At 48.6% G+C, this 70,475-nt stretch overlaps 2 protein-coding genes across 9 annotated transcripts in view; both read right to left on the bottom strand.

Annotated features, from left to right (window-relative positions):
• LOC101154433 (C-type lectin domain family 18 member A) overlaps window positions 1-4,068 on the bottom strand; it is an 18,462-nt gene extending 14,394 nt beyond the window's left edge. For 2 of the 4 annotated variants that reach the window (XM_055366347.2, XM_055366348.2), the window contains exons 1-4: window positions 4,018-4,068; window positions 3,264-3,488; window positions 2,614-2,705; window positions 170-412 (exon numbers count right to left, since the gene is read on the bottom strand). In XM_055366347.2, coding sequence (XP_055222322.1) covers window positions 170-412; window positions 2,614-2,705; window positions 3,264-3,387 — 459 coding nt within the window. In that variant the 5' untranslated portion in view covers window positions 3,388-3,488; window positions 4,018-4,068. Of the gene's footprint in view, window positions 1-169; window positions 413-2,613; window positions 2,706-3,263; window positions 3,851-4,017 lie in introns of those variants that run through there. The other 2 variants (XM_055366349.2, XM_055366346.2) reach the window with 2 other exon arrangements.
• Window positions 4,069-15,226: 11,158 nt separating this feature from the next.
• Window positions 15,227-64,830, bottom strand: PDPR (pyruvate dehydrogenase phosphatase regulatory subunit). Of its 5 annotated transcripts, none has more exons than XM_055366332.2 (18): window positions 64,655-64,830; window positions 57,227-57,485; window positions 50,536-50,669; window positions 49,057-49,138; window positions 48,800-48,963; window positions 47,378-47,499; window positions 46,503-46,620; window positions 45,618-45,767; window positions 41,499-41,691; window positions 38,870-38,994; window positions 35,488-35,643; window positions 35,192-35,325; window positions 34,222-34,370; window positions 33,346-33,458; window positions 31,646-31,740; window positions 29,330-29,419; window positions 24,207-24,389; window positions 15,227-21,315 (listed from the first exon to the last, which is right to left on the bottom strand). In XM_055366332.2, exons 2-18 carry the CDS (start codon window positions 57,451-57,453, stop codon window positions 20,911-20,913), a joined length of 2,640 nt encoding a protein of 879 aa, XP_055222307.1. In that variant the 5' UTR covers window positions 57,454-57,485; window positions 64,655-64,830; the 3' UTR covers window positions 15,227-20,910. The 5 variants fall into 5 exon arrangements, with proteins under 5 accessions (XP_055222307.1, XP_055222308.1, XP_063556383.1 ...); XM_055366333.2 differs by lacking the exon at window positions 64,655-64,830 and adding an exon at window positions 64,163-64,630; XM_063700313.1 differs by lacking the exon at window positions 57,227-57,485 and having other exon boundaries at window positions 64,655-64,804.
• Between the last annotated feature and the right edge of the window lie 5,645 nt (window positions 64,831-70,475).

Here is a 70,475-nt window from a genome sequence, read left to right as displayed (position 1 = left end):
GCCTGGGCAACAGAGCAAGACTCCGTATCAAAAAAAAAAAAGTAAAATTAAACCAATTGGAGGAAAAGGAATCCCAACATTTAGGACAAACTGTAGCCTCTTCTGAGATGGCCCAGTGGAAGTCTGTATCTGGGAGCTGGCACACTGGCCTCACCTGCAGCACACTCACCTGCGTGTAGTGGGTGCAGGTGGTGTTGCAGGCACACTCTCCTGCCGCGTGGCTGTACCGCTGCCCCTCTGCAAACCATAGGCTGACCACTTCGACAAAGGACACCAAGCCCGCGGGCAGCAGCTGCATGTTCCAGCCCACTTGCAGGGTGTGCCACGGGCCGGACGCCAGGCTCGGGGTTGGGGTTCCACAGAGGGCTGCCCTGGCTTGAGCCAGTTGGGCCAGGCTGTCATCACTCCAGTCCTGGGGGCAGCACAAACAGACATCTGTGGGAGGCCTTTGACTGCTGGGCCAGGCCTCAAAGATTCAACTCCCCTGCCATCTCTGAGCATCCACCGGGTGCCAGGTCAGGTGGCAAAGAGAGCACTGGATGAGGAGTCCTGCTGGAGGAAGCACTGGTGTTGTCTGATGTCCCTCCAGGAGGAGCCCAGCTCCTCTCAGGACTGAGCCTCCATCTCCAAATCCTGTCATGGGCATCCTTCGGCCCTGCCCAGGCAGTGGGACCCGCTCCTGCTGTCTTTCTCCCATCTGGTCATGTGAGCAGTGCCCACGCGCTGCAGACTGGTTCTGTGTTTGGGCCCTGGCCATTGTCAGAAAGGCTCCACTGCTCCCACCCGGCCATGCTGCCCTCCTGTGATGCAAAAAGCCCTACAGCCACGCCTCTCTGCCCTAGTCTCCTGCCCCCAGGAGCCTGGCCTCATATGCTCCCCACCACGCACAGGTGACCCCGCCCCCTCCCTCTTCTTTTTTTTTTTTGAGACAGAGTCTCACCCTGTCGCCCAGGCTGGAGTGCAGTGGAGAAATCTCGGCTTACTGCAACCTCCGCCTCCCAGGTTCAAGCAATTCTCCTGCCTCAGCCTCCCAAGCAGCTGGGATTACAGCCATGTGACACCACGCCTGGCTAATTTTTGTATTTTTAGTAGAGACGGGGTTTCACCATGTTGGCCATTGCTGGTCTCAAACTGCTGACCTTAGGTGATCTGCTTGTGTCAGCCTCCCAGAGTGCTGGGATTACAGGTGTGAGCCACCGTGCCCAGCCCCCTCCCTCTTCTTAAACAAGGGGCCTGGCAATCACCACCCCTGGGTGACTTGGTGCAGTCCCCTGATCTTCCGAGGCTCCCTGAGCTCATCTGTAAACGGAGCAGGGAGGTGCCTGCAGGATAGGACTCACAAGCACAGAGTGGATGCAGGGAGGGGGGCCCCTCAGGGCTGCACCCCAAGCCAACTTCATCCTGCACTAATGTCCATCGGGGTTTTACCTCTGATGAAGGCTGGGGCCAGGAGCTGGGGGCTCCCCGGGTCCCTCAGCAGCCCTCCACCCCCACAAGACCTTCAGTCTCCACTGTGTCCAAAGAAGGGGTGCCCTGGAGCCCTAGAGGCCCGGAGGGTGCTTGGGGCCGGGCCACGAGGGAGGCTGAGCCATGGAGCTCCATTTGCACCTTTGTGGAAATGAAGTTTTCTAGGACTTTGACAAAAGGGCCCTGGAAAGGGTGCCAGCTGCCAGCCAACGACCACCGCAGCCCCTCCTGGGGTCCCAGGCAGGAGTACCCAACCACGGAGGTCACAGCTGGGAGCACCCCTGGTTGCCCAGGGTCTGAGCCTGAGGAGAGGCAGAGCCACTCAGGGCTGGGAATGGGGGAGAAGCGACCCCCTGCATTTAGCCACCCCACCCCCACCTCCTGGGAAACTGACCCTAGAGTGCTCAAGGTCGCCACCGTGGCCGCCTGCCTTGGAGGAGTTCATGGGAAGCAGCCATGGGGAACCCTCCCGCCCCCACCACCCTGCCCTGGCTCCCTGGCCTGCTAACATGGGCTGGGGCTGCTGGGGTCCCAGACAATGGGGGGCAGCATTTCTGAGCCTCCAGATGACAGTCCCAACCCCGCAGCCCCAGCCGGGCTGGTGGGGAACTCTATAACCCCGACCCCCGGCCCCTGCTGAAAATGTGGAAAATGTGGACGAGTGAGTGAGCAGAGAACATGGGCAAGGCCAGTCCTAGTGGCTCCGATAAGCTCAGGAGGAGGCGCTGGGTCCTTGCCGCACAGAAGCCCCTCCCCAGCCCAGCACGACCTTCTCCCTCCCTGGCCCGGCCGCCCATCCTGCAGGGCTCCTCGTGAAGCTCCCCTTCCCTGGAGGAGGGGATCCGGCTCCTCCTGTGGCTCCTGGTCTCTGTGGCAACAAGATGCCAGGGAAGGCCCAAGGTCCTGCCCTTCAGGCGAGTGGGAGCCAAGGGGCCCGACCTCCTGAACTGAGGGTGGGGGGTTAAGAAACTGCAGAGACCCCCAGCAACCAGGGCCTCCGTCCCTCAGGGGCAAGGTGGCTGGCTGTGCCTGCCCACCCTGGTCAAGTGGAAGGGCACCTGGACAGGCGTGGCCTCCTGAGCCGCCCTCTGGGGTCCGCGCCTCCGGCCACCCCTCTGGCAGAGCCCAGCTGGGTCGGGTACTCACCAGCCTCCGCATGTCAGCCGCAGGGGGCTGGACCCAGCTGCGCAGGCGGTTGTGCAGGGAGAGGAGCAAGAAACTCTCCTTCCTGTTCAGGGCTGGGGTGGAGAGAGAAGGTCAGGCAGCCTGAGGATGGGGGGACCTGAACCCAACACACGGCAAAATAAGCATGTGTCCCCGCCCTTGGAAAACAAGATGGGAGAGGAGTGTGGTGGGTGCAGGGGACGTGGGGCATAGCAATGGAGCGAGGCTGAGAGAGAGACCAGGTACAGCAGGCATGGGCTGAGTGTTGGGGTTGGGGTGGTGGGAGGGAACAGCGGTGGGGGCTGGGTGTAGGGGGGCCAGCCCTGGCTCCCAGCAGGCCCCTGTCTGGGGCTCCTCTGGGCCACTGAGTTTCTCCAGGCCCCAGCCACAGCGTTCCTCGGGCATTCCTCCTTGACCCCAGCCCTGGCCCTCCTTCCTCCTCCTTCCTCCTCCTTCCTCCCCAGTCCAGCGTCCACCCCTCACCGCCCCCGGGCTGTCCCAGGGCTTCCTCATTAAACCACCCGCACAGCCTGGGGCTCAGGCCTGGGACCGGGCTTCCAGAAGTCTCCTAGCACCCACTCCTCAGAGCTCGTAATGGTGCCTCCACCTACCTCCTCACCAGGTGTCCCTACCTCCGGCCATCGGAGCCTGCTCCTGCAGCTGGGGTGGCCACACCTCTGCCCAGGTGGTGCCAAGGAGGGCCAGGAGCACAGCCAGGAGATGCCCCCGGCCAGGGGAGGTCTCTGGATGCAGCATGGGTCTGTTGGGCCCGTCAGGCGCTCCGTGCACAGCCTGGCTCAGCCACCTGGCTTGCTTCTCAGGCTGGATGGAGCTATTCACAATCTCCAGGAGTCAGGCTGGGCCGGTGGACAAAAGAGGGAGGCTGGTGAGTGAGTAATCAGTGTGTCCAAACAGCCTCCTGTTGGCGCTGGCATGAAAAGAGACAACTCCGGGGGATGCCTGCCTGCTCCGGCCTCAGCCTGGCCAGCCCGCCCCCGACAGCAGGCAGAGTGGCGTGCACTGACCCGCAGCCCCTGCTAATCATTGTGGGATTATTAGCACCCTTGGGGAGCCCCCAGAGACCCCGCTGATTGGCCCGCAGACATTCCAGTGCTGCAGATTAGTGACCGATGGCCGTGTCCTGGCTGGGACAGTGTCCTCCGAGCCCACTGATGGCTTCCGCTCCCCAGCCCCGGGCCCTGGGAGGAGGACCTCGGCTGTGGTCCTTCTGGTGAGCAGGAACTGGGCAAGACCCCAGGGGAGTTCTTTCCTTTCTTGGGAAGCTCGTCCCAACCCCCCAGCCATGAATTAAACATAGGCAAGAGGTAACCGCACACCAGAGGGGTGCAATCTGTGGGCTCAAAGGGGGGTGGGCTGAGGCCGCACCTGCACGAGGAAAAGGGTGCCTTAGGAAAGTCTGTCTGGGCAGGGTCAGGGGCTGGGCCCAGCCCCGGTGCCCAACACCCTCACCCACGTGACTACAGGCCAGGGGGGAGTGAGGCAGGAGGAGTCAAAGCAGGCGGGGACCAGAGCACGTGATGCCCTGGGCTGACTCCAGTCCTGCTGGGATCACATCCGCCTCTAGAAAAACAGGCGGCATAGCAGGTGGGCAGCACGTTGCCATGATGTGCCGTGGCCCAGCCGTGGGTGGCGTGATCCCACCAGAGTGAGCTGGAGCAGATCTGCACCATGGGCCAAGTTTCTCAGAAAATACATGGCTTCCTGCGGGCTGCAGCCTAATGCCCACGTTCCTCTCGGGGCAGACCAAAGGTTATTCAACCAGGGCAAAGGACAGCCTTGCAAACCAACTACGTCCTCCTTCTGGAGTTTGTGTGACCCCTGGCCCCTGAGCCCACACCCTCTCGGAGCAGGGTTCCAACTCCGTGGAAGCTCTGCTGAGATGCAGGTAGGGTTGGCTTTCCTGGGGAAACACCAGTGGAATGTGGCTATCATCATGGGTGCCAGGGATGGGGATGAGGCCAGGCATACAGGCCATGAAGGCGGTCTGGAACTGCGTGTCCCCCACAATACCTAGGGGCTCAGGAGTTTATTCTCCCTCAAACAGAAACCCAGCACCCTCAGGGTCACTGCGTGTGGGTCCTAGCAATGCTTAATAGCTACCTGTTTTTTGATGTATTTTTATTTTTATTTTTTAGACAGTTTCACTCTGCCACTCAGGTTGGAGTGTTATAATCTCAGCTCACTGCAGCCTTGACCTCTTGGGCCCAAGTGATCCTCCCACCTCAGCCTCCCAAGTAGCTGGGACCAGGTGTGTGCCACCATGCCTGGCTAATTATTATTATTATTTTTGGTAGAGACAGGATTTCATCGTCTTGCCCAGGCCGGTCTCCAACTCCTGGGCTCAAGGGATCTTCCCACCTTGGCCTCCCAAAGTGCTGGGGTTGCAGGCATGAGCCACCACACCTGGCCAAGCCACCTGTGTTTATGGAGCTCACAAAGCCTGTTTGCATGTGTGAGTTCAAGTTATTGCCACAAGAACCTGGTGCAGTAGCAGATGGGATGCCCATCGTGTAGATGAGGAAACGGGCTTAGTGTGTCTAAGGGGCTTGTCCAAGGTCACTCAGCGAGTGCATGGAGCATCCCAGCTAATCCAAGGTCTCTGCCTTCCCATTCCCAATGCTTTAATTCACATCCTGATCTTTCCCAGTGCAGTTTCCACAGCTCTGCTATGCCGGGTGATAAAAGACTCACTTCCTACAATTGGGCTTCCATGGCAAACACGGCCAGTTGACCCATATAGTATGATGCCAGGCACTTGGGACAGGCGGGAGAAAAAGATATTTTGGGGATTAGGGTGGAGCAACTTTTGAAGGGTCCCATGGCCCTGGCTCACTGCAAGAAGAGTCCCAGGCCGGGTGTGATGGCTCATGCCTGTAATCCCAGAACTTTGGGAGGCCAAGGCAGGCGGATCACTTGAGGTCAGGAGCTCGAGACCAGCCTGGCCAACATGGTGAAATCCTGTCTCTACTAAAAATACAAAAATTAGCTGGGCAGGGTGGTGGGTGCCTGTAGTCCCAGCTACTCGGTAGGCTGAGGCAGGAGAATTGCTTGAATCTGGGAGGCGGAAGTTGCAGTGAACCAAGATGGCACCCCTGCACTCCATCCTGGGCAACAGAGCGAGACTCTGTCCCACCCCCGACCCCTCAAAAAAAAAAAAAGAGTCCCAGGAGAGCAAGGTTCATGGGCCAGAAGAGAAGCTGAGTGGATAAAAGATTAATGAGACACTGGAAGACCTAGGCTGGAACTGACACGCTGTGTGACCCTGAGGATGGCACTCCCACTCCTGAAACTCAGTGTCCAATGGCGTAGAGCTGGGATGACCCCTCTGCTGGGCCCCTAACCAAGGCATTGCAACTTGGTTTCTATGGTACTCCCTCCTGGGTTCAGACTTTTTAGTGGAGCCTGCTCGGTGGCTGGGGTGGGTTTGGAGAATGGGCAGCCTCATTCTTGCAAGGCAGCTTTCCCCAGGTGAGGCTACTACAGGGTTTACATCCACCACCCAGATTGTAGGATTCACATTTTGCTATATTTTCTTTATCACCTGTGTCTCTAATCTATCCCACCCCTCTCCAGCTCATGCATAGCTGATACCTCTTCTCCCAGTCTGCATTTGAAGGTTATAGCGTTCGAGTCATTTTGTCTCTTCCTGAAGCAGCTCCTTTCTTTAAAGCCTTGAAATCTTGTTGATGGTCTCAAAAAAAAAAAAAACAAAAAAAAAAACATTTAACTCTAGGAGAGTTGTGGCCACATTTTCTTTTAAAAATTACATGTCCAGGCCAGGCGCAGTAGCTCACTCACACCTATAATCCCAGCACTTTGGGAGGCCAAGCTGGGTGGACTGCTTGATCTCAGGAGTTTGAGACCAGCCTGGGCAGCATGGTGAAACCCTGTCTCTAAAAAAAATACAAAAAATTAGCTGGGCGTGGTAGCACGTGTCCATAGTCCCACCTACCTGGGAGGCTGAGGTGGGAGGATAGCCTGAGCCAGGGAGGTCAAGGCTGCAGTGAGCTGTAATCATGCCACTACACACCAGCCTGGGTAACAGACCAAGATTCTGTCTCAAGAAAAAAAAAATTAGGCCAGGTGCAGTGGCTCATGCCTGTAGTACCAGCACTTTGGGAGGCCGAGGTGGGTGGATCACCTGAGGTCAGGAGTTTGAGACCAGCCTGGCCAACATGGCAAAATCTCGTCTCTACTAAAAATACAAAAATTAGCTGAGTATGGTGGCACACACCTGTAATCCCAGCTACTTGGGAGGCTGAGGCATGAGAATCACTTGAGCCCAGGAGACAGAGGTTGCAGTGAGCTGAGATCACACCACTGCACTCCAGCCTGGGCAACAGAATGAGACTCTGTCTAAAAAAAAAATCAGTCTATTTGATTTTTAAATTTTTCTTGAGACGAAGTCTGGCTCTGTTGCCCAGCTGGAATGCAGTGGCACAATTTTGGTTCACTGTGACCTCTGCTTCTGGGGCTTTGACCTCCACATCCCAGGCTCAAGCCATCCTCCTACCTCAAGCTCCTGAGTAGCTGGACTGTGGGTGTGCGCCACCATGCCAGGTAATTTTTGTATTTTTAGTAGAGATGGGGCTTCACCATGTTGCCCAGGCTGGTCTCAAAGCTCAAGTCATCTGCTGGGATTATAGGCGTGAGCCACCACAACCAGCCCCAAATTAGTATGTTGAAGTCCTACCTCCATTACCTCCATGTCACTGTATTTAGAGATAGGGTCTTTAAAGAGGTAATTAAAGTTAAATGAGGTCACTGGGGTGGGTCCTGATCCAGTCTGACTGGCCTCGTTATAAGAAGAGACACAGAGGGAAGATCCTGTGAAGACACAGGGAGAAGGCGGCTGTAGACAAGCCAAGGAGAGAGGTCCTCAGAGGGAACCAACCCCCCGGCACCTTGATCCTGGCCTTTATGCCTCCAGAACTCTGAGAAAATACATTCTGTTTTTTAAGCCACCCAGTGTGTGGTACCTTGTATGGCAGTCCTAGCAAACGAATACAGCCCTTATGCAAAACATACAGCTAATATCACACTTAACAGTGAGACCAAAGACTTTCCTCCCTAAGATCAAAACAAGGCAAGGATGTCTTTTCTCACCGGTCCCACTAAACATTGTACTATTGAATGCGCAATTTGTACAGTAAGTTAAGAAAAAGACATTAAAGGCATCCACACTGAAAAGAAAGAAGTAAAACTATCTTCATTTGCAGATGACATAATTCTACTGTAGAAAATCCGAAGGAATGTATTAAAAAAAAAAAACCCTACTAGAATAAAGGTCTCAGAATACAAAATTAACATACCAAAATCCACTGCATTTCTACAAATTGGCAATAAACAATCCGAAAATGAAATTGAGGAAACAGTTCCACACATGGCCAGGCACAGTGGCCGACATCTGTAATCCCAGCACTTTCCGAGACCGAGGCAGATGGATTGCTTGAGGTCAGGAGTTCAAGACCAGCCTGGCCAACATGGTGAAACCTCATCTCTACTAAAAATACAAAAAATTAGCCAGGCGTGGTGGTGGGCAACTGTAATCCCAGCTACTCTACTCAGGAGGCTGAGGCAGGAGAATTGCTTGAACCCGGGAGGTGGAGGTTACAGTGAGCCGAGATTGCGCCACTGCACTCCAGACTAGGCGACAGAGTGACTCATTCTCAAAAAAAAAAAAAAAAAAATCCATACACATAAAACTGTAAAACAACATTGCTGAGAGAAACTAAAGATCTAAAAAAATGCATAGACATTTCACATTCATGGAATAGAAGACTCAATATTGTTTTATTGTTTGTTTTTTGAGACTGAGTCTTGCTCTGTCATCCAGGCTGGAGTGCAGTGGCGTGATCTCTTCCTACTGCAACCTCCGCCTCCTGGGTTCAAGTGATTCTCCTGCCTAAGCCTCCCGTGTAGCTGAGATTACAAGCACCTGCCACCTTGTCCAGCTAATTTCTTTTCTTTTATTTATTTTTATTTTTATTTTTTTTTTTGAGACAGAGTCTCACTCTGTCGCTGAGGCTGGAGTGCAGTGGCGCGATCTGGGCTCACTGCAACTTCCACCCCTTCGGTTTAAGTGATTCTCCTGCCTCAGCCTCCCAAGTAGCTTGGATCACAGGCGCCCGCCACCACACCCGGCTAATTTTTGTATTTTTAGTAGAGACATGGTTTCACCATGTTGGCCAGGCAGGTCTTGAACTCCTGACCTCAAGTGAGCCACCCACCTTGGCCTCCCAAAGTGCTGAAATTACAGGCATGAGCCACTGCACCTGGCCAATTTTTGTATTTTTAGTAGAGACAGATTTCACCATGTTGGCCAGGGGAAGACTCAATATTGTTAAGATAGATGGTAATTCTCTCCAAATTTGTCTATTAATTCAATGCAATGCCCATCAAACTTCCAAAAGATTTTTGTTGTTGTTGTGTTTATTTTAAAGCAATTGAGAGGCCAGGTTTGGTGGCATGTGCCTGTAATCCCAGCTATTTGGGAGACTGAGGCAAGAGGATCCCTTGAGCCCTGGAGTTTGAGACCAGCCTGGGCAATATAGCAAGATCCATCTCAAAAAAAATTTGAAAACTGGATCTTAAAATTTGCATGGAAAGGCAAAGGAATTAGAATAACCAAAACACATTTGAAAAAGAATAAAACTGGAGAATGTATACTACCTGATTTCAAAACTTGCTATGAAACTTCTAGTAATCACATCTATAAGATATGGAAAAAGGACAAGACACATAGATCAAGGGAACAGAATGAACAATACAGGAAAAAACTCTTACATTTATGGCCAATTTATTTTGTTTTATTTGAGGGTCTCACTTTGTCACCCAGGCTGGAGTGCAGTGGTACCATAATTGCTGAGTAGCCTCGAATTCCTGGGCTCAAGCCATCCTCATGCCTCAGCCTCCTGAGCAGGTAGGACGATAGGCACGTGCCACCATACCCAGCTACTTTTTTTTTTTTTTTCCAGACAGGGTCTCACTCTGTCACCCAGGCTGGAGTACAGTGGTGTGCTCATGGCTCTGGGGTTCAGGTGATCCTCCCACCTCAGCGTCCCAGGTAGTTGGGACTATGGGCATGCACCACCATGCCCGGCTAATTTTTTGTATTTTTGGTAGAGACGGGGTCTTGCCATGTTGTCTAGGCTGGTCTAAAACTCCTGGGCTCAAGCGATCCTCCTGCCTTGGCCTCCCAAAGCGCTGGCATTACAGTTGTGAGCCACCGCGCCCGGCCCTATTCTTTTTTTTCTTTTTTTTGAGACGGAGTATCGCTCTGTCGCCCAGGCTGGAGTGCAGTGGCGCCATCTCGGCTCACTGCAAGCTCCGCCTCCCGGGTTTACACCATTCTCCTGCCTCAGCTTCCCGAGTAGCTGGGACTACAGGTGCCCACCACCACACCCGGCTAATTTTTTGTATCTTTAGTAGAGATGGGGTTTCACTGTGTGAGCCAGGATGGTCTTGATCTGACCTTGTGATCCACCTGCCTTGGCCTCCCAAAGTGCTGGGATTACAATAATAAGCCACCTTGCCTGGCCCTTCTTTTTCTTTTTTTTAGATAGGGGTCTCACTATGTTGCCCAGGCTGGAGTGCAGTGGCTATTCATAAGTGCAATCATAGTGCACTGCAATCTCCAACTCCTGGTCAGCCACTACTTCTTAAAATGTTTCTCTGTCTGGTTCATGTTTCAAAGTCTGGTTCATGACTCTGCTACACTTCAGTTTCAAAAGCTGGTAGCAAAGGAAAGAACATGCCAAGAGCTGAGGTTCTGCTGTGATGAGACCACCCAAGCTCCCCGTATCTATACCAAGGGATCTGTTGCCCAGGCTGGAGTGCAGTGGTGCGGTCTTGGCTCACTGCAACCTCTGCCTCCCGGGTTCAAGCGATTATCCTGCTTCAGCCTCTCAAGTAGCTGGCATTATAGATATGCACTACCACACCCGGCTAATTTTTGTATTTTCAGTAGAGATGGCGTTTCACCATGTTGGCCAGACTGGTTTTGAACTCCTGACCTCAAGTGATCTGCCCGCCTTGGCCTTCCAAAGTGCTGGGATTACAGGCATGAGCCACCGCACCCGGCCCGGATGACTTACTTAGCTCTTCAAGGCTTACGGAAGTTGGTACCTTGTGGAACTAGGCTGGGGAGGTCTGGATGCCAGATGTTCTTCTGAGGTTGCTGTTCTTGTAATTGCTGTATTCAAATATATCACCCAGTTGAGATGAAATGCCTAGAGCACAGCTGCGGAGTGGGACCAGCTGGGCTGAGGAGGGAATGAAGTACAAACATCCAGCGATGTTCAGGGCCCTGAAGCAGCTGGGAAGCGCAGGCGTTCAAATCACCAGAGGCATGGCTATATCAGCTCACATATCATGCACACAGATGCATGTCCTAGGCGTGGAAACAAAGCTCCCCAGACCATGGTTAACTCACCGCATGCACCTGGAGTTCCATCTGCACCAAGGCGCCAGTGGTTACTTTTAGAAATAAACAAGTCACAATGAACACAGTTAAAATATGTCAGCACTAGTGGAACTTGGGGACTCCAGCCCAGCTCCTGTCACAAGCAACTGGCCACCAGATCTGGACCCACATCCTTTGCTCTTGGCCTACTGAGGTCATTCAGTTTTGCTCATCTCCCACAACCTGGAAACCCAAGGGGGCAGGCTGTGCAGTTCATCCTGGAAGAATAATAGAAGAGCAGCTGTCGTGCATGGAAAGATCATGCAATGGGTCAAGTATTTAATTAATTATTTTTTGAGACAGAGCCTTGATCTGTCACCCAGGCTGGAGTGCAGTGGCGCGATCATGGCTCATTGCAGTCTTGAACTTCTGGGCTGAAGCGATCCTTTCACCTCAGCCTCCCAGGTAACTGGGACTATAGGCATGTACCACTCTACCTGGCTAATTTTTTTATTTTTGGTAGAGACGGGGTCTCCCTAAGTTGCCCAGGCTTGTCTCGAACTCCTGGGCTCAAGCGATCCTCCTGCCTCAGCCTCCCAAAGTGCTGGGATTACAGGCGTGAGCCACCGTGCCCGACCTGTTAATTTATTTTTTGAGACAGGGCCTTGATCTGTCACCCAGGCTAGAGTGCGGTGGCACGATCACGGCTCATTGCAGTCTTGAACTTCTGGGCTGAAGCGATCCTTTCACCTCTGCCTCCCAGGTAGCTGGTACTACAGGCACGCACCACTATACCTGGCTAATTTTTTTATTTTTGGTAGAGACGGGGTCTCCCTAAGTTGCCCAGGCTGGTCTTGAACTCCTGGGCTCAAGCGATCCTCCCACCTTGGCCTCCCAGTGTTGGGATTACAGGCGTGAACCACCATGCCAGTCTGGGTCAAGTATTTTATATTCATTACTTGAGTTTCATAACAACCCTATGAAGTAGGCATCACTGTCCATTTTAAAACAAGTAAACAGAGGCCTAGGAAAGGTAACCACCCAAGGTCATATACACCAAGGAAGAGGCAATGCTGGCATTCAGACCCAGGCCAGTAAACCCAAAGCCCCATGCCCTTGACCCACCACAACAATCTGGGATTCTGAGGGGCTTGAGTCAGGTGACACCCCAGATCTAAGCATCTGAAGGTCCCTAACTGTGGAGCCTTTCATGAGAACAAGCCACTGGAGGGTAAGCACACGTCGCTGTTCTCAAGGGAGGGTTGTACTAAAGAAGCCTCATCTCACTCCCGCTGTGCCATGGAGGCCACACCAGGTGAGCACCCTTGGGAGGGAGACGCATAGACTGACTGGGGTGCTAATGGGTCCCGGCACTGGCTTCTCCACATGAACAGTTGTGTGAATCCAGGAGGCTCAGATCACGCGCCACAGCGCCACCTACTGGCCCTCGAACAACAACATCGTCCTGTTGTAAAGTCGGCAAACAGTCATTTAAAAATTTTCAGGCCGGGCGCGGTGGCTCACGCCTGTAATCCCAGCACTTTGGGAGGCTGAGGTGGGCAGATCATAAGGTCAGGAGATCGAGACCATCCTGGTCAACATGGTGAAACCCCGTATCTACTAAAAATACAAAAAATTAGCTGGGCGTGGTGGCGTGTGCCTGTAATCCCAGCTACTCGGGAGGCTGAGGTGGGAGAATCCCTTGAACCAGGGAGTCAGAGGTTGCAGTGAGCCGAGATCACGCCACTACACTCCAGCCTGGCGACAAAGCAAGACTCTATCTCAAAAAGAAAAAAAAATCAAACATTTAAAATCCTTAAATCTTTTTTTCTTTTTGAGACAGAGTTTCGCTCTTGTTGCCCAGGCTGGAGTGCAATGGCGTGATCTCGGCTCACTGCAACCTCCACCTCCCGAGTTCAAGCAATTGTCCTGCCTCAGCCTCCCGCGAAGCTGGGATTATAGGCATGCGCTACCACGCCTAATTTTGTATTTTTAGTAGAGACAAGTTTTCTCCATGTTGGTCAGGCTGGTCTCGAATTCCCAACCTCAGGTGATCCGCCCGCCTCGGCATTCCAAAGTGCTGGGATTACAGGTGTGAGCCACCGCACCTGGCCTAAAATCCTTAAATCTTAAAAGACATTTTAAAGATTTTGCCCTCCACTTTTTGCCCATTCATTTAATCATCTGTTAAACACCAAACACCACGTGAGGTGTTGGAGTTTGGGAGAATTCGAGTCTTTCTCAGAGGGACTTACAGAACAAGCAGGGCAGATAACCAAATAAAGACACATCAGAAACGGGTGTGTGAGGACCCCAAAGGGGCCATTCTCTTGGGGAAGGAAAGGCTTCACTGTGGGATGATGGTGGTCTTGGGCTGAGCTTTTGAAAGACAGGAGGGGCCAGGGGCCAGGCGCCGTGGCTCACACCTGTAATCCCAGCACTTTGGGAGGCTGAGGTGGGTGGATCACCTGAGGTCAGGAGTTCGAGACCAGCCTGACCAATGACCACCATAGTGAAACCTCGTCTCTACTAAAAATACAAAATTAGCCAGGCATGGTGGCGCATGCCTGTTATCCCAGCTACTCAGGAGGCTGAGGCAGAATTGCTTGAACCTGGGAGGCGGAGGTTGTGGTGAGCCGAGATCTCGCCACTGCACTCCAGCAGCCTAAGTAAGAAGAACAAAACTCCATCTCAATCAATCAATCAAATGAAAGAGAGGAGGTCTCTGTCAGGACAGCTTGGGGGAGTGGGGGTTCATGTGATCCTCAATTCGTGACTTTCCACAAGCACAGGGGAGGGCTGCCAGGAGGCATTTTAGTGAGCAAATATGGGAGTGGGAAAGCTCTCAGTGTGACTGGAAAGCAGGATTCGAGGTGAGATCCAGCTGTGGATGGCGAGCACGCACTCGGCTGCAGGACCTACATCACACGCAGCGCAGGCCAGAGCCCTGGGGCAGCGTGGCCTGCCACACCCTGGAGACCCTGGCTGGCCAGGCTAAGGACTGAGAGCTTTGTCTCACGACAAAGGGGAGTCCCTTGAGGGTTTCAAGGCAGTGAGTAAATTGACCTCCCCTGTTTTACAAAGAACCCTGCAGAGGGAGGGGGGATGACATGAGAAGCATGAAAATCAGTAAGAGATTGTTCTCGAAGTCAGGGCTGACAACCCTCTCTGCCACAGCAGCAGTGGTGGGGACAGTGAGGTCCGAACAGAGGAGAGGCACTGAGGAGACAGCCCTGTGAGGCTGGGTAATGAGCGGGAGGTGGAGGGAGAGGCGAGTGGGGAGACGAGGTGAGTCCCAGGTTTCTGGCGTGGTTGACTATTCCTGGAACTGGAATAGAAGCGGCTGACTTAGAAGACAAGATGAAGAGATTGTTGTAAACATGTTAACCTATGAGATTCTCAAAAGTACAAATACTTAAAAAAAAAAAAAACCACTCAAAAATTACCTGGGGCCAGGCACAGTGGCTCACGCCTGTAATCCCAGCACTTTGGGAGGCCAAGGTGGGTGGATCACTTGAGGTCGGGGGTTTGAGACCAGCCTGGCCAACCTGGCGAAACCCCGTCTCTACAAAAATACAAAAATTAGCTGGGCATGGTGGCGCGTGCCTGTAATCCCAGCTACTCTGGAGGCTAAGGTAGGAAATCACTTGAACCTGGGAGTGGAGGTTGCAGTAAGCCAAGATCACACCACTGTACTCCAGCCTGGGCAAAAGAGCAAGACTCTGCCTCAAAAAAAAAAAAAAATTAGTTGAACAGGTCAAGTCCAGGGACCAACTTGTGGATGGAAGCTGGTGTAGAAAAAGAGCACTGGTTGTTTCTCTCAGGGTTGTTTCCACAGGGTGAGAACACGACCCCCCTTGCTTTCCACACAAACCTGAGTGCATACGTGCCCGCGTGGAACATCAGGTGGCAGGTTCCTCCTATGAGGTCAGCTGTAGGCAGATGGCCGGTCGGAATTTCAGGAGGCGGGAAGCTTTCACCCCCAGCCACTCCAGCGCTGCAGGGAGGGTAAGATAAACACCTACATCTTCTCTACCCCCGTCCCCAAATCCTCCCTCACACTGTGGTACACACAGGGAGGTACACTCTCCTCTGCACGCTGTTTATGCTTTGTGGTGGCAAACACATTTAAGTCACTACAGATGAAGAACATTTCACAAGCAGCCGTGCAAGAGTAGTTAAAATGTGTTTATTCATTTACAAACCTAGTAACATGAGAAGAAACTCAGTGGAAACCTTGCTTGGTGGAGACAGTGCACAGTGTTAGTGCCACATTCACAGGGGCAGAAATGCTCGGTCACCCTGTGCACCCAAAGTCACCCAGGATCTCTAGAAAAGATTCCACTTACTGAAATGCCTCGGATGTCTTCAGGGCCAGATTGTAACTACATAGGAACAGGGAAGGGCTAAGCTGAACTGCACATTGACAAACACAAACGATGAGTCACAGGACTCTACAGTAGTTACAATGGCATTTTTATACGTCCCAAGTGTTGACCGGAGAGTAAAGTGTTAACTGAGCTGCTAGAACACCCTTCACTGAAAGAGCTTTCTACCCCACGCCCATTGTTCTGAAGAAGGAGAGGCTATGTGGGGCGGATGGGAACCCACACACCGAGATGAACTTTTCTCTTTCTTCCAATCTGCACCCACCATCTGACATTCTGGAGCTTAAGGCACTAGAACCTGGCTTAGAGAACAGCGGGGCTCTAAGCTCCAGTTCTTGGTGTGCAAAGGAAATTCTGACATACATCTTTTGAAAGAGATGCTAAAAAATCCTCCCTATCTCCTGTAATTTCTGTCTTTGACAGACAGGAAAATAAGAAGGCAGAAGATGGTCTGCAAAGGATAAAAACAGGTGCATCTAAGAATGAGAAAAATGGCTCATGAAGAAATACACGTGTAACTCTCCAAGAGATGCAGACACTCTGCTCAGAGAAGTCAAGAACCATAAACAACTCTTGATGTTTCATGGACAAAGGGAAGGCAAAGGCATACAAAAATACTCAGTTGTCTCGAAAAGTGTACTGGTAGTGATCAGGGCTGCAAAGGCGAGCCCTGTACTGACAATGGAGGAGCCTTACAACTCAGCACCTTAAAGTGTTGGCCTGAAGTGGTGGCGGGGAGGGAGGTGCTGACGGAGAGTCCCATGGCTCACCACTTATTGTGTGTACACAAGGCCTGGGGCAAGTCTCACAAGTCTACCATTACTTCCACTCAACTGTGCTTCTCCTGAATCCATGTGCCTGAAATGACATGTGCAAGGTGAACATTCTTTATACTGTGTTAATACTGCTTATATCAATGTTCGTGAGGGGTGTGTGGGGGATGGGGTGCAGCAGGAAAATTAGAACGGCAGGAGGTTCTTATTTATTATTAAGCACTGTTGACCAAACCTCTATCTTAGATTTTTTTTTTTTTTTTTTTTTTTTTTTGAGACAAGAGTCTCACTCTTACCCAGGCTGGAGTGCAGTGGTGCAATCTCAGCTCACTGTAACCTCTGCCTCCTGGGTTCAAGCGATTCTCCCACCTCACTGGGCCTCCCAAAGTGCTGGGATTACATGAGTAAGCGACCACGCCCGGCCAACCAAACCTCTATCTTAGATGTTAAAGAAGACCCTTATTGACTACACTGGCCAAGAAGCAACAGAGATATAAAGCTGAATCTTGTAGCTAACCCCTGAAAGCAAGCCAACGCAAATTCCTCCGCCAGGCCAGTCTTCTAGGGCCAATATGGAGACTGTGGGCCACAGAAGATTCCCTTCTATTTCAGGTTCTCAAAAAGTGGTGTAGACTCAGGCAAATGCCAGGAAATGTGTCCATATGCCAGAGGAGACACAGAGCCAGAAATGAAGGCTACGGGTCCTGTCTTCAGTGAAGCACTGAACGCTCTCGGGAAGCTCCCATCATTCTTGCATCGCTACTGCCACCAAGACGGTGGCAAGGGAGGAGGCTAACTTTCAAATGCATGCAACGGCAGGTAATATACTGTGGAAGCTGGAGGTTTACTTTTCATGTTTTAGTTACTTTCTTGCAAACAGCAGTCCAGGAAAGCAAGCAAGCAGGTAAAACTCCGGGTGTGCATGAGGAGATGATCCAAGGCCAGCGGGCCTCCCAATGAGAACCAAACAGGAGTGGCCAGGCTCCACTCCTGGGGCCAGAGTGAAACCGGGGTTTAATCACTGGGCTATGTGGTCTCTGTGTCTCTGGCCTGAATGAGATCTCTTCAATGTCGGGGGACAGGGACCCCTGGAAGAGCGTGAAAAATACAGTGGTCACTGTGCAGTTCTCGCTGCTGGAGCCTGTCCTGCCGTCATACGAGGTGCTGTGACAGCAATGCAAGGTGAAAGGAGATCAAATGGCCCAGCTCAGCACTTAGTGTTTGTCCCTTTTTGCTCTTCAGAGTTCCTGAATGAGAGCTTTTCTGGCTTCAGTACCAATGATCACAGAAGGAACATCTTCCTGATGCAAGCTTAGATGGAAGTCAATGACCCTGGCAGTGCTAAGAACAGAAGTCACACGTGGCCTGACAACGAAGGAGAGGTAATTAAGGACATTTCAAGGGAGGGGAAGGCCCACGGAAAACTGGCAACCCTGGGTCTCCGTTTGAGGCCAATATACTTTGTGTTCCTAGGTTCAGATGGCATACACCGACAAGAGAAGGCAGAGACCATCCTTCGTGGTGAGCACAAAATGCTATGACAGGTAATTGCAGAGAGAAAAAAGCACCCAACTCTGTAAAGCCAAGTCCAGTCACCCATTCACAAGAGTCCAAAATCCTTCAAATCTCTAGGGACAGAAGACAAACGTGCTGCCCAGAATGAGCTGAGACACAAGGCAAACCCTTGGAAATGACACATGGATGAGGAGGCTGTGGTTGTCCCTCCTTATTCCTGCTGGATTTGCAGCCACAGCTCTGGATCTGGGGCATCTACTGGCCTCCCCTGTTCACTCAAGAGGCCACTGCCTCTCAGGAGTCCAGAATGCTCTGATATCTGACACCGGTGGTCAGGAAGTTATGCTGCCCTCTCCTCTTGAACAGCAAGATGCTTGGACACTAGACAGAGGCAAAGCCGTTATGCCAGAAGCAGGGGAGAGTCATTCACTGTCAGATCTGTCTGTTCAAAGAGCTCACATTAGACCAATTACAGAAAACCACCAGACTCACACAGCTTGTATTTGAATGAACCAGGAGAGACTTCAAGGATGAACTCTAAAGTGCTAGAAGAGAAATCTGTGTTTGGGGCACTGAATAAACAAGTGATGTCCTAGAAGATCAACATCCCATCAGTCTTAGGAGTATGACCCTATTCATGGACAAGGGGTTTCAATGGACAGCCTGAGTGCTCAGCTCCCCATCCTCCTCTCCTAGCAAGACAAGCAGTCTGTTGCTCAGAGGGGGAAACTGATGTCATTTAACAGGAGGTCAGGATTTCTGGTTCTACTTCAACAAACAGTGCATAATTTTGGACACAGCATCAGATTTCCTGACTTCTTACAAAGGACAGCTAATTAAAAACGTGTCAATCTGCAGTAATTAGTTGGAGATTAACAAGGGCAGAAGAGAATCCAAGTCTTAAAACTCTATGTGGGATACATTTCTGATGAAGCTTCTATTTGACTAATATACTGTGATGATGGCACTATTCGATTTTAAACTATGGAGACAGCTTTTATTATTTCGATTTGGATCCTGGTAAGTGGTGATACTGCTGTGTAACAGTTAAAAGCACAAATGTATTGCCATAGTTAAGGTTGAAGAGTTATGTCTATGTGTAACTAAATTCTTCTGGATTCAATTACAAATACGTTTTCCTTTACAAAGATGGCTTTGGAGGGGTGCAAATGCTACGTGTTTGGAAGAGCAGGGGAGGCCTGCAGCTCTCAGTCACCTGTCTCCATCTTCGGAGGTAAGTCTGCTCCCTGCTGGTAATGCCTGCATCTGCCCAAGGGCCTGTTCCTCCTCTCCCAAGGCCTTCACAGCTGCTGTTCACTGGTTGGCCCTCCAGCCAGCAACACCTCTCCTCCTCTCTGCCTAGAGGCAGCATCTCTCGGCTAGTTAAGTACATACTTGCTCCAAGACAACTAGACTCCCAAACAGAATTCTAATCATATGCTCCTCTAATAAGCCAACCAGAACCTTCCAAAAAGGTGGGCACTAAAGTCAGTAATTACTAGGAGTGCTCTAGTTGGGGAAGTGGCAAGAAATGTCTAGAAGGAGCCAGCGTAAGTGGGTAAACAGAGATCCCAAAGAAACACCAGAGAAGGCAGACACCTGAGCATTTTAAGCTGCTCTAATGAAATGGAAGGATGTCCCTTAATACACTTATAGACCTATCAGAGCTAATGCTTCCAAGATACCAACACGCCAAAGGCTAGAGTTTTACTAACCAAAATGTCTTATAGCAGTTTATTTGCACTTAAAAAAAGTCAGATTAGGGCAGTTGATATGCAAGGGGAAAATGAAGCATTGAGGCTGGACAACAGTCCATGATATCTAAGTTTCACCTTGGGAAAACAGAGACACTGCCTGAAAGCGCAGGGCACTCCTGGGCACCCACATTGTCTCCTGCTCCAGAGGATATGGAAGGGTGGGTGGAGGGAAACAAAGAGCCTGGGGGGAAAGGAGGAAAAGCGGTCTCTAGCCTTATGCAACGTACACCCTTTGGACTCAGAACTCTCAGTGGACTAACGTGGGTCACCTCTGTGTAGCTCTGCTCTGTGCTGGAGAGCCAAACCTGGAATTCCGGCAGCTCTCTGGAACTCAGCACAGCCCGCAAGGTTGAAAGGCCCAGGACTACACACCTGATCCCTTCCCCTCCCTATTCTAAAGGGAGAGAAACATGACTTTATGGGCCAACTGTGAAGGGGACAAGTGAAGCTGACCTGACAAAGTCAAACGCACTGGGAGAAGGGGAAGGAGGAACGGCTGAACTTTGGACAGCTGAGAGAAAAGCAGCATTGTTTCCATAGCAGAACACTCAGCATCACTGGTGGGGACTTTCTGAGGTCAGACCCTTTTGACTGGGAAAAGCAACACACAAGGCAACATGGTTTTTCCCTTTCAAACACTGTGGCTTACTTGTTTACTCAACTAAGAAAGAAAAAGCAACCTTATTATAGAGATTAGCAAGAGATGAAGAAAATTATAGGGAGGCTGCCCTGGCCCAAAGGTCTGCTAATGGCTTCTGCAGGGAGGATGAGGATGGCGCTAGGTTAACTGCTTGTCTCCACTAAAGACCAGAGAACGTCCATGCGATGCCTCTTATCAGTGAGGTAGATGATCATCCTCTTGCCAGAGGTATCGAGTGCCAGCCCACAGCACAGCGGAACAGGAGAACGAGCTGCCGGGCTGCAGGCACGAGCTGCCGGGCTGCAGGCACGAGCTGCACCTCAGGGCTGCATCCGACACACGGCAACCCCACCAGAACTAATAGGCTGCTCCAAGAAAATGGAACCCAAGGGAGAGGGACTCGTGCCCTGAGACCTGCACCACCCCGGCTTGCCCTGCCTTGAGATGCAGAATTTGAAAGCAGCTGTCACCATCACTCATGTCCACAGTGGAGCCTGCTTCTGTCCTGTCAGACACACCTCCTGCCACCATGAGAAGCTGAGTGAGGGGTGGGAAGGGAAGAAGAGCCCAGAGTGAATATTAGGAGGAGGAGGTGGAAGGGCAAGGAAGGCTGCAGAGCAAAAAAGTTTAAAGTAGGTCAAGTTCAAAATTATATCAAGGAGATAAGAGATGGGAGGCAAAGGCTCCAGAAGAGGAACGGAGGCGGAAGGAAGAGAAGCTCCAAGGTGACACCCACTCTAGGACAAGATGATGGGGAGGAGGTGAGGCTGCCCTGGTGGCATCACTTGCCATGTAAGTCACTCAGCTCCATGTCATCCTTTCGGCGCTTCTGGGTGAAGAGGGAGGCGACAGGGTAGAGCTTGGCCTTGGCCTGGAAGCGGTATCCCGCGATGTCAATCTCATACTCTCCCCGGTTGATGAAATCTGCTGTCACCACTTGCTCTTCCCCCGTGTCCTCAGAAAAATTGTGCACAAAGCCCAGGCAAACGTGGCGCTCCAGGCTGTAGCTGTAGGCACTGCTGGTGGTCTTGCCAACATACTGCCCATTCCGGTAAATGGGCTCTCCCCACCAAGGCCAAAGGTCTAGGTCTGTGTCATGGTCGTCCAGGATGAACATGGTGAGGCGTTTATACACTCCATTCTGCTTCTGCTGCAGGAGGGCGTCGCGACCAATGAAATCCATGCCCTAAGAAAGAAAGGAAACGCCGAGTCATCCAGCGACACTCAGACCCTCGGCACAGAAAGCAGCACCGTGGGAAGGGTCCCCTGGTGTCGCTGCAATGGGGCACAGCCGTCTCCTCCCACAACCCTGCCAGCTTTTGGGAAACTGTGCGATTTCTACCATGTGAAAAACTGCATGTGAAATATAAAAGACGCCGCGGTAATTTTTGTAACAACAGAGGTACACATTTTGTTTCCTATTTTATAAACATAAAGTCACAAGACCAGACAGAACAAAAACATTTAGGAAAAAAACTCACTCACTTAATAAAATACCTTATCAGTACAGTACTTTCGAAAAATGTTTTTATATTGGCCAGTCGTGGTGGCTCACGCCTTTAACAGAGATGAGGCAAACCTCATCTCTACTAAAAATACAAAAATAAGCTGGGTGTGGTGGAGTGTGCCTATAGTTCTAGCTACTTGGGAGGCTGAGACAGGAAAATCACTTGAACCTGGGAGGCAGAGGCTGCAGTGAGCCAAGATTGTGGTGGAGTGTACCTATAGTTCTCGGGAGGCTGAGACAGGAAAATCGTTTGAACCTGGGTGGCAGAAGCTGCAGTGAGCCAAGATTGCACCACTGCAGTCCAGCCTCGGTGACACAGCAAGACTCTGTCTCAAAAAAAAAAAAAAAAAAGACTTTTTTATATAATCCCAACAAGACCATGCACATCTATATTCAATGCATACACACATATATACGCATATGTACAACAAATAAGGCTAGAATAAACTATTAACGGTGATTATGGCCAGGCACGGTGGCTCACGCCTGTAATCCCAGCACTTTGGGAGGCTAAGGCGGGGGGATCTCCTGAGGTCAGGAGTTCGAGACCAGCCTGACCAACCTGGAGAAACCCCATCTCTACTAAAAAAAGAAAAAATACAAAAATGCCTTCTCATGCTCAAGTGATTCTCCCACTTCAGCCTCCCAAGTAGCTGGGCCCACAGATGCGCCACCACACCCACCTAATTTTTTGTATTTTGGTAAAGACAAAAAAAACAAAATTAGCTGGATGGCTTCCAGCTACTCAGGAGACTGAGGCTGGAGAATCGCTTGAAGCCAGGAGGCAGAGATTGCAGTGAGCTGAGATCGTGCCACTGCACTCCAGCCTGGACAATAAGAATGAAACTCCATCTCAAGAAAGAAAAAAAAAATAGTTACTACCTTTAAATAGACAAAATATGGGTGATTTTAATTTCCTTCTTTATATTTTCCAAAATGAGTTATTACCTTTTTTTTTTTTTTTTTGGAGATGGAGCCTTGCTCTGTCACCATGATCTCGGCTCACTGAAACCTCTGCCTCCCAGGTTCAGGCAATTCTCCTGCCTCAGCCTCCCGAGTAGCTGGGATTACAGGTGCCTGCCACCATGCCCAGCTAATTTTTATATTTTTAGCAGATACGGGGTTTCACCATGTTGGCCAGGCTGGTCTCGAACTTGTGAACTCAGGTGATCCGCCCAAAACAAAAAAACCAAAAAAATTAGGCCGGGTGTGCTGTCTCACACCTGTAATCCCAGCACTCTGGGAGGCCGAGGAGGACGGATCACCTGAGCTCAGGAGTTCGAGACCACCCTGGCCAATGTGGTGAAACTCTGTCTTTACCACAATACAAAAAAATTAGCTGGGCATGGTTGTGTGTCTGTGGTCCCAGCTACTTGGGAGGCTGAAGTGGGAGAATCACTTGAGCATGAGAGGGCATTGCAGTGAGCCAACGTCGCACCACTGCACTCCAACCTGGGTGACAGAATGAGACCCCACCTCAAAATCAAAAACAAAAGAAAAAAACCACAAAAATTAAGCAGCTGACTATAGGACGACTAGTTTGTACAAATATTCGTGGCATGTTAATGCATCACCATAATTAACTCAGAATAGCTTCCCAGAAAGCACTCAGTCTTTTAGACAGCAGAACACTAGAAATAAGTGGGTTTTTTTGTTTGTTTGTTTTTCAATTGTAATTCAGAGACAAGGTCTTGCTGTATTGCCCAGGCTGAGCTCAAGTGATCCTCCTGCCTTGGCCTCCCAAAGTGCTAGAATTACAGTTGTGAGCCACCGCACCTGACCAAGTGTCGTCTATTTATTATGTTTTCTTTTTTCTGAGACGGAGTCTTGCCCTGTCACACAGGCTGGAGTGCAGTGGTGCGATTTTGGCTCACTGCAACCTCTGCCTGTTAGGTTCAAGTGATTCTCCTGCCTCAGCCTCCCGAGTAGCTGGAACTACAGGTGCTGGCCACCACGCCCAGCTACTTATTGCAAATTTTTTTTTTTTTGAGACGGAGTCTCGCTCTGTCACCCAGGCTGGAGTGCAGTGGCGTGATCTCGGCTCACTGCAACCTCTGCCTCCCGGGTTCACGCCATTCTCCTGACTATAGGCGCCCGCAACCACACCCGGCTAATTTTTTGTATTTTTAGTAGAGACGGGGTTTCACTGTGTTAGCTAGGATGATCTCGATCTCCTGAACTTGTGATCCGCCTGCCTTGGCCTCCCAAAGTGTTGGGATTACAGGTGTGAGCCACCGTGCCCGGCCTACTTTTTGTATTTTTAGTAGAGACAGGTTTCGCCATGTTGGCCAGGCTGGTCTCGAACTCCTGACCTCAGGTGATCCACCTGCCTCAGCCTCCCAAAGTGCTGGGATTCAGGCGTGAGCCACCATTATTATGTTTTCATTTGAAGATATTTTATCCTATAAAGTTTTCATTCTCAGGGCACTCTTGTCCTCATTTACCTGATGCTAACATCAAGGTCTCAATCTTTTTCCCCTTTTCCTGTCATATCAGTTCTTCTTCCTAGTCTAGTGCAGATTCACTACTCGGGATGCTGAGTGAAAGTGGAGTCTGGGTAAACACAGTACCTTCTCTAATTTCACCCGCGACTCTCGTCCACATTCCAGGGGCGTGGTGAGGTTATTTATATCCTGACCCCAGAAGGCAAAAAACTTCTCAATTCGGAGACTGCGAAGAGCATAATACCCAGCATTCCGGATTCCGTATTTCTGGCCAACACTCATCACTTCATTGTATACATGCAGGGCGTACTATAGGAAGAGACAGAAAGTTCGTAAGCAGCAGACCTTCAGAATTAATCTGCATGGAGCATGTCTGGAAGTGCTGATGGCTCACACTATTAACATGGACAAGAGAGGAGGCGTATAAAACTCCCAGGATGTCTCATCCTTGACACGCTCAGGGCACAGCCCAGGAGTGATGAGCTGGGGTCACCCCAGCCTGAACTTAAGCTCCATGACAACAGGATCCATGTCTTTTCACCTCTCTAAAATGTCTTGTGTGGTGATTCTAGCTTACAGCAATTCTTAAATAATAATTTATAGAAGCTCTCTCACCATTTGGTAAATGGCCAATCTCATCATCATTTCTAAAACAGCCCACTAACCCTCCACAGTCTTCATCTGATTCTGGCTTTGTTCTTTTACTCCAATTTCCCAACCACTGTTACTCCCTCACGTACTGGCCCAAGCTGTGAGGCCCAGCTCTCACACGTTACTCGAGACGTGTGCACACATCGGATGACGGTGGGGGAGCCAGGAAGGCAGGGCTCGCCTGCTCATGTCCCACAGCATTCAGGCTCTCAAGCTGCTCTTTTCTTGGTTTCAGAAACATGTACGTTATCAGATCAGTCAACAGAAGGTTTTCCAAACTGAAAGCAAATATTCAATCCCTGTCTGAACATACGCTGTTAAGTTTAAAGTCCAACAAAAATGAGACTACACTGTTTGCTTTAAAAACTGTAAAATGAAATCCAAAGCAAGACGTAGCAAAGAACCAGCTTCAGTGGTACTGCAGTTCTTTATCCTAGCACAGTATGTTTCTATAAACTTCACCACTGTAGCTGAACAGGCATCTACCAAACAGACCACTATGATCAAGACAACTTTATTTACTTATTTATTTTTGAGACAGAGTTTTGCTCTTTTGCCCAGGCTGGAGTGAAGTGGCACGATCTCGGCTCACTGCAATCTCCACTCCCGGGTTCAAGTGATTCTCCTGCCTCAGCCTCCCGAGTAGCTGGTACTATAGGCACCCGCCGCCACACCCAGCTAATTTTTGTATTTTTAGTAGAGACGAGGTTTCGCCATGTTGACCAGGCTGCTCTCGAACTCCTGACCTCAGATGATTCACTCACCTCGGCCTCCCAAATTGCTGGGATTACAGGCATGAGCCACCGTGCCGGGAAGACAACTTTAAATGTGGAAAAAAGGAATCCAAGCTATTGCATGCAACACTCGCCTGTGGTATGTGTGTAAGGGAAACACCTGAATCAGCCAAGGTGGGTGCAGGAGACCCACAGAACGCGGCAGGATGAGGAGAATACACAGCTGGCATCTCCAGGGAACGTGGTACTCTCCCACCTCAAGCTCAATCCCCGGTCCTTTAGGTAAGAAGATGACCAAGGAAGAAAGATGTAACCAGGTGACTAGTGTTGGGCCAGATCCAACTACGTGACTAATGTTGGGAAAATCAAAGTGAAGAGTGGGTCCCCACCATTTACTCAAAGAGTAGTTCCCCACCATTTACTCGTTTTTCTCACAAAATACCAGAGATTTAGTGTGAACAAAATGAGAATCTGCCATCTGCCCCCATGTTTTGGAAGACCTCTTCTCAGAGAGACAAACATAAACTTCCTGGACAAAAGCCAGCTTATAAAGAACCCAAGCGTGGCACAAATAATCTCTTAGACTCTTGAAAAATCGTAAGAATGGGAACAGCCCAGGGAAATCAGAAAGCTGAAACCAAGGCCTCCAAGCAAGGATGAAGCTGCTAGAGCCACAGAGCCTCCCCTTCCTGATGAGGTTTGACCACAAGCACCCAGGTGACAACACCTGAACCACTGGGTGGCACTTCAGAATCAACCTGTCTGCACAGGCCAACCATGGCAGCTGCATCTGTTTAAATTCTTCCCAAGTCTTGAACAATCTCTTCATCTTCATATTGTTGTAATACTTCTGAGTGTGGAAAAGCAGATGAAATTTCATGCACTGATATTATCTGTGCTTTAATCATTTAAAAAGGGTTGGGCACAGTGGCTCAAATAGTTAAAAGAGGGCCAGACACAGTGGCTTACGCCGGTAATCCCAACACTTTGGGAGGCTGAGATGAGAGGATCATTTGAGGCTGGAGTTAGAGTCCAGCCTGGGCAACATATTGAGACTCTCAAAGCTACAAAAAATAAAAAATAGGCCGGGCGCGGTGGCTCATGCCTATAATCCCAGCACTTTGGGAGGCTGAGGCAGGCGGCTCACGAGGTCAGGCGATTGAGACCATCCTGGCCAAAACAGTGAAACCCTGTCTCTATGAAAAATACAAAAAATTAGCCAAGTGTGGTGGTGTGCGCCTGTAGTCCCAGCTACTCAGGAGGCTGAGGCAGGAGAATCGCTTGAACCCAGGAGGTGGGGCTTGCAGTGAGCCGAGATCATGCCACTACACTCCAGCCTGGGCGACAGTGGGAGGCTCCATCTAAAAACAAAAAAATAAAAGATAGCTGGGCATCTGTGGTCCTACCTACTCAGGAAGCTGAAGTGGGATGACTGCTTAAGCCCAGAAGTTCAAGGCTACAGTGAGCTATGATCATCCCACCGCACTAAAAAATAGTAATAAATAAGATCGGGGTAGTGGCTTACACATGTAATCCCAATACTTTGGGAGGCTGACGTGAGAGGATCACTAGAGTCCAGGAGTCTGAGACCAGCCTAGGCAACATAGCAAGACCCTGCCTCTACAAAAACAAAATTAAAAAATTAGCTGGGAATGTTGGCACATGCTTGTAGTCCCAGCTATTCAGGAGGCTGAGGCAGGGGGATCACTTCAGCCTCGGAGGTCTGCAGTAAGCCAGCCTGGGTGACAGAGCAATGCCCTGTCTCACACACACAAAAAAAAAAAAAAATAAAAAAAAATAAAGAGAAAACCTATCACTACAAGTAGTATGACTAACATCAAGAAGAAAACAAGCATGCCTACAATCATTGATTGCTACCTGTCACAATAGAACAAAGGAAGGAAATTATAGGAAGAAAGACTATGGGCCGGGTGCAGTGGCTCACGCCTGTAATTCCAGCACTTTGGGAGGCCGAGGTGGGTGGATCGCCTAAGGTCAGGAGTTCGAGACCAAGCTGGCCAACATGGTGAAATCCTGTCTCTACTAAAAATACAAAAATTAGTCGGGTGTGGTGGCAAGCGCCTGTAATCCCAGCTACTCGGGAGGCTGAGGCAGGAGAATCGCTTGAACCCGGGAGGCAGAGGTTGCGGTGAGCCTAGATCATGCCATCACACTCCAGCCTGGGGGACAAGTGTGAGACTTCATCTCAAAAAAAAAAAGAGAAAAAAAAAAAAGCCGGCCGGGCGCGGTGGCTCACGCTTCTAATCCCAGCTCTTTGGGAGGCCAAGGCTGGCAGATCACGAGGTAGGAGATCGAGACCATTCTGGTTAACCCGGTGAAACCCCGTCTCTATGAAAAATACAAAAAATTAGCCGGGCGTGGTGGCAGGCGCCTGTAGTCCCAGCTACTCAGGAGGCTAAGGCAGGAGAATGGCGTGAACCCGGGAGGTGGAGCTTGCAGTGAGCCGAGATTGCGCCACTGCACTCCAGCCTGGGTGACAGAGTGAGACTCCGTCTCAGAAAAAAAAAAAAAAAGGTTCTGGAGAAGGAAGAAACTATTACTATTTGCATATGATTAGACTGAACTCAGCCTGCAGACCTTTTTATAACAGCAAAAGACTAGAAATAACATAAATGTCTATTAGTATCGGAATGATGTACCACAATGGAATGCTACGCCACTGTTAAAAAATAAAGAAAAAAAGAACAAGGAAGCTCTTTTGCTTTAGGTACCAACAAAGAGCTCTAAGAGAAATTGTGAAGTGAGGCCGGGCATGGTAGCTCATGCCTGTAATCCCAGCACTTTGGGAGGCTGAGGTGTGTGGACCACTTGAGGTCAGGAGTTGGAGACAAGCCTGGGCAACATGGTGAAGCCCCGTCTGTACTAAAAATACAAAAATTAGCCAGGCGTGGTGGCGTGCACCTGTAATCCCAGCTACTTGGGAGGCTGAAGCAGGACAATCACTTGAACCTGGGAGGCGAAGGTTGCAGTGAACTGAGATTATGCCACTACACTCCACCCTAGGTGACAGAGTGAGACTCTGTCTCAATTAAAAAAAAAATTGTGAAGTGAAAAAAAAAACAGGATGAAGAATAGCAGTATGCTTCCATTTCTGTTTTTAAAAAGGGGGCTTGGCTGGGTATGGTGGCTCACACCTATAATCCCAGCACTTTGGGAGGACAAGGTGGGTGTATCACCTGAGGTCAGGAGTTTGAGACCAGCCTGAGCAACATGGCAAAACCTGTCTCTACAAAAAAATACAAAAATTAGCCAGGCATGGTGGCACATGCCTACAGTCCCAGCTACTCGGGAGGCGGAGGTGGGAGGGTGGCTTGAGCCCAAGAGGTTGAGGCTGCAGTGAGCCACGGTCATGCCATTGCTCACCCTGGGCAAAAGAGTGAGACCCTGTCTCAAAAAAAAAAAAATTAATTATGAATTTGCTTGCAATATGCATACAAATCTGAAATGACATATAAAACTAATACTAATATTATTGGTGACAGTTGGTGAGAACAGATCAGACGGCGCCAAATACTTTTTAAATGTATCACCTATTCAAAAAAACTTATATAACTTAGTTAAAGATGGTCAAATCTCTTCAATGCAGCCTACCTCAGTTCCCAAGGCCCAATCAGATACAGCTCTCCAAACCTGCCAGTGCTGGTGAACGCACTGCTGGGAGCACTGGCACCCCACAGTGGTTGAGGGGAGGGGAGGGGAGGGGAGGGGAGGGGAGGGGAGGGGAGGGGAGGGGAGGGGAGGGGAGGGGAGGGGAGGGGAGGGAAGGGAAGGGAAGGGAAGGGAAGGGAAGGGAAGGGAAGGGAAGGGAAGGGAAGGGAAGGGAAGGGAAGGGTGCCCTCTCACCTCTATAGGGATGTAGAGCATGAATCCTGGCTCTCCTGTGTGTGTCATGCTCATCACCCGGATCCCATTTGCATAGCCCACGCTCATCTCCTGCAGGGACAAAGGCAGCAGTCAGCCTGGGCACTCACATTGCTTGTCAAGGGAGGGACGCCTGGGGAAACCTTTCATTAGTGCTGCACCCTCTGTTTACTTTTGAGGGAGACAGACGTCAAGGCAAGAATTTCATCCCGAAAGTGGTTAACTTCCAGGTCCTGAGGCACCGAGAATGGAGCACTGCCTATGTGACATCTCTGCTTGCTACTGTTACCATCTCAGGAGTTTTAGCCAAGCTGATGGTAGAGAGTGGAGGAAAGTCCTTGACAAGCACAAAATATTCCTCTTTGCCAGGTCCTTGTGTTAGTCGAGGGTAGCAGGCACAATGAGGACAAGGCGAGTGTCTTCTCTGGGGGAATCGGCAGACAAACCCTGGCCACCTGCCATACAAAAGATGATGCCCGATGCCCACAGACATAATTAATCTGCTATCCTGGGGTCAAAGATGGGCTTCTGATTCTCAGAACATGTTACATAGCAGCTCAGTTCCCTAACAGCGGCCACTGACGCAATCACTGTTCCTATAAGGAAAGTGGAAAGTCCTGGGCAGCACCGAGGAGAACCGCTTCCACAGGAGGCTGACAGGATGCAGCACTAGCCAGGTGTTGAGCGTATGGGTCACTCCTCCAAGCAGCAGAGCAAACGCTGGGAGGGGTCCACTGATGGCTAACAGTGGAGAGTTTTCTGTTGCTTTCACTTTGCCTCGGAGAAGAAGGAAAACTGTGAAACAATTTGTACATGGATCCCACTTTGGGTGAACTTCAAAGAGTCTCCATCAGTAACCGTCTGGAAGTTGCTCGTTACAGGTGGCCAAGATGTCTGTCCGTTTGGCCCTCTAATTAGCAGCTTCCTGGGGAGGATTCCGTTATCATTGCTTTCATTTGGTTACAGTTTGTTTCAGTCAGCTGTGGTTGCCACTTATAGGAAAGAAAATTATGTAGGAAGTTCAGAGATTCACCTACGCCATTTCTTCCCTGAAGATGCCACAGACACAGAAGTTACTCTGTGTACAGAAAAGAGGCCACACTGCATGGAGAGAAGGGACCTAACTTCGAAAGGCATTTTTGTGTGTGTCATAATCCTGTAACTTCAAATTTTAATCCAGTGCTACAGAAACCAAAAAGCATATAGACTTTACATTTAGAGAAGCTAAATCCACTTCAAAGATATCCTAATGCTTATTAAATAAAGCAAGTTTGGAGTGTAAAAAATAAACAAATAAGGCCGGGCGCAGTGGCTCACACCTGTAATCCCAGCACTTTGGGAGGCTGAGGTGGGTGGTTCACCTGAGGTCAGGAGTTCAAGACCAGCCTGGCAAACATGGTGAAACCCTGTCTCTACTAAAAATACAAAAAGTTAGCTGGGCATGGTGGCGTGCGCTTGTAATCCCAGCTACTCGGGAGGCTGAAACAGGAGAATTGCCTGAACCCGGGAAGTGGAGGTTTCAGTGAGCCGAGATCGCACCATTGCATGCCAGCCTGCGCAACAAGAGTGAAACTCTGTCTCAAAATAAATAAATAAATAAATAAATATACTCAGTCACTTCTTTGCTAATGAAGGGCAGCACATTTTTTTTTTTTTTTTTGAGACAGAGTCTTGCTCTGTCGCCAGCCTGGAGTGCAATGGCGCAATCTCGGCTCACTGCAACATCTGCCTCCCAGGTTCAAGTCATTCTCCTGCCTCAGCCTCCCGAGTAGCTGGGACCACAGGCATGCGCCACCACACCCGGCTAATTTTTGTATTTTTATATTTATTTATAAATATAAGATGTAATCCCAAAGTGCTGGGATTACAGGCGTGAGCCACTGCACCTGGCCAGCACACTCTTTTATTTGAGACAGAGTCTCACTCTGTCACCCAGGTGGAGTGCAGTGGCGTGTTCTCGGCTCACTGCAACCTCTGCCTCCAGAGTTCAAGCGATTCCTGTGCCTCAGCCTCCCAAGTAGCTGGGATTATAGGTGCGTGAGACCATACCCAGCTAATTTTTGTATTTTTAACAGAGACAGGGTCTCACCATGTTGGCCAGGCTGGTCTCAAACTCCTGACTTTGGGTGATCCACCTGCCTCGGCCTCCCAAAGTGCCAGGATTACAGGCATGTGCCACCTCACCCAGCCAAGACACTCTTTGTGGGTGTTAACACCATAGTAAGAATATGTAACTGCCACCACTATGAAAGACACATTCTCTGCCCATTTAAGAAACAGAACTTTATCAGCACTCACCTTGCAAAAGAGGCTGGGGAAGTGGTCTGGAGTCATAGGGGCATAGGACAACTCAGACAGCACATCCACAGCTCGAGGGCCAATCAGATTGAGGGCTAAATGGAAAAGAACAAGAGATGTCCAGCTCTCCTTCTGAACAGCTGAGCCAATGGGAAAGGTCTACTGCAGACTTGCTCAGCTATAGCCAGGCCTGGGTGCAGAGACCAGGAATATGTCCCTTTGCTTAGACACTCCAAGGATGGATGCTAAGCACCCCGATTCTGGCGAATACACCTCTGCCAACAGGGCCTGCTGAACGCAGCAGGGCTGGCCATAACCACCCCACACAATTCCCGTTCTCCTCCTTTTCCCAGCAAGGCTATGTGATGGCAGAAGCCCCAAACCCAAATCAGTACCCGGTGGAGATCTGCCCAACCAAAAAGTACACAGACTTTAAATTCAGAGAAGCTAAATCCACTTCAAACATATCCTAATGCTTACTAGATAAGGAAAGCATTATTCTGGACACCAGTGTTTGTGACATCAGCTTGCGCTAATTACATGTCATCCATCCTAAGACAAGCTAGAACACGACTTTTGTTCAGTAACATTCTGTAGTATCCCAATCCAGGAGCAGGATGTATATCATATTTGCTACTACAAGGAATTGAGAATGAGAGCCTGGGAGAGCAAACGCTGGTGGGGCCAAGGGGCAAGATCAGTTAGGTGGGAAGGTGGGAGGGGTTAAGCCGAGACTGCTGAGGGTGAGAAAATCAGGGAACCAAGTCATCCTTAAAAATTAGGTACTCTCTGGGGCTGGGCGTGGTGGCTCATGCCTGTAATCCCAGCACTTTGGGAGGCCGAAGCAGGTGGATCACGAGGTCAAGAGTTCAAGACCAGCCTGGCCAACATGGTGAAACCCCATCTCTACTAAAAATACAGAAATTAGCCCGGCGTGGTGGCGGGCGCCTGTAATCCCAGCTACTTGGGTGGCTGAGGCAGAAGAATCGCTTGAACCCGGGAGGTGGAGGTGCAATGGCATGATCTTGGCTCACTGCAACCTCTGCCTCCCAGATTCAAGCGATTCTCCTGCTTCAGCCTCATGAGTAGCTGGGACTACAGGCATGCACCACCATGTCCAGCTAATTTTTGTATTTTTAGTAGAGATGGGGTTTCACCATGTTGGCCAGGCTGGTCTCGAACTCCTGACCTCATGATCCGCCCGCCTCAGCCTCCCAAAGTGCTGGGATTACAGGTGTAAGCCACTGTGTCCAGCCCTCAATTTTCTTTTCTTTTTTTTTTTTGAGATGGAGTCTCACTCGCCTAGGCTGGAGTGCAGTAGTGCGATCTGGGCTCACTGCAACCTCTGCCTCCTGGGTTCAAGTGATTCTCCTGCCTCAGCCTCCCAAGTAGCTGGGATTACAGGTGTGTGCCACCACGCCCAGCTAATTTTTGTATTTCTAGTAGAGACGGGGTTTCACCATATAGTCCAGGTTGGTCTCGAACTCCTAACCTAGTGATCCTCCCACCCTGGCCTCCAAAAGTGCTGGGATTACAGGTGTCAGCCACCGCATCCCCTAGAGATCAATTTTCTATGACCAGAGAGCCTCTTTTATGCTAACTCTAATGTTCATTTTTGAGAGTCAAATGTAAAGAAGGCAAACGTGGACACATCTGCATCTGCTGGCCTTTTCGACGTGGCAGAGCCCGAACCCCTGTACCTGTGTACTTCCAGGTGACGTCCTCCAGGAGCAGGTTGCTGTCTTTCGGCATGTGTTTCTTAAGCCAGGCCCAACAGTGGACCTGCTGGTCGGTTGGAGAGATCATGAAGAAACTGAAAAGTGAGACCCCAAAATAATCAAAACCAGGTAGCAGCAAAAGGATCAGGAAGCAATCAAATCTTATTTGGTTTCAAAGCAATGAGGCAAATACTAGGAAATGATTTCTTAGCTTTCGCAGAAGGCCAGTAGCACCATTCTAGGATACACCACCTAACAACAAAACAAAATTCTGGCTTCCTGTTAATGCCAAAAAATTATACAGATTTACTAATGTTAAGACATCGGCTGGGCACAGTGGCTCACGCTTGTAATCCCAGCACTTTGGAGGCCAAGGTGGGCAGAATGCTTGAGCTCAGGTGTTCAAGATCAGCCTGGGCAATGTGGCAAAACCCTATCTCTACAAAATATACAAAAACTGGCTGGGTGTGGTGGCGTGTACCTGTGGTCCCAGCTACCTGGAAAGCTGAGGTGGGAGGATCACTTGAGCCCAGGAGGTCGAGGCTGCAGGGATCCATGATCACATCACTGCACTCCAGCCTGGGTAACAAAGTGAGACCCTGCCTCAAAAAAAAAAAAAAGAAAAAAGACAAGGCATCTTCTCCCAGTAGGGTACATAATCTGGTGGGCTTTTTTTTTCTTTTCCTCCTGGTGATTTCTTTTGTTTAGGACTGCTAATAAACTGGCTTTGATTTCATGTAATCATTCTTAGTCCCTGGGATTTATGGTTCCTGGAGAAGCGCCTGAGAGCCTCTGCTACAGTACCCCTAAGGAATCAACATGTTGGAGGGAGCAGAGCGGGACGGCAGCTCATCTCACCTGCGCCTGTTCAGTCGTGCTATGCTGCAGTCATTTTCATACCCTCCACCCTCGTTGAGCATGCCAGTATGCACAATGTGGCCCACAGGCACATCCAGGTCATTGGAGAAGAGGTACTGTAGAACTTCTAATGCCTGATCCCCAGTGGACTGCAGGGTTAGGGAATGAAAGAGAGAGTGAGCGTGAGAGCACCTGGCTGGGCCACATGGCCCCACCAGCAATGAACCTCATTGAGAAAATTCAATCAGCCAATTCCCATGTGACAACATTTGCAGACCTATTCCACTGCAAGAAGCTCCAGGGAACACTAGCTATTGATTCTTATGATAAACAGGCCTCTCTAGCAAATTAAAAACCTGAAACAAGGAGCGAAAATTTCAGAAAAATGTTACAATACAGATGAAACACTAAAATATACCAGAATTCTTAAGAAATCAGTGTTTTGTTTTTGTTTTTTGTTTTTTTTTTGAGATGGAGTCTCACTCTGTTGCCCAGGCTGAGTGCAGTGGCACAATCTCAGCTCACTGCAACCTCCACCTCATGAGTTCATGCGATTCTCCTGCCTCCCGAGTAGCTGGGATTACAAGTGCCCGCCACCATGCCTGGTTAATTTTTTGTATTTTTGGTAGAGATGGTTTCGCCATGTTGGCCAGGCTGGTCTTGAACTCCTGATCTCAGGTGATCCACCCGTCTCGGCCTCCCAAACTGCTGGGATTACAGGCATGAGCCACCACTCCCGGCCTTAATTTTTGTATTTTTAGTAGAAACGGGGTTTCACCATCTTGGCCAGGCTGGTCTGGAACTCCTGACCTCAGGTGATCCACGCCCCCTTGGCCTCCCAAAGTGCTGGGAATACAGGCATGACCCACTGCACCCAGTCAGGAATCAGTTTTGAAGATGAAAAACAAAAGGCATTCAATAAATATGCAAAGTGTCCTAATCTATTACTTTTTGGTTCCCAAATACTTACTGTTATCTCAAACTTTGTGAAAGAGGACATGTCAATGACACACACAGCTTCCTTACAGCACTTGACTTCAGACTCCACGATGTCAAACCAATCTGGCTTATAGAAAGTCTTGCTCTGCTCCAATGCCAGGAGGTCTACGGAATGGAAAAATCACAAGGCCCTGTAGAGTTTAGTGTAGTCCACGTGGTTCTTTTTCTTCTGTGAACACATTCTAGCCTATGCATTTGAAAATACGTTTTATTAATTCCCAGGACAAAAAAAAAAAAAGGAGCAAAAATGAGAATGTGACTTCTTACCCTTGTCAGGGGGAACAAAGTACTTTGGCCTCTCAAATCCATGTTTTTCCATCCACCTGGCTCCTTGTGCATCCAGCCGGTCGTAGAGAGGAGAGGTGCGTAACTGCCTACCGGTCTGGAAGTCCCAGCGGGGAACCTTCAGATCATACATCAAAGCTAGAAAAGACACGAGTAGTCTATCAAAGCCCAAGACACAGATTCTAGACCTGAGGAGCCAATATCCACTAGACTCTGGAGTTGTTTCTATTCAAAAGAGCTTTCCAGGCTAACGTAGTTTTTTTTTTTTTTTAAGACGGAGTTTTGCTCTTGTTGTCCAGGCTGGAGTGCAGTGGCACAATCTCAGCTTACTGCAACCTCTGCCTACTGGGTTTAAGCGATTCTCCTGCCTCAGCCTCCCGAGTAGCTGGGATTACAGGCACATGCCACCGTGCCACACTAATTTTTGTATTTTTAGTAGAGCCAGGGTTTCTCCATGTTGGTCAGGCTAGTCTCAAACGCCTGACCTCAGGTGATCTGCCCACCCCAGCCTCCCGAAGTGCTGGGATTACAGGCGTGAGCCACTCTGCCCGGCCCAATTTCCAGGCTAATGTAGTCTAATTTTCAAAATTACCCAGTGTATCAGGCATGCTCCAGAAGGAAAGACAATCCTGCCAAGCTGCTATCGTCCCTCCCTGGAGCTACGTGTCACGGCATGACTCGGCCTATATTCACATTCAGCATTCCACATTAGTAGGTAGAAATGATGGCAGAAAGGTCAGGGTCCTAAACCTTACTAAGCTTCATAGCAGAGAAGAAGGTTACTAAGTGGGACACAGGTGGTAACAAAATGTGAAAAAATGGCATTCCATTCTTCATTGTGCCTGTATTAGGATCTCAGACCTGTTACAGACATTTCCTCCCTGATAATTAACTCACTTCTGAAGTGAAAGGGTACATATTGCAGCTTGATTAGGTGGCTCTGAAATCTGAGAAGTTACATTGTATTGTACCAATGACATTATTCACACAACAAAGCTAGGGTCAGAATTCATTTCTCTTAGGCCGGGTGTGGTGGCTCACGTCTGTAAACCCAGCACTTTGAGAGGTCGAGGTGGACGGATCACGAGGTCAGGAGTTCGAGATCAGCCTGACCAACGTGGTGAAACCCTGTCTCTACTAAAAATACATAAATTAGCCAGGCATGGTGGCAGGCGCCTGTAATCCCAGCTACTTGGGAGGCTGAGGCAGGAGAATTGTTTGAGCCCAGGAGGCAGAGGTTGCAGTGAGCCGAAATCACGCCACGGCACTCCAGCCTGGGCAACAGAGCAAGACTGTCTCGGAAAAAAAAAAAAAATTCATTTCCCTTAATGTCTAATCTTCAACAGCAATAAGTAAAAAAAAGCCAGAAGAGTGTGATCTGTGGTCCCTTGCAAAGAGAAGACCTGATCTCACACCATCCCAAACAAAAGGCACATCAAGGCTTGGGGAGGTTGGGAGACAGGAGAAGGAAGCCAGGTGGGGTTCTCTGCATGGTGACAATCTCTCCATCTCCTAGTACTTTCGGTTCTATCTTCCCTTCCCCCATTTTCTTTTCTATTTTTTTTTAATTTTTTGTTGAGATGGAATCCCTCTCTATCACCCAGGCTAGAGCACAGTGGTGAGATCTTGGCTCACTGCAACCTCCATCTCCCGGGTTCAAGTGATTGTCCTGCCTCAGCCTGCCAAGTAGCTGGGATCACAGGCACGTACCACCACATCTGGCTAAATTTTTGTATTTTTAGTAGAGACAGGGTTTCGCCATGTTGGTCAGGCCAGACCTCCTGACCTCAAGTGATCCGCCTGCCTCAGCCTCCCAACGTGCTGGGATTACAGGCTTGAGCCACTGCGCCTGGCGCCTTCCCCATTTTCTATGTGCCTGCCACTTCTATTTCATGAGAATTGGCTACCAAAAGTGTCATATCACCAAGGAGAAGCTCAAGCTCAATTATGATTTGTACAGGTTCCAAAGTAACTATGGGTAGGGAAATTTAGGCTTATAATAGTTCAACTTTAAAACAAAAAACTTTGATTTTTTATTTTATTTTTTTGAGACAGGGCCTCAGTCCCACTGCCCAGGCTGGAGTACACAGTGGCACCATCATGGCTCACTGCAGCCTCAACTTCCCCAGCTCAGGTGATTCGCCTACCTCAGCCTCCCAAGTAGCTGGGACTTCAGGTGTGTGCCACTAGGCATGGCTAATTTTTTGGTTTTGGTTTTAGTAGAGACAGGGTTTCGCTATGTTGCCTAGGCTGGTCTCAAACTCCTGACCTCAAGTGACCTACCTCCCTCAGCGTCCGAAAGTGCTGGGATTACAGGCATGAGCCACCACACTCAGCCAAGTTCAACATTTTAACCAAAATATTTGCTAAAATTAAAGAACTTTAGCAGTTAAACATATTGCTGTTAGGTCCTTCATCTCCACGGATGTACATCCTCTTCCCAGGCCAAAAGTGAGCACTCAGGCATTAAAGGCCATCCAGAGTCCTCACCAACAATGTTGTTCAACTACCAAACTAACAGTTTACTTGTAACCAAGAATGGTGGTCAGAGCCAACACAGAAACTTAGTCCTGAGCATAAGTATGCCCAAAATATTTAGATAGCATTTGGCAAAGTCTGAGAACAGCTCCTCAGTACAGGAAAATGAAATTACAACTTGAACCCACGTGGTTTGGTTCAATTCCTGATACAAAAGCTTTCTAAGGGCTTCCTAGAAAATAAATCAGAGATCAAGGTAGAATAACAAATTAAGATGAAGTGGCCAATCCTTCAAAGTTGAAGCAGGGCGAGAACATGGGAGTGAGAGCACGAATGTATGTTTTGTATTTATACGGGAAGTGGTTCCCAATCTTGCTGCCGTAGGGTGGATTAATGGTGAAAGTCACTCACGGAAGCCTGAAGCTCTGAGAATAACTTGGCAAATTCTCTGACTTGGAAAGAAAAAACTAAGTGGGGAGTGAGAAAGCATTTTCTCAAAAACTAAGTGGGAGTGAGAAAGCATTCACTTCGACACAGGGTCTCTCAAGGCAGACTGCAGAAAGCACGCACTTCAACATACGGTCTCTCAAGGCAGACCGGGAAGAAGGCATTGCTTAGAATATTTATGAAGCTGCTATGTACCAACTGTAACTCCTATTCTACTTGTTCTCAGAAGGAAACAAGGTCCGATGCACTAAAGAAAATGTTACATATATATCATGAGGAGCATAAAGCCCCTTAACTCAGGCCTGAAACAGTCAAATCAAATGCCCAACTCAAAGCACTTGTTAAAGAACTGAGGAAAACTTTGCTCCTTCTGAATGACAACACGGGCCACCGAGAAGATACCTGCAACTAGGAGCAACTGCGATAAAGCTTCACTTACGCATGACTTCCATGACCCGGTGGCGCAGAAAGGTGCGGCTGCTCTGGAGGGCTCCAAAACGTTTCAGGTCCAATTCCCAAACATTTTCTGAGGGATAACCATGTACCATCCATTCGGCAAGGTACCTATATAGACAGAGGGCACTTGTTGGGGCTCAGGTGTGAGATTTGAGAAAATTAATATTCTACAAATCGAGAACTAACAGAATCAAAAGATCCTAAATTGCCACAGACCAGCTGAATAGTTTTGGGCACTTTCCTTAACTTTTCTGGAAGAAACGAACATGGGTCTGTGTACTGCTCTCAAAAGACTACTATGAGGATTTTACCCCAGATGATAAGATTTCCTAGGAGGTATTTAACATAGAAGCCAGCCAGACACATTGGCTGATGCCTGTAATCCCAGAACTTTGGGAGGCTGAGGTAGGGGATTGCTTGAAGTCAGGAGTTTGAGACCAGCCTGGGCAACATAGTAAGACCCCGTCTCTACAGAAAAAAAAAAAAGTTTCAAAGTGAGCCAGGTGGCTCACACCTGTAATCCCAGCACTTTGGGAGGCCGAGGCACACGGATCACTTGAGGTCAGGAGTTCGAAACAAGCCTGACCAATGTGGAGAAACCCTGTCTCTATTAAAAATACAAAATTAGCCGGTGTGGTGGCACACGCCTGTAATCCCAGCTACTACGGAGGCTGAGGAAGGAGAATTGCTTGAACCTGGGAGGCAGAGGTTGCAGTAAGCCTAGATCACGCCATTGCACTCCAGCCTGGGCAACAAGAGCGAAACTCCATCTCAAAAAGAAAAAAAAAATTAGCCGGCGTGGTGGCACATGCCTGTAATCCCAGCTACTCGGGAGGCTGAGGCAGGAGAATCACTTGAACCCGGGAGGCAGAGGTTGTGGTGAGCCGAGATTGTGCCATTGCACTCCAGCCTGGGCAACAAGAGCAAAACTTCGTTTCCAAAAAAAAAAAAAAAAAAAGAGCTGGGTATGGTGGCACATGCCTGTAGTTAGTTCTAGCTCTTCTGGAGTCTGATGCGGGATGATCCCTTGAGCCCAGGAACTTGCAGCTGCAGTGAGCTATGATGGTGCCACTGCACTCCAGCCTGGGTGAGAGTAAGATCTTGTTTCAAAAAAAGTTATAAGCCTCATCTATGAAGAAATAAGACTAAAACACATACAAATATACTCTAAATATCCAATGGGTTTTTTTCTGTCACCTCAAGATTATACAGTTACGTGACCACATCTCCTTTGCTCCAAACATTTTTGTAACTCCTCTTCTGTAATTGTTTTCAGAGCCATTCTACAAATCACCCAAGAGAACTGGTCTCATAAATTTAAAATAAACTTTTCATCGTGGCTACCATCTTACCCATTTGTAAGTATTCAGTTCAGTGGCAGTGGGTACATTCACACTGCAGTGTAACCTTCACCACCATCCATCCTAGAACTCTTTTCCTCTTGCATTTCTGGAACTCTGTGCTCATTCAAGAATAGCTCCCCTCCCCCGCCTCTGGCAACCATCATTGTACTTTCTGTCTCTATGATCTGACAACTCTAGCAACTTCATATAAGTGGAACCACACAGTATTTGTCCTTTTGTGACTGGCTTATTTAATGTTCATTAGTGTCTTATTTTATTTTATTATTATTATTTTTATTGAGATACAGTCTCGCTCTGTTGCCCAGGCTGGAGTGCAGTGGCGCAATCTTGGCTCACTGCAAGCTCTGCCTCCTGGGTTCACGCCATTCTCCTGTCTCAGCCTCCCGAGTAGCTGGGACCACAGGCACCCGCCACAACGCCCGGCTAATTTTGTTTGTGTATTTTTAGTAGAGATGGGGTTTCACTGTGTTAGCCAGAGTGGTCTCGATCTCGTGACCTTGTGATCCGCCCACCTCGGCCTCCCAAAGTGCTGGGATTACAAGCGTGAGCCACTGCGCCCGGCCTAGTGTCTAATTTTTAAATAAAAACTTGTGGCCGGGCACGGTGGCTCATGCCTGTAATCCTAGCACTTTGGGAGGCCAAGGTGGGTGGATCACTTGAAGTCAGGAGTTCAAGACCAGCCTGGCTAACATGGTGAAACCCTGTCTCTACTAAAAATAGAAAAATTAGCCAGATGTCTTGGCACACACCTCTAATCCCAGCTACTCGGGAGGCTGAGGTAGGAGAATAGCCTGAACCCAGGAGGTGGAGGTTGCAGTGAGCTGAGATCATGTCACTGCATTCCAGCCTGGGTGACAGAGCAAGACTGTCTAAAAAAACAAACAAACCGTGTATTACCTAGTTCAAATACCTACCTCAATCAACATACTTGGCTACCAAACTCAAATACACACTCAAATGACCAATATTTGTTACAACTGAAAAAATATAAAAGAATATCCCACAGAATCTGTGGCTAACTCCAAAAGATGAGTTGCAAAAACATTTTGCCCGATGACATTTCTGGAACATGGGGAACCTCTCATACTTAGAAGGGGACAACTCCAAAATTACATGTATCTTCTTATTAGTCTTAACATACTAGATTAAATATACCACACGCCACGTTAATAACAAGTAATTCTAGAAGGGAAGAGACCCAGCAAGTTGACTTATGTTCACAGCTGACTTTGAGTGAGAAAGACTTACTTTCCGGCTCCTCCACCAAATGAAAGGCCAGCAGAGTTCATTCCTGCCAGGACAAAGTAGCCCTGCACTGCAGGAGACTCGCCCATGATGCACCTCATGTCTGGTGTGAAGGTCTCTGGGCAGTTCACCAACTTCATGATCTCCAGAGTCTCTAATTCTGGCATCCTCCTCAGAAGGGAACTCAACAGAGGCTCTGAGCAATGACAACAAAACCAAATAGAGTTCTCACCTTTAAGGAATTAAACCACTTTCAACCCCTCTACTTTTTTACACCCTCCCCTTTCAGAAAACCTCTTGAATTTTTTTTTTTTTTTTTGAGATGGAGTCTCACTCTGTCGCCCCGGCTGGAGTGCGGTGGCACGATCTCCGCTCACTGCAACCTCTGCCCCCAGGTTTGAGCTATTCTCTTGCCTCAGCCTGCCAATTAGCTCGGATTACAGGCGTGCACCACCATGCCCAGATAATTTTTTGTATTTTTAGTAGAGATGGGGTTTCACCATGATGGCCACACTAGTTTCGAACTCTTGACCTCAAGTGATCTGCCTGCCTCGGCCTCCCAAAGTGCTAGGATTATAGGTGTGAACCACTGCGCCCGGCTGGAAGAGATTTTTTTAAAGACGAGCCAACTGGGCCATTTATCACAAAGCAGATAGAATTGCTTGGTAGAATTACAGGATATAGCTGCAAAATACTTGGTATAAAGACTGAGGAAAAAAGATATTGGTTAGAAAGGAAAGCAGCAGAGAACAGCAAGTAAAACGTATCTACAGATAATAATCTTGAAGGGACCAGTGTGAGTGGAAAAGCTCTTAAATGGCAGCCACAGAGATTTTAATAAAAGGTGATGTTCTGAGCTGGGCATGGTGGCTTGCGTTTGTAACCCCGGCACTTTGGGAGGCCAAGGTGGGAGGATCACCTGAGGTCAGGAGTTCAAGAGCATTATGGCCAAAATGGCGAAGCCTCGTCTCTACTAAAAATACAAAAATTAGCCAGTCGTGATGGTGGAAGCCTGTAATCCCAGCTACTCGGGAGGCTGAGGCAGAAAAATCGCTTGAATCTGAGAGGCGGAGGTTGAAGTGAGCAGAGATCGTGACACTGCACTCCAGCCTGGGCAATAGAGTGAAACTCCATCTCAGGAAAAAAAAAAAAAAAAGGCAATGTTCTGCATTGGAATAGCTGCAAAAGACAGACTTTCACCCTGCTTTAAAGGAAATCTACCATCAGGGCATAATCCAGTGGACAGCAGAAAAAGATGAAACCAGACCAGAGCTGGATAATGGGTACATGGGGGCTCATCACACTACTCTCGCCAGGTTTGTTTAGTAGACACATAGTCTCCAGTCTCGCCATGTTGCCCAGGCTGGTCTTCACTTCCTGGGCTCCAGTGATCCTCCCATCTTGGCCTCCCAAAATGATGGAATTACAGGTGTAAGCCACTGTGCCCAGCTTCTATCCACTTTTAAAAGTTTGAAATTTTCCGTAAGAATTTATTAAAAAAAGAAAGCCCATCAAGGGTCAGAGGGAAATTCTTCATTAGAGACTCTTTCATCTTTTTAAATTTGGAACTAGGTAACTATATTATTATTATTATTATTTTTTTTTTTTTGAGATGGAGTCTCGCTCTGTCACCCAGGCTGGAGTGCAGTGGTGCGATCTCAGCCCACTGCAGCCTCTGCCTCCCGGGTTCCAGCAATTCTCCTGCCTCAGCCTCCCAGGTAGCTGGCATTACAGGTGTGCGCCACCACATCCAGCTAATTTTTATATTTTTAGTAGAGACGGGTTTTTGCCATGTTGGCCAGGCTGGTCTTGAACTCCTGACCTCAGGCGATCCGCCCGCCTCGGCCTCCCAAAGTGCTGGGATTACAGGCCTTAAAGGCCAGGTGCGGTGGCTCATGCCTGTAATCCCAGCACTTTGGGAGGCCGAGGTGGGTGGATCTCTTGAGGTCAGGAGCTCAAGACCAGCCTGGCCAAATAGTGAAACCCCATCTCTACTAAAAACACAAAAATTGGCTCTGCGTTGTGGTGGGCGCCTGTAATTCCAGCTACCTGGGAGGCTGAGGCAGGAGAATTGCTTGAATCCAGGAGGCGGAGGATGCAGTGAGCTAAGATCGCACCACTGCACTCCAGCCTGGGCAACAGAGCAAGACTCCATCTCAAAATGAATGAATGGATACATAAATAAACAAATAAAATTATTTTAAAATTTAATAAAATACTACACTAACAAAACAATTCTGAAAAACAAAACAAAACAAAACAATTCTGTTTTCTAAAGAACTCTTCAATTTTATATGAAGTCCTACTGAAAGAAGTCTCCCCCTAAAACCTAAAATCTGAGCAATAATTTTAGGTGAATAAAGAATAAGCAGGGGCCGGGCGTGGTGGCTCACGTCTGTAATCCCAGCACTTTGGGAGGCCAAGGCGGGCAGATCTCCTGAGGTCAGGAGTTCGAGACCAGCCTGACCAACATGGAGAAACCCTGTCTCTACTAAAAATACAAAATTAGCCAGGCGTGGTGGCGCATGTCTGTAATCCCAGCTACTCAGGAGGCTGAGGCAGGAGAATCACTTGAACCCGGGAGGCAGAGGTTGCGGTGAGCCGAGATCGCACCATTGCACTTGAGCCTGGGCAACAAGAGTGAAACTCCATCTCAAAAAAAGACAAAAAACAAAAAAAAGAAGCAGAGCTGGGCACAGTGGCTCACACCTTTACTCCCAGCACTTTGGGAGACCAAGGCAGGCAGATCACTTGAGGCCAGGATTTCAAGACCAGCCTGGGCAACGTGGTAAAACCCTGTCTCAACTAAAAATACATAAACTAGCTGGACATGTTGATGCATGCCTGTAATCCCAGCTACTCAGGAGGCTGAGGCATGAGAATCACTTGAATCTAGGAGGTGGAGGTTGGAGTGAGCCGAGATTGTGCCACTGCACTCCAGTCTGGGCGACAGAGCAAGACTCTTATCTCAAAAAAAAAAAAAAAAAAAAAAAAAAAAAGGCCAGACGCAGTGGCTCATGCCTGTAATCCCAGCACTTTGGGAGGCTGAGGCAGGCAGATCACCTGAGGTCAGGAGTTCAAGACCAGCCTGATCAACATGGTGAAACCCTGTCTCTACTAAAAACACAAAAATTAGTCGGGAGTGGTGGCAGGCGCTTGTAATCCCACCTACCACCTACTCTGGAGGCTGAGGCAGGAGAATCACTTGAATCGGGGAGGCAGAGGTTGCAGTGAGCCGAGATCACACCACCACTGCACTCCAGCCTGGGCAACAGAGCAAGACTTCATCTCAAAAAAAAAAAAAAAAAAAAGCAGCTGGGTATCATGGCTCATGCCCGTAATCACAGCACTTTGGGAAGCTGAGGCAGGATTGACTGAGCCCAAGAGTTCGAGACCAGCCTGGGCAACACAGCGAGACCCCATCTCAACAAAAAATTTAAACATTAGCTAGGCATGGTGGCAAGCACCTGTAGTCCCAGCTACTTGGGAGGCTGATGTGGCAGGATCGCTTGAGCTCACGAATTTGAGGCTACAGTGAGCTATGATCATGCCACTGCACTCCAGCCTAGGTGACAGGGCAAGACGCCATCTCACACACACACAAAATGATAGAGATGACTAAACACACACACACAAAGGGCTAGGCACAGTGGCTCACGTCTGTAATCTTAGCACTTTGGGAGGCCAAGGTGAAAGGGATCACTTGAGCCTCGGAGTTCGAGATCAACCTGGGCAACATGGCGAGACCATGTCTCTACAAAAAAGAAAAAAAAAAAAGCTATGAGACCAGGAGTTCGGGGCTGCAGTGAGCTATAATTGTGCAACTGCACTCCAGTCTGAGCACAGAGCAAGGCTCCATCTCAAGAAATAAAAAAAAAAAAGTAAAACTAAGAATAAAATTAAAAAAATAAGGCAAATGTCCATTAACTAAGATTTTAGTCCCCTGAATCTGCTACCTAGTAACTCCACCCTCAGACCAGGCAAACTCACCCTCTGCAACCACTGTTGTACCTCATGGCGATGTTATAAACATTAAACAAGGAACTATTCTTCAAAATACTTTGAAAAATATAACATCTTAAACAAATATAAGGCACTATTGTTATAATGCAGTTCACATACCAAAGTGATCCCAGTCTTCCTGTAGATTCTGAATCTCCAGCTGGTTCTTGCCCTCAGTGAAAATTGGTTTCGGGTTCTTCTCAAAGCCCCCAGACAGGATGCCACCCTGCCAGTTCCGAATATAAATTCTTCCATCAGCATCCACAATAGCTGAGGTGGAGAAATGACATGGAGTGGGGAGTGGAAGAAAAAACAAGGGTTTAGAGGCAAGTCAGCTTTCTAAATGGACAGAACAACCAAACAAAAACACCCATTAATGGCTTTATTAATGAAAGAACATTCAATGAACACAGGCATTCATTAGCTTTAAAATACCTTTTGAGGTCACGGGGGAAGATCCTCCCATTTAGCCTTTCAGTGGAGACTGTTTCTCTGATTATCCCTTACCTAGAAGCTTTGACTAGTCCCCACAAGCAAACCACGTAACTCCCACTGTGCCAAGCGAAAGTTTAATGGAAAGGGGGATTGCAGAACCCATTCTAGGCATGAAGACCATCAAAAGGATGTGAGAACCCTCTCCTATAGTGCTTGGAACCATGAACCCACCTAAGTCTATCGTTTACCTATGACATTTCTACTATCCATAGCATTCAAGTTAAAAAGTCAACAAGACAGTCCAAATATTCTCAATGACCTCTGTTTAGGACTAAAATTAGCTTGCAAAACAAAAAACAAAAACAAAAAAAATGTATTAATGGAAATTTTGGCCATCCTTTCATAAAGAGTTAATAAAGAAAAGTCAGAATTAGGTCCACCTCCCTGTAACATGCTCTAGAAATGAAAGACTCTTTCAGACACAGGCTGTCCTTAGCAGAAAGTTTTCCTTTTCAGAGGACAGGATACTGGCAAAGAAACAAGATTTTTTAAAAAAGTGCAAGTCCTCACTTGGTGTGCTGCTCTGCAGAGGGGTCTCCAAGGGGCGAGTCAGGAGGTAGAAGTGTTCGCAGGCATGTAGCGGGATACTAACCGGCTCCTCGTTGGACAGACCCAGCTCGTATGCCCACTACAAATGGACAGGTTGATTTGTGGGTGGGAAGAGGAACAGAAATAAAAATGAGCAAGTTCAGCCTCTTGAGATTAATTCCAAGTGGCTTATGTGTGCTCTTGCTACAGTGTCAGGTGTGGGAAGTCAGCCTGCTTTAGTTCAATTATTTGGATGGGGAGCAATACTACATTTTTTAAGACATAAAAATTACTTTGAGATCAAAGGAAGAGATATTTACCAGCTAGTCAAAGGAGCTCATGGGAACCAAAGGAGGTCTTTTTGATAAAACGCCTGGGCTCAGCTACAAACCCCAAATAGCAATCACTAAATGAACTTCACATGGCAAAAGTATTTCTTAGTTCACTTCGGGATCATAGCATGGAAGGCAAGAGCCAATCTGCTTTAAAAGAAGCAGTGTCCTGGAAATTAGTGTCCACATTCCTGACACAATAAAATAGCCTAATATGTTATTTGCTAGGTTGTAGAATGAAATGTAACACCAAGACCCAGCGCCAAGGATTCACGTCAATGCCTGACCATTTGCTGGTCTTCCTGACCAGGATAGCACCCATCAACCCAGTGTGGAGGAAGGACAAGGTCACACAGGCTTCTATTTGCAGACTAAGTGTAGGTTTCTGATTTAGAATACCCTACAAGAAACAGCGTAGTTACTGATATCTGTATAACCAATCACAATACTAATCTTACTTCTCTACACCAAAAAAATCTTGGAGACAAACGTTAAATAAGAAAAGCAGTGTTGGTGCTGACCTACCTGGCCAGCACAGTTGACAAAATACTGGCATTCAATCTGTCCTTTATCAGTCTCCACTCCAGTAACTTGACCTTTTTTGACCATTACATGAAGAACAGATGTCCGGTCATAGATCTGAACACCTGTTCCAAGGTAAAGAAAGAGTTGGTGCTTCATCTGATGTTCCAGAATGAAGGCATGTGCAGCAGGTTCTCCACCCAGAAGAAACAATGACAAAGTCAAGTCAATGCTTTAATTTATTTTTTTATTTTATTTTTGAGACAGAGTCTTGCTTTGTCGCCAAGGGTGGAGTGTAGTCGTGCGATCTTGGCTCGCTCTCTGCCTCCTGGGTTCAAGCAATTCTCCTGCCTCAGCCTCTCAAGTAGCTGGGATTACAGGCATGCACCACCATGCCCGGCTAATTTTTGTATTTTTAATAGAGATGGGGTTTTACCATGTTGGTCAGCCTGGTCTTGAACTCCTGGCCTCAGGTGATCCGCCTGCCTTGGCCTCCCAAAGTGCTGGGATTACAGGCATGAGACACCACGCCCGGCTCAATGCTTTCATTTAAAAAAAACACAAAACCCTAGAATCACATCCTGAGACTATGTAAATGGGCCTTGTTCAAGATTGAAAATAGCAAGTCAGTTTAAAAACAGACTTTGGAACACAATAATTAAATTCCTGGAATCATAAACTATGGAGCAGAGAGGAGAGGATGTAAATAGTGCGCCTTAAGTGCTAACCTGCTCATACCATGGATATGATACCCTGGACACTAGTTAAGTCTTCCCCTCATTCAATGCAACTGGGCTCATGATTTCAGGTGTGGATTAAACTTCCAAGGTGTGTTTTCACCTTGAGCTTCTCAAGTCCTGTGGGGGAAAATATTACCTTAAGTCCAAAGGGCATTAATTGGCAGGGCACAGTGGCTCACGCCTGTAATCCCAGCACTTAGGGAGGCCGAGGCAGGTGGATCATCTGAGGTCAGGAGTTCAAGACCAGCCTGGCCAATATGGCGAAACCCCGTCTCTACTAAAAATACACAAAAAAATTAGCCGGGTGTAGTGGCGCACGCCTGTAGTCCCACCTACTCGGGAGGCTGAAGCAGGAGGATCACATGAACCCAGGAGGCGAAGGTTGCAGTGAGCCAAGATTGTGCCATTGCACTCCAGCCTGGGCGAAAAGAGTGAAGCTCTGTCTCCAAAAAAGGGGCATTAATTAGCACTAAAAGCAGTTCTTTAGAACTTTAAAAATGTGGCCCTGAGGGAAAACACTCATTAACAGATAAATAAAATTATAAGTGTTCAAAATGGAGGCTGAGTACCCCAAAGAGGATAATCTTTCCAAACTTGAGTTGGTGTCACTTCCTACTGTGAGACACTTCCTTAGGTAATGTCTTCCCTGCTAACCTATCTTAAGAAAATGCAAAAACCTGCTCACCATTTTGGGAGGCAGCACTTGCCAGGGCAAGAGCCACGTCAGCGGAAGACACCACTGCATCCTCGGGAACATGCATGGCCCCCACCAGGTCGTGCACGTTGAGGAGATGGTGAAGCCCGGCCACTTTCTTGGGGGAGATGATCTCAGAAGGGATACCTATAACACTGCCACAGAACACAAGGGACAATGACATTCACAGGCTCTTTGGCAGAGGCCAGTGTGGTAAAGTCAGGACACGCTTCTAGACTCTTACGTACTTCAGCCCTGCGTTGATGCGCTTCAGGGAGATCAGTCGGTCCTGAGTTTGGGCCAGAAAGATTGAGCCTGTCCTTGTGTAACCTGTAAGAAAAATGAGCCCAAATGAGACAGATCAGACCAAATGTAGGACGGGAGAGTGGAAAATCCACTAGATTATAGGTTAGAAGACCTGTGATGAATCCTGGGACTGCCACTCAATATACTTGGGCAGGTAAATCAGCTTCTCTGAGCTTCTATGCAAAATTTTAAGAACTTCAGATGCACTAAGGCTCCATGCCCTGACCAAACATTCTCAGCTCACAGTTTTGTGAGGTTGTGAGGATCAAATGAGATTCTAGGCCAGGTGTAGTGGCTCATGCTTGTAATCGCAGCACTTTGGGAGGCTGATGGGGGCGGATCATCTGAGGTCAGTAGTTTGAGACCAGTCTGGCCAGCATGGTGAAACGCTATCTCTACTAAAAATATAAAAATTAGCCAGGTGTGGTGGTGCACGCCTGTAATCCCAGCTACCGGGGAGGCTGAGGCAGGAGAATTGCTTGAACCCAGGAGGTGGAGGTTGCAGTGGGTCAAAATTGCACCACTGCACTCTAGCCTGGGCAACAGAGTGAGACTTTGTCTTTAAAAAAAAGAAAAAAAAAAAAAAAGACAGTTTTGGGCAGGGATTCGACCATCCCTATTCTTCCCACCTTTTAGGCAGTTTCACCCTTTCTCCTCCTAGTCTTGGGGGAGTGTAATCCTTGGCAAAGGCCACTCACAATAAATAACATCAGCTACCAAGGGTCAGATTCTCCCTTCTTCTTACCCAGTATAGCCAAACAGTGGGCATGTGACCTAAGCTTATCCAATCAGACCCTCCTGGAATAGTCAGTCTTGAGCACGTAGGTGAATGGCTAGAGGTCACCATCTCAAGGGCAGCATCAGCCACGCCAGGCTGCTCCTGTTCTGGCTGAGGGACTGCCTGCGGTGCAGTCCCCACATCCTGGCTTCCAGGCTGCCTCCAGCTGGCAGCCTCCTGCCAACTCCACAGGCCCAAGCTCCTCCCAACAAGCTCCAAGTTGGCCAGAGTCAATTCCTGTTGTCTGTAATCAACACACCTGATACAGAACCATAATTACACTTGGGCCAATGACAATTCTCCTAAAATACAATGACTCTTAATTCTTATGAAGAAAGAGTTGAAGCAATTTGGTATCTTATTTTCAAAAGAAGTACAGTAAGGATAATTTACATATTTTCTTAATTTCTTAGTAGAGACGGGGTTTCACCATGTTAGCCAGGATGGTCTCGATCTCCTGACCTCGTGATCCGCCTGCCTCGGCCTCCCAAAGTGCTGGGATTACAGGCGTGAACCACCATGCCCGGCCAACCCAAGTTTTAATTACCAAAGCAGCAGGCATACCTGGCAGAGGACCAAATACAGAAATGAATATAACAATCTCAGGGACAGGCAAAGCAATAAATGGAAGACACTTGCTTACCTGTTTGGATCCCTGTTTCTTGCTCTAACTGATGGTAGAGTTTGTTTGAGTAGTCTGCCATCTTCTGCTCAATGGTCAAGTGCCTGGCAGTGCTCAGGATGCCAGCACAGAACCTGGTAGAGCCAGCAGCCAGCCTGCAGGATGGATGCAAAATGCTATTAGGTAGATTGACGTCATCTGTGAATACGAGGTCAGGGTTTCTCATTTAATACTGTTTCTAATACCAAAAGATGGAAACAAGCTGGGCACAGTGGCTCACACTTATAATCCCAGCACTTTAGGAGGCCAAGGTAGGAGGACTGAGGACTGCTTGAGGACAGGGGTTTACGACCAGCCTGGTCAACACAGGGAGAACCCATCTCTACCAACAACAACAACAAAATTAGCCAGGCATGGTAACACATGCCTGCAGTCCCAGCTACTTGGGAGGCTAAGGCCAGAGGAGCGCTTGAGTTCAAAAGGTAGAGGCTGCAGTGAGCTGTGATCACATCTCTGCACTCCAGCTTGGGCAACAGGGTGAGAAAAATGTTCAATGACATGGGACAGATTTAAAATTCTGGATAGTTTAGGCCAGGCACAGTGGCTCATGCCTGTAATCCCAGCACTTTGATGGGCTGAGGTAGAAGGTTCACTTGAGGCCAGGAGTTCAACACTGGCCTGGGCAACATAGCCAGACCGTGTCTCTACCAAAAAAAATAAATAAATAAAAATAAATAAACAAATAAAAATAAAGGCTGAGTGCGGTGGCTCACGCCTGTAATCCCAGCACTTTGGGAGGCTGAGGTGGGCGGATCACAAGGTCAGGAGATCGAAACCATCTTGGCTAACACAGTGAAACCCCGTCTCTACAAAAAATACAAAAAATTAGCCAGGCATCGTGGCGGGCGCCTGTAGTCCCAGCTACTCGGGAGGCTGAGGAAGGAGAATGGCGTGAACCCGGGAGGCGGAGCTTGCAGTGAGTCAAGATTGTGCCATGGCGTTCCAGCCTGGGTGACAGAGCGAGACTCCGCCTCAAAAAAAAGTAAAAAAAATAAAGATAAAAGTTAGCCAGGCTACTTGGGAAGCTGAGGCAGGAAGATCCCTTGATCCCAAAAGTTTGCAGCTGCAGTGAGCTAGCATTGTGCCACTGCACTTCAGACTAAGCAACAGAGCAAGACCCCATCTCTAAAATAAAATAAAATTTTGGAATTCATCTATACAATGGAATATTATGCAGCTATAAAAAAGAATGAAAAGGTCTTTATGTACCAAAATGGAACAATCATAATGAAAAAGCAAGGTGAAGAACAGTGTGTAAGGTATGCTCCCGCTTATATAAAAAAGAGAAAAAATATAATAAATGAATATCCATACACATATACACAAACCTACCAACACATAATTGCTTATAGAAGTAGAGAATATAACTAGAACTTAACTTCCCTCCAGAGAGGAAAGCTTTTTGTTAGAAGTGAAGATTGAGGGCTGGGTGCAGTGGTTCACATCTATAATTCCAGCACTTTGGGAGGCTGAGGCAGGCAGATCACTTGAGGTCAGGCGTTCGAGACCAGCCTGGCCAACATGGCGAAACCCCATCTCTACTAAAAATACAAAAATCAGCCGGGCATGGTGGCAGGCGTCTGTAATCCCAGCTATTCAGAAGGCTGAGGCAGGAGGATCACCTGAACCCAGGAGGCAGAGGTTGCAGGAGCTGAGGCTGCACCACTGCACTACAGCCTGGGTGACAGAGCAAGACTCCATCTTAAAAAAAAAAAAAAAGAAAGAAAAGGAAAGAACATTGAGGAGTCTTTTTCCTGTATACTCTTTTACATATACATTTTTTTTTTTTTTTTTTGAGACGCAGTTTCACTCGTCACCCAGGCTGGAGTGCAATGGCACAATCTCGGCTTACTGCAACCTCTGCCTCCTGGGTTCAAGCTATTCTCCTGCCTCAGTCTCCCGAGTACCAGGGATTACAGGTATGTGCCACCATGCCCAGCTAATTTTTGTTTTTTTTTGTTTTTTTGTTTTTTTAGAGACGGAGTTTTGCTCGTCGCTCAGATTGGAGTGCAATGGCACAATCTCGGCTCACCGCAACCTCCATTTCCCAGGTTCAAGCAATTCTCTTGCCTCAACCTCCCAAGTAGCTAGGATTGCAGGTGTGCACCACCATGCCTGGCTAAATTTGTATTTTTAGTAGAGATGGGGTTTTGCCATGTTGGCCAGGCTGGTTTCGAATTCCTGACCTTAGATGATCCACCCGCCTCAGCCTCCCAAAGTGCTGGGATTACAGGCATAAGCCACTGTACCCAGCTTCTTTTACATATTTTCAATTTTGAATCATATAAATACATTGCCTATTCAAAAGTACATAAACTTTACATTGAAAAAAATGTTCTCTAATTTGTGGTAGCAACAGAATATAAAGGCTACAGTAATGCTAGGGCCCAAAGACCCAGTTTTGCAAGGGACCCATATGTCAAGAAAGCAGGTGGGGGGTTCTAAGGTCATTTTCCTCAAATTATTTATCACTCAGTAAATAAACTAACATCTGTGTCAGCATGCCTGTCACTTGAGTTTACTGTATTTACTCTAATAATTATATTTTCCACATAAGATTGTCAGCTCCCTAAAGAGATTTTTCTATCATCTTTGTAACTGTGTGGAGCTCCACCCCAAGTGGGAGTTCCATTAACTGGCTGGTGGTCAGCACCTATAGCTCTGGTGACATCTCTGCTGGGATAGCACTCCTTGAGCAGCTTTGACAGTGGCTCTCGCCCTTGGAGGTACATTAGAGTCCCCGGGGAAGCTTTTAAAAATACTGATGCCTGGCCTCGCCCCTAGAGATTCTGGTTTGTTCTGGGGAGAGGTCTGGGCACTGGTAATCGTTAAAAGCTCCCCAGCTGATTCTAATGTGCAGACAGATTTAAGACCCATTGATCTATGAGAACAATAGTGAAGATGGAGAAGAGGAACAATTATAGATAAAGGGGAGTATAAAACCATTTCACAAGCCACGGATAAGGCATAATAATAACTATTATTTTTTGAGACAGTCTCACTCTGTTGCCCAGGCTGGAGGGCAGTGGCACAAACTTGGCTCACTGCAATCTCCGCCTCCCAGGTTCAAGCAATTCTCCTGCCTCAGCCTCCTGAGTAGCTACAATTACAGGCTTATACCACCACGCCCAGCTAATTTTTGCATTTTTAGTAGAGACGGGGTTTCCCCATGTTGGGCAGGCTGGTCTTGAACTCCTGACCTCAGGTGATCCACCCACCTTGGCCTCCCAAAGTCGTGGGATAACAGGCATGAGCCACTGCACTTGGCCGAGGCATAATTTTTTTTTTTTTTTTTTTTTTGAGACTGAGTCTTGCTCTGTCGCCCAGGCTGGGGTGCAATGGTGCGATCTTGGCTCACTGCATCCTCCGCCTCCTGGATTCAAGTGATTTTCGTACCTCAGCCTCCCGAGTAGCTGAGATTAACAGATGCGCATAACCACTCCCAGTTAATTTCTGTATTTTTAGTAGAGACGGCGTTTCACCATGTTGGCCAAGCTGGTCTCGAACTCCTGATCTCCGGTGATCCACTCGCCTCGGCCTCCCAAAGTCCTGGGATTACAGGTGTGAGTGATCGTGCCTGGCTGGTGTAATTATTTTTAAGTGTGAGGTTTAAATAGTCTGCCTTATATCAATTCTAAGGTATTATATAATCTTGAAGCAACAAATTAAACCAAAAATGAACCTCCCTAGGGTCTCCCACTTAGAAACATTTACACTGAGATTAGTTTATCACTTTTTGTGGAAATACCTGATAATTAAATTTAAAAGGATTTCAAAAAATAGGAGAAAGACTTTGACATCAAGGAAGCATTATGAGGCCAAGTGCGGTGGCCCACACCTGTAACACCAGTACTTTGGGAGGTTGAGGTGGGTGGATCACTTGAGCCCAGGAGTTTGAGGCCAGCCTGGACAACACGGTGAAATCACGTCTCTACCAAAAAAAACAAAAAATTAGCCAGGCATGGTAGTGCATACCTGTAGTCCCAGCTACTCAGGAGGCTGTAGTGGGAGGATCACTTGAGCCCAGGAGGCAGAGGTTGTAGTGAGCTGAGATTGAACCACTGCACTCCAGCCTGAGTGACAGCGTGAGACTCTGTCTCAAAAACATTAACAAAAACAAAACCCACTTTTGCTCTTAAAAATATCCACTGCAGGCCGGGCACGGTGGCTCATGCCTGTAATCCCAGCACTTTGGGAGGCTGAGGCGGGTGGATCAGCTGATGTCAGGAGTTCAAGACCTGCCTGGCCAACATGGTGAAATCCCATCTATACTAAAAATACAAGAATTAGCCAGGTGTGGTGGCATGCAACTATTAATCCCAGCTACTTGGGAGCCTGCGGCAGGAGAATCACTGGAATCGGGGAGGCACAGGTTGCAGTGAGCCGAGATCACGTCATTGCACTCCAGCCTGGGTGACAAAGCAAGACTCTGTCTCAAAAAAAAAACTATCCACTGCATAAAATAGAAATCCATGAATCTAAACTGGTGTGTGTGTGTGTGTGTGTGTGTGTGTGTGTGTGTGTGTATACAGATATATAACTGAGTAAATAAATGGGGGAGAAGGAAATCTCTTCCTGACAGTAATATGCCAACTATAATAAATGTAGAAGTATGATCAAAAAATCACCATTTGTCAACCATCATGGTGGTGGCTGACTCAGGCAACAGTTGTCAATGGATGCTAAGCCCGGCAGGTGGAGGTCTGATATGAACAGGATATTGGCATAATCTCAGAATCCATCTCTCCTCAAAGGGCACTGGCCCATTACAAGGGGAGAAAACAGGGTCTCTGTGCTAGAGATGCTTGGAGGACACCAATGTAACTGGGTGACCAGGGTTATCACCACCAGAAGTGAGACAGGACAGCCATACACCTCCTGATGTGGTGCACTGCTGAGAGTCCAGCCTAATTTCTGTGGTCTTACTGCCAAAAATGTATGACCTGGTTATGATGATGGATGCACAACTCTGTAAACAGATTTCAGCACTTAACAAGGATGAGTGGCATGGTATGCAAATTGTATCTCAATACAGTGATGGTTATAGAAGTCTCTAACCCAAGTCTGATCATAAGACAACAGCCTAGGCCAGGTGTGGTGGCTCGCACCTGTAATCCCAGTACTTTGGGAGGCCAAGGTGGGTGGATCACCGGAGGTCAGGAGTCCAAGACCAGCCTGGCTAACACGGTGAAATCCTGTCTCTACTAAAAAAACAGAAATTAGCCGAGCATGGTGGTGGGTGCCTGTAATCCCAGCTACTCGGGAGGCTGAGGCAGGAGAATTGCTTGAACCCAGGAAGCAGAGGTTGCAGTGAGCAGAAATTGCACCACTGCACTCCAGCCTGGGTAACAGAGCCAGACTCCATTTCAAAAAAAAAAGAAAGAAAAGAAAACAGCCTAGGCAACACAGGGAGATCCCATCTCTACAGAAAAATACAACAATCAGCCAGATGTGGTGGTGCATGTCAGTAGTCCCAGCTACTTGGGAGGCTATGGCAGAAGGACTGCTTGAATCCACCAGGTCAAGGCTACAGTCAGCTGTGATAGTGTGACTGCACTCCAGCTTGGGTGACACAGCAAGACCCCATCTTAAAAAAAAAAAAAAAAAAAGGGAAGAAGAAAACATTAGCTAAACACAGGTTGAGAATTATCAGAGTGAAAGGCCTGTATTCTTTTTTTTTTTTTTTTGAGACAGTCTCGCTCTGTCACCCAGGCTAGTGTGCAGTGGCATGATCTCCACTCACTGCCACCTCCGCCTCACGGATTCAAGCGATTCTCCTGCCTCAGCCTGCCGAGTAGCTGGGATTACAGGTGCACACCACCACGCCCAGCTAATTTTTGTATGTTTAGCAGAGACAGGTTTTCACCATGTTGGCCAGGCTGGTCTCGAACTCCTGACCTGAGGTGATCTGCCCACCTCAGCCTCCCAGAGTGCTAGGATTACAGGTGTGAGCCACCATGCCCGGCCAATATTGTTGTATGAATCTAACATTACTTGTATAGTGGTATAATATTAATTAATGATGGATTATAAGAATCCATTCTGTAATCTCTGTAACTATTACAAATTAATATAAAGGGACTTAGCTTACAAGCCAATAGAGCAGAAAATACTTGACCTAAAAGAAGGCGAGCACAGAGAAACTAAGCCTATAGAGCATATTTCTCTTGGGGAATGAGAACAATATTAAGAACCTAGCAATTAAGCAAACACAAGCAGTTGTCTACTTTGCTTAAATGCAATCCACATTATTTACAAACACAAATTTTTGTCAAAGTCTAAAATGTTGCTGGGTACAGTGGGTCATGCCTGTAGTCCCAGCACTTTGGGAGGCCAAGGTGGGAGGACTGCTTGAGGCCAGGAATTCAAGCTCAGCCTGGGTAAGAAAGCGAGATCCTGTCTACCAAAACACCACCACCAAAAAAAAAAAAAAAAAAAAAAAAAAGAAAACAAAATTTGCCAACTCTCTAAAAACCAGAGAACATGAGCATTATTAGTCATCCTTAAAATTCAGGAGATTCCACCTTGCTTCTTCTCATGCTACTTAGCAACATTTAGATTAGCTACTGGTGGGGCAGTATCTCTCAAAGGAGAGGGAATCTGATACGATTAGTGCAGCACAGCCACGAGCCAAATGCAGTCTGATCCTTACCTGCCCTGCTCCAAAAGGACAATATCCTTCCACCCCATTTTGGAGAGGTGATAGGCCACAGAAGTGCCCGTGATTCCACCTCCACAGATGACCACCTGTGCCTGGGTGGGCAGGGCCATGGAACGCGCCTCGGCAGCTGACGCACTGTTTCTTGCAGAGGACCAGTTCTGCCATCCTGGGCTGGCTCTTTGTCTTCCAACAATCGACAGCAACCGGTAGAACATCATGTCTCTCACCAACTAGATCTCAGGAACTCAAACTAGACAGAGAAACCAAACATATTTCATGCCATTCTACTCAGTGCATGGGATTAATGAGAAAGGGATTTGACAAAGAACGATAGCCATTCATTCAGCAAATATGCAAATATGTGAGGGTGGCCGGGCGCGGTGCCTCACACCTGTAATCCCAGCACTCTGGGAGGCCGAGGCGGGCGGATCACGAGGTCAGGAGATTGAGACCATCTTGGCTAACACAGTGAAACCCCGTCTCTACTAAAAATACAAAAACTTAGGCCGGGCGCAGTGGCTCACACCTGTAATCCCAGCACTTTGGGAGGCCGCGGCGAGTGGATAACGAGGTCAGGGGTTCGAGACCAGTCTGACCAACATGGTGAAACCCTGTCTCTACTAAAAATACAAAAATTAGCTGGGCATGGTGGCGGGTGCCTGTAATCCCAGCTACTCAGGAGGCTGAGGCAGGAGAATTGCTTGAACCCGGGAGGCGGAGGTTGCAGTGAGCAGAGATCGCGCCACCGCACTCCAGCCTGGGTGACAGAGCGAGACTCCGTCTCAAAAAAAAAAAAAAACAAAAACAAAAAAAGAAATATTTGAGGGCACTCTGAGTTTCAGATATTCTGCTAGCAGTGAACAAGAATGGGGAAGTCCCTGTCTTTGTGAAATTTACATTTGAGAGTTTGCGTGTGTGAATGAGGAGAACACCAATCAATATACAAATAAACATACAAATAAAACAGTAAATCAAGCTAACGTGATAGAGTAACTAGGGGCATATTTAAAACTGGATGGTCAGAAACAGCCTCCAAGGAAGCGACATTTGGAGACAGATCTGAAGCATAAGGAACGAGCTATACATTTGGCAGACACTGAGACGAGCATGTGCAAAAGCCCTGAGGTAAGACAGACCAAGAACAAAAAGGAGGCTGGCATGTACACCACATGGGGAGTGTGCGGAGATGATCTAAGACAATGCTGGAGAGGCAGGCGGAAGCCAGTTACACACAGCCCTTTGGTGCCATCAGCAGGAGTTGGAATTTTATTCAAAGTACAAAGGAAAATCACTAATGCGGGAGTATCACTAGCAGGGGAATGAAATGATCTGGGATGTTTTTCTTTTCTTTGTTTTTTTTGGCGGTGGGGGGTTGGGGGATGTTTTCCAAAGGTCAGTCTGGCTCCATGGTGGAGAGCGGATGGTAGAATTATAAGAAAAACAGAGTCGACTTCCTAGGCTCAAGTGATCCTCCCACCTTGGTCTCCCAAAGTGCTGAGATTACAGGCATGAACCACTGCCCTTGGACAAGGCAGGGTTTTAACAAACTTAATCTATCAGCAAAACAGATGACTGTTCAAGTTTTGAGAAACTGAAGAAGAAAGCACCTACTGGCTGTCCATGCGGCCATGTGTACAGGAGGATGAGGACTTTGAGACGAGAGGCGGTAGACAAGGGGGCCTCAGGGCAGCTCACTGCTAGTCATCTCCTTACCGCCTCCACTGCCAGCCACAGGACCCACAGATGCTCCACAGTCAGCCCAAATTGTCCAAGGCCAAGGTATCTATGTCCATCCATCAGAATTGCAACCAATGCAAGCACAGACTGTGTCCAGGCAGACATCCCATCCAACTGGAGACAAATTGTCTTGGCCACCTTGTGGTTGCCACCATGCCTCTCATCCCTGGTCCCTGTTAAGCACCATCTCAAAACAGAAGCTTCTCTACCCGGCTAGTCTTTCCATAATCTCATCTCCACGGGACCAATTTATTTCCCGTGGCCCAAGCTCTCTTTGCTTTCCTCTCCTTCAAGCCCCTCTACTGAACCCTCTAGAATACCTTTCCCAAAGGTAAACACCCACCCCTTTGCTGACATTCTCTCTACCCTCTGTCCCAATGGCAACACAGCTCTCCTGGGGAACTGCTGCTGCCAAATGGCCAGCCCCGTCCCATTGACCTCACTGTCAACCTCCTGGCTTCTGACCCGTGACCACTTGGTTATACTTGAAAACTGTCCTGCTCCTTGGTGGCTTAGGCTAGCACATGTTAAGCCACAGGCAGACCTCTGTCTGTATTCAGGTTCAGAGCCCAGCTATTCCTCTCTCAACCTTCAACTTCACCTCCTTTCTTCCCTCATTCTAAGCAGATAACCTGGCTCATCTCATTCCCTGAAACCCTTCCTATAGACCCACTTGCATCTGCAACCATCTCTTCCTTCCTTCTTTTATCCACTGGAAAGTTAATCTCCCCCAAGGGCCCTGGATCCCACTTCCTCCTCTCTTCTCTTGACCCTAGCTCCATCAACTGCTGTCTCTCTTTCATGTACCTGCAATGTTTCCCTCCGTTTTTGCTCCTTTTCCTCAGCAATTTTTTTTTTTTTTGAGACGGAGTCTCGCTCTGTCGCCCAGTTGGGAGTGCAGCGGTGTGATCTCGGCTCACTGCAACCTCTACATTCCAGGTTCAAGCAATTCTCCTGCCTCGGCCTCCTGAGCAGCTGGCACTACAAGCACACGCCACCACGCCCAGCTACTTTTTGTATTTTTAGTACAGACAGGGTTTCACCATGTTGATTAGGCTGGTCTTGAACTCCTGACCTCAGGTGATCCACTGGCCTTGGCCTCCCAAAGTGCTGGGATTATAGGCGTGAGCCACCACACCCACCTTAATGACTTTCTGATGCCCTCAGGAAAAAGGCAAAACTCTTTTCATATCAAGTGCAAGATCCTTCACAGTCTGGTTCTTATCTGTGGTCTCATTTCTCCTTCCCTCACACTCTGACCAAACCAGACTGAACAACCTGTAATTCGTCAAACATATCAAGCGAGGAATGAGTGTTCTATTCGGCTCCAGGTTCTGTGCATGCTGTTCCCTCCTAGCATGGTTCCTGCCACCCCTCCCCCAAATACAGGTAATCTCAGGTCACAGCCTCTTTGACATCTTATTTATTTTTTTTGAGATGGAGTCTCGCTCTGTCGCCCAGGCTGGAGTGCAGTGGTGCGATCTCAGCTCACTGCAAGCTCTGCCTCCTGGGTTGATGCCATTCTCCTGCCTCAGCCTCCCGAGTAGCTGGGACTACAGGCACCCGCCACCATGCCTGGCTAATTTTTTTTTTTAATTTTTAGGAGAGACGGGGTTTCACCATGTTAGCCAGGATGGTCTCAATCTCCCGACCTCATGATCTGCCTGCCTTGGCCTCCCAAAGTGCTGGGATTACAGGTATGAGCCACCGTGCCCAGCCCCCTCTTTGACATCTTATCTGACACTCTCCCCCTCCTTCTCCAACACTTGGTTAGGTGGCTCTTCTATGTTCTCCTATAACACACTACACTTCTCCCAGCACAGAACTTACCACACTGCACAATGGTCTGTTTGCCAATCAGAGAAGCAACACGCCAGCATGGCAGGGAATCCAGGCTTTGGGGGCGGACAGTTCTGGGTTTGAAAATATCCCCACCTCTCACTAGCTGTATGACTTTCAGCAAGTTACTAAATCTCTAGGCTTTGAGCTCCTCATCTGTAACACAGGCTAGAAACACCTACCTCACATGGTTGCTGCAAAGACTAAATCAGACAAGGCAGGAAGAACATGGTACAAGCACCTAAGAAGCACTCAGTAAGTGGTAGTTATTTTTTATTATTTTTTGAGACAAGGTCTGTCACGCAGGCTGGAGTACAGCAGCATGATCATGGCTCACTGCAGTCTCAACCACCCAGACTCAAGCGATCCTCCCACCTCAGCCTCCAGAGTAGCTGGGACCACAGATGTGTATCATCACACTCAGCTAATTTTAAAATTATGAATATTTGTAGAGGTGAGGTCTCACTACGTTGCCCAGGATGGTCTCGAGCTCCTGACCTCAAGTGATCTGCCCACCTTGGCCTCCCAAAGTGCTGGAATTAGAGGCTGAGCCACCACATGCGGCCTATTATTTCCCTATTATAATGGAACTAAGAGCAGAAACCTTATAAATTGCTCAATTTTCCCAGCGTTCAGCATAGGTACCTAGGAAATATATGTTGATGCATGAATGAGAACAGAGAACAAAGAAGATGGGGGGAAAAATCAAAGGTAGGCCCCCAGATTTGAGGAGATATCTAAATACCTGAGAGAATTATTTTTATTTGTATTCATTGTGAAACAGAGTCTCACTCTGTCGACCAGGCTGAAGTGCAGAGGCGTGATCTCAGCTCACTGCAACCTCTGCCTCCCAGGTTCAAGTGTTTCTCCTGCCTCAGCCTCCCAAGTAGCTGGGATTACAGGCGCACATCACTGTGCCCGACTAATTTTTTGTATTTTTAGTAGAGATGGAGTTTCACCAAGTTGGCCAGGCTGGTCTCGAACTCCTGATCTCAGGTGATCCACCCACCTTGGCCTCCCAAAGTGCTGGGATTACAGGCATGAGCCACTGTGACCGTCCAATAATTTTTAAAGCTAATATTTTTATAAGTAGTTACAGTGCACCAGATACTGCCTATGTATATAACTAATTTAATCCTCACAACCTTATGAGGTAGATACTAGCATTTCTATTCTACACTTGAGGAAACAGGTACAGATAAGTGGAAGTGACTCACCCAAGGTCCTACCAAACTGTTGAGTAGCAGAACCCTGCCAATTTGGCATTAGTGGCCTGCTATTTAATCATGACTCCACGCTACCTTTCAAATAAAAGCAGATGGTAAGGAAAGGACAGCTGTGAGGACTGAACCATTAAGCACATTCCCCTAACAGAAAAAGGGAATTGCAAAGGTGGCAAAACAAACACAGTAACAGATGAGTTTTAAGGTGGAATTAAAAAAAAACTTTAGGCCGGGCGCCATGTCTCACGCCTGTAATCTCAGCACTTTGGGAGGCCGAGGCGGGTAGATCATTTGAGGTCGGAAGTTGGAGACCAGCCTGGCAAACATGGTGAAACCCTGTCTCTACCAAAAATACAAAAAATTAGCTGGGTGTGGTGGCACGCACCTGTGGTCCCAGGTACTCATGGTGCGGCCACCATTGCATCTTGGGCCTCACTAACCAGTTCCCGTTTGTTGGATTCAATACTGTCTCACCACACGGGCCAATCTTGTGTTTTATTAATTAAAAAAAATTTTTTTTTTTGTAGAGATGGGCTCACTATGTTGCCCAGGCTGGTCCTGAACTCCTGAGGTAGGAGGATCGCTTGAGCCTGGGAGACAGAGGTTGCAGTGAGCCGAGATTATGCTACTGCACTCCTGCCTGGGTGACACAGTGAGACTCTGTCTTAAACAAAACAAAACAAAACAAGGCCAGGCACAGGGGCTCATACCTGTAATCCTAGCACTTTGGGAGGCCAAGGTGGGTGGATCATTTGAGGTCAGGAGTTTGAGACCAGCCTGATCAGCATGGTGAAACCCCGCCTCTACTAAAAACAGAAAAATTAGCCAGGTGTCATGGCTTGCACCTGTAGTCCCAGCTACTCAGGAGGCTGAGACAGGAAAATTACTTCAACCAGGGAGATGGAGGCTGCAGTGGGCAGAGTTGCGCCACTGCCTGGGCGACACAGTGAGACTCCATCTCAAAAAAGCCCAGGGTGCTTGGCGCCAAAAAAGGGATTTCTGACCTTGTGTTCATTATGACCTTCAAAAGAGTGAAGTGGTGAGGGCATGAGGGCAGAGGAAAAGAAGGGCTTAAGACAACGAAGGAAAAGAAGGCACCAGAGTCTAGTGCCTTTGCTGCCAAACCTAAGCCTATAAGGTTGGCAGCAAAACCAAAGCACAAACTGATAACAAAGGAGGTAAAGCCAGGGGAGAAGAAACTGAAGACGTCAAAGACAGAAATGAAGCACATCATCTGGTTTAAAACAAATGATATAGTTTTTACAGTTCTGGAAAATGACCGTATAATATTCTCTGCTAAGAAGAATAACTTCTGCTAAACAACCATGAGACTGCAGCTGGCCCTACTGAGATGTGCTTATTCCAACAAGACCAAGGTGCTAGTTCTAACTTCGAGTTGTCCCTCTGTATGGCTGCAGCGTTGCGCACAGTGGACTGCCGGTCACAAGGAAGACTGGATGAGCGTGGGTTCACACATTTCCCACACTTGCCTCAGCAAAAGAACCACCTGGGACACTTGTTTAAAAATGACAGATTCCCACGGTCCACCTCGGCAGATTCTGATCCTGCCACTCCAGGGAGCTGTATTTTTCAACAAGTACAGCAGGTGATCACGAAAGTTTAAGAAATTAACACAAGTTGGCCGGGCGCAGTGGCTCACGCCTGTAATCCCAGCACTTTGGGAGGCTGAGGCGGGCGAATCACGAGGTCAGGAGTTCGAGATCAGCCTGGCCAACATAGTGAAACCCCGTCTCTACTAAAAATACAAAAATTAGCCGGGCGTGGTGGCGCACACCTGTATTCCCAGCTACTTGGGAGGCTGAGGCAGGAGAATTGCTTGAACCCAGGAGGCAGAGGTTGCAGTGAGCCGAGATCGCGCCACTGCACTCCCGCCTGGGCGACAGAGTGAGACTCCGTCTCGGAAAAAAGAAAAAAGAAAAAAGAAATTAACACAAGTCCCTGCCACTGGAAAAGCATATCCGTCAGGCTGGCTCCTCCTCCACCACCAGCCCCCATCCCGGTACATCACGTTTACATGCATGCGGAAAATGGGCTTGGAGATTCTTGATTCAAATCCGAGGTATCACACATCGGCCCCCAAAGGTCAAACATTAAGAAGGAAGCTTACTGCCCTGTCCCAGACTTTTCTAGGTGACTTCTTCCTCCGGACTCTGCAGCAGTCTTACTAGTTCTAAAAGCACAAGCGGACCGCACGTCTCAACGCGGGAAAACAGTTCCATCTGCAGGGATGGAGGACCGGGCTAGACAAGCTGGAGTTGGCTCTGCGCCGCAGGGGTGTGCAAGCCCGAGACGGGGGAGCCCGAGGTCACCCCGGCCGCCCTGGCATCGGGGCTGAGGTGCAGGCTCCTGGAGGAGCGGTGCGCAGGCCCAGGGGTAGCCGAGGACACAAGCCAAGGCACGAGCGGACAACCTTACGAGGACGAGTACTGGCGCCTGGACGCGACTTCGCGAGAGGCCAGGCGGAACCCACGGGAAGCGTGAGCTAGCGGGGACCACCCCCGGGCGAAACCAAAGGAGAAAGAGGGGAACCCAGGGGTCCCGGGGCGCTTAGGCCCGCGCGGACGGGGAGGCCAGAGTTGCCCCGAAGCTATCTCCTTACCTCACCGGCCCCCACGGGCTCCGCGCTCAGCTACAGCCCGGCGGGAGCAATGCGGCAGCCACAACAGTTGCCGGGGGTCGCCGCGGGCCGGAAAGCGGGGTTCGGGGATGGGAAGGGGGCGGGGCGAAGCCAGCAAAAAGTTCCGGGGAAGCCGAGACCGCGACCTTCCGCGCTTTACGGCCCCCGGGCAAGGGTACTGCCGGCGCGTGACCTCAGCCGCGCACGAGCGCGCCGTGACGCCCTCGCGGAGCCCCGCCCCTGCCACGTGGGCTTGTTTGGGTCTCGCGAGGCACCGCCCCCGGCGCCTCTTTGCCACCCTCAGAGGCGAGCTGTGGAAGCCTTGACTCTTAGGGCCGTTTTAGAACCCGGGCCTCGGACCGGCGGGGTTTCTGCACGTGGAACCGGAACATCTGAGATGATCGCAGGCCCTGTGGAGTGTGGGGAGCGCGGGAGTTCTTTCTTCCCTCGAGGCCCGTGCCAGGGCTTACTCCAAAGCCAGTGGGTCCCCAGTCCTAAGCCAAGCAGTCCCGGGGGAAAACGCTTCTCATCGCCGTGGGAGCGCGGATCTTGGAAGTGGCTCTGGGCTTTCTTGGGCGAGGCTCTCACAGAGCAGATCGGAAATCCATTCTGCTGGCCCGCCCCACCTCGGAGGACGGACTAACGGACCTGAGTTCCCGGCCCTATGTTACTCTTCTCAGCTTCTCAGCTTGGCTCAGCTCAGAGGAAGAGGAATCACTGAAGTCTCAGAGAAGTCTCCACTCATCCCTTCCTCACCGTCACATCAGCCTTTTCTTTCCTTCTAGAACTCATCACTGACTCAAGGATATAAGTTTGATGACTGTCTTTTCCACTGGTGTGACACGATCTCTGTCGACAGAACCTTAGTCTTATGCATAGCTTTATTCTCAGCACCCAGAACAGTGCCTGGCACCTCTTCCACTGAATATTATATGCATAAGGGTCTCATGCTGCAGCCACCATTGCATCTTGGGCCACACTATCCAGTTCCCGTTTGTTGGATTCAATACTGTCTCACCACACAAACCAATCTTGTGTTTCATTAATTTAAAAAAATTTTTTTTTTTGTAGAGATAGGCTCACTATGTTGCCCAGGCTGGGCCTGAACTCCTGGCCTCAAGTGATCCTTCCATCTCAGCCTCCCAAAGTCCTGGGATTACAGGCGTGAGCCACTGTGCCTGCCCCAATCTTGTGTTTTATTGCTGGCCACCTGTAGCCAGGCACTGTGCAGGATGATGGGATCCAGCAGTGTACAAGAAAGAGGCGGTTTCTGCTCTTAGGGAGTAGCAGTCAAGTTCCAGGGACCCCTCTGTCACAAGGCCAGGCCACAGCCTACATAGTTTATACCCCATTTACTGGCCAGTCAAATCACACAAAGACAGCCCAGATGAGGTCTGCCAGACAGTGGACTGAAACTATGCCATAGGCTCCTGTGCTAGATAAATACTTCCATATTTTAGCTAGGATTGAATGCTTGGGGACACCTACCTGTCTAAAAAAAGAGAAAACGGCTGACCAATTTGAGACATTCTCGGGGAAGGCTTTCCTGATGCCCAGATGTGGCAATTTCATGAAAAATATCACAGGTTTTCCTCATGAACCATTTGGTTCAAGCCATTTCCAGGCACATGAATTTGGGAGAAACCTGGTTGTCTGCAGGAGATGGTGGATGAAATCAAGTGAAATACTTAATGTGTTGATTTCATTCTGTTTACGTGCAGTAAATAGCAAACAAATGGTATAGATCTGTCCCTGATTTCCTTCTCCATCACCATGATCAGCCTCCACTCCAAAATGCTAAGTCTGGCTGGGTGCAGTGGCTCACGCCTATAATGCCAGCACTTTGGGAGGCCAAGGCAGTGGGATCACGTGAGGTCAGAAGTTCGAGACCAGCGTGATCAATATGGTGAAACCCCATCTCTACTAAACATAGAAAAATTAGCTGGGTGTGGTGGCACATGCCTGTAATCCCAGCTACTTGGGAGGCTGGGACAGGAGAATTGCTTAAACCCAGGAGGCGGAGGTTGCAGTGAGCCAAGATTGTGTCACTGCACTCTAGCCTAGGCGACAGAGCGAGACTGTCTCAAAAAAAAAAAAAAAAAAAAAAAGTAAGTGCTAAGGCCACTTTCATTGTCAATGATGGGTCTTGTCCTTAGTAGGTTCTCATAACCACTGATGCACTATTTTTTCTAGGGGGTTGAGTGTTTTTATTTTATTATTATTTTTTAGATGGAGGCTCACTCTGTTGCCCAGGCTGAAGTGCAATGGCGTGGTCTCGGTTCACTGCAACCTCTGCCTCCCAGGTTCAGGCGATTCTCCTACCTCAGCCTCCCCAGTAGCTGGGACTGTACAGGCGTGCGCCACCACGCTGGGCTAATTTTTGTATTTTTATTAGAGACAGGGTTTCGCTATGTTGGCCAGGCTGGTCTCAAACTCCTGATCTCGTGATCCGCCCACCTAGGCCTCCCAAAATGCTGGAATTACAGGCGTGAGCCACCGTGTCCAGCCTATTTTTATTTTTTGAGATTAGCTCTCACCCTGTCACCCAGGTTGGAGCACAGTGGTGCAATCACGGCTCACTGCAGTCTTAACTTCCTGGGCTCTAGCGATTCTCCCACCTCAGCCTCCCGAATAGCTGAGACCTCAGGCATGTGCCACCGTTCCCAGCTAACTTTTGTATTTTTTGGTAGAGGTGGGGTTTCACTATGTTGCTGAGGCTGGCATTAAACTCCTGACCTCAGGAGATCCACCTGCCTTGGCCTCCCAATGTGCTGGGATTAGAGGCATGAGCCACCACGTCTTGCCCTAAACAGACGTTTTAATTACACTTGTCAAGTCCTCTTGTGAAATCTTCATCTGCAGTGACTTGGTAAATGTATTTGCTACCACACAGGATAAACAGTGTACAGACAAACATTTGACATACCTATGTTACCACAGTGTAAGAATGAATTTGGATCTGAGGTCGCTAAGATGCAGGCGTTTATCTTACCTCCCTGCAGCACCGGCATGGCTGTGGGGAAGGCCTCCCTCCTCCCTCTGAAGTTCTTGTCCCCATCAGTAGACTGGACATCTGCCTACAACTGACTTCACAGAAAGGACCTGACACCTGGCATGCTTCTCGTGTGCTTGAGAGCCTGTGTTTGTGTGGAAAGCAGGGATGTTCTCATTCACACCATGGGAAGAGAAGAATGTTGCGAGTAGCAATCAGTACTTTTTTTTTTTTTTTTTTTTTTTTTTTGTGAGACGGAGTCTTGCTTTGTCACCCAGGCTGGAGTACAGTGGCTCGATCTCGGCTCACTGCAAGCTCTGCCTCCCGGGTTCACGCCATTCTCCTGCATCAGCCTCCCGAGCAGCTGGGACTACAGGCGCATGCCACCATGCCCAGCTAATTTTTGTATTTTTAGTAGAGACGGGGTTTCACCATGTTGGCCAGGATGGTCTCGATCTCTTGATCCACTGCGCCCAGCCAGGAACTTCTTTTTTTTTTTTTTTCTGAGATGGAGTCTCACTGTGTCGCCAGGCTAGACTGCTGTGGTGCGATCTCGGCTCACTGCAACCTCCAACTCCCTGGTTCAAGGGATTCTCCTGCCTCTGCCTCCTGAGTAGCTGGGATTACAGGCGTGTGCCACCACACCCAGCTAAATTTTGTATTTTTAATAGAGATGGGGTTTCACTATGTTGGCCAGGATGGTCTCTATCTCCTTACCTTGTGATCCGCTCGCCTCGGCCTCCCAGAGTGTTGGGATTACAGGCGTGAGCCACTACGCCCGGCCTGGAACTTCTCTCTCTTTTTTTTTTTTTTTGAGACGGAGTCTCGCTCAGTCACCCAGGCTGGAGTGCAGTGGCACCATCTCGGCTCGCTGCAAGCTCCGTCTCCTGGGTTCACGCCATTCTCCTGCCTCAGCCTCCCGAGTAGCTGGGGCTACAGGCGCCCACCACTATGCCTGGCTAATTTTTTTGTATTTTTAGTAGAGATGGGGTTTCACCATGTTAGCCAGGATGGTCTCGATCTCCTGACCTCGTGATCCGCCCGCCTCAGCCTCCCAAAGTGCTGGGATTGCAGGTGTGAGCCGCGGCACCCGGCCCAGGAACTTCTCTTATATCTAGAAGCCACCGGATGTTAACTAAGAGTCCTGGGAAGAAATGGTAGTCATTTAAAGCTTTTTTAAGAGGGAAGACTTGCACTGGGTCTTAATGAAAATACACAGGACAAAATTTTTCCTTCTGTATCAGCTCACGTAATCTTTCTGGCAATCTCATGAAGTAAATTTTAGCAGATAGAGTAGACACAGATGTAACATGACTTTTCCAAGATCACACACCTAGGAGGAAGGACCAGAAATGGAGCTCTTCCCATGCTGAATATCTGAATCTAACGATCTTTGCACTATGCCATAGGACAGGTGGCCAGGAAGGCATCTGAGACTGGGTGATGTAAGGGCTGGATACAGAGACAGAAAAGAGCAGGCAGTGTAACAGGAAGGAACGCAGCTAGCTATGGTAGATGGGATGTTGTTTTCAATTCCTCATTCCCTATTGCCATGTGACCTTGCAGTGCACGAAATGGGGGGAGTAGGATTCCTGTCCCACTGATGTTGGTTGGCTTCAATCAAACATTATTATTATTATTTTGAGATGGAGTCTTGCTCTGTCGCTAGGCTGGAGTGCAGTGGCGCGATCTCGGCTCACCGCAACCTCTGCCTCCTGGGTTCAAGCAATTCTTCTGCCTCAGCCTCCCGATTAGCTGGTACTACAGGAGCACGCCACCATACCCAGCTAATTTTTGTATATATAAATTTTTTTTAGTTGAGACAGGGTTTCACCATGTTGGCCAGGATGGCCTCAATCTCTTGACCTTGTGATCCGCCCGCCTTGGCCTCCCAACGTGCTGGGATTACAGGCGTGAGCCATTGCACCTGGCCAACCAAACTTATTTTTTAAGGTGGGTAGAAGCCATAGTGTACAGATCTGGAGATTGGCCTTAAGAGGTGTTGAGCATGTCATCAGCCCTCGTCACAAGTTTATGCCCTGAGTAGCTGTTGGATCATGGAAAGTGAAAGGCACTTGAAACAGACGTGAACTCAGCCTGAAGCCAAGCCTGCTGACCCTCAGTTTGAAACAAAGCTGTCCAAGCCTACTGACTCTCAGTTTGAAACACAGCTGTCCAGCCAGACCATAGTCACCTGCAGTCTCATGAGCATGGCACTGAGTGCTTTGTTGTAAGGCACTGAGTTTTGGGCTGGTTTACTAGGTAGCCTTTTTTGCAGCTCAAATAAAGGCTCTCTGATAGTGCAATTATATAAGAATGGTGAAATCAGGGCCTACGCCTTCTTAAGGAAATCTTCACTCACTGCAGTCTTGCAAGTCAATGGTCTTATTCTGCTTATCCAACTAATTCTGGAGCAGCTACATCTGGGAACCCTGTAGGCTCACGTCTACAACAGTGTCTTCGTCCTGTCTTCTAAATCAGCCCCTTCTATTTCCAGTTCCAGGAATGGCCAACCACACCAGAAACCTGGGACTCACCTGGTCTCCCCACTCGCCTCTCCCTCCACCTCCTGCTCATCACCCAGCCTCAAAGGGTCTGTCTCCTCAGTGCCTCTCCTTTGTTCGGACCTCTCTGTCCCTACCACCACTGCTGTGGTTGAGAGGGTTGTCAGCCCTGACTTCGAGAACAATCTTTTTTTTTTTTTGAGACGGAGTCTCAGTCTGTTGCCCAGGCTGGAGTGCAGTGGTGCGATCTTGGCTCACTGCAACCTCCGCCTCCTGGGTTGAAGTGATTCTCCTGCCTCAGCCTCCT

Source organism: Gorilla gorilla, chromosome 18 (assembly GCF_029281585.2).
Source record: "Gorilla gorilla gorilla isolate KB3781 chromosome 18, NHGRI_mGorGor1-v2.1_pri, whole genome shotgun sequence".
In the NCBI taxonomy this organism is placed as follows: domain Eukaryota; kingdom Metazoa; phylum Chordata; class Mammalia; order Primates; family Hominidae; genus Gorilla; species Gorilla gorilla.
The sequence above is the reverse complement of the archived record's forward strand: the minus strand, read 5'-3'. Positions and strand labels throughout refer to the sequence as shown.

Excerpts from the sequence above, each read along its gene's own strand:
- PDPR (XM_055366332.2), bottom strand. The coding sequence starts at position 57,453 with ATGATGTTCTACCGGTTGCTGTCGATTGTTGGAAGACAAAGAGCCAGC. Across the intron at positions 41,692-45,617 it reads GGAAGACTGGGATCACTTTG|AGCCTCTGTTGAGTTCCCTT; the intron begins GTATGTGAACTG and ends GTCATTGCTCAG. Across the intron at positions 35,644-38,869 it reads CCGGGTCATGGAAGTCATGC|CTTTGATGTATGATCTGAAG; the intron begins GTAAGTGAAGCT and ends TGTCTTTTCTAG.